Source organism: Camellia sinensis, chromosome 10, assembly GCF_055761805.1.
Source record: "Camellia sinensis isolate YWXY chromosome 10, ASM5576180v1, whole genome shotgun sequence".
NCBI lineage: Eukaryota > Viridiplantae > Streptophyta > Magnoliopsida > Ericales > Theaceae > Camellia > Camellia sinensis.
Genome location: NC_138970.1, coordinates 71,809,415 through 71,881,503, shown reverse-complemented (window position 1 = coordinate 71,881,503; position 72,089 = coordinate 71,809,415). Strand labels below are relative to the sequence as shown.

Genomic DNA, 72,089 nt, shown 5'->3' with positions numbered 1-72,089 from the left:
CCCAGATAAAGATATGCACGACGATGACTTTTTCTGGGTGTCCAGAAATTTTGAAACAGCCGACGTGCCCGGTTGGTATATCAGCAAGAACTTCGGTTTGACATGTAAGCCGTGCTCACTGTTCGATCAACCCACTTTCCTTCACTATTCAGCACTAATGCCTTTTCTTCTTTTCCTTTTTGCAACTATCGAAGCATTGCAAGCAAACTACTTCAACCCCAATGAGGCTGCCATCAGAACCGTGCTGCGGTATCGTAACCGGGATTGCCACAAACTTCTCAGCTACGCACCAAGCTATAGATACACAACTCCACACCGGAGTAGGGTTACAGACTTTATCCGAGCACCGTCTCCACCACTCGATTCAACACTACCGGACGTGCCCCTAATCCGGTTGACCGAGGAAGAGGAAATGGCCAAACGGAGCCATATCAAAAATCTCATAACCGCGGCATCCACCGAGCTGCCGAGCCTCCCTCTTCGTGTCCCGGTTGCCGGTCAAACATCTGGGACGGTGATAACGCTAGCTTTAACTGCTGTGACGCAAATCAGTAAAGAGAGTCGCCGAGCAAGAAAAGGCCTTAGTCTGCAGATCTGTCAGCCGAGCTTGTTGCTGAGTTGAGCACCGAGCAACCAGCTGAAGCCTCGGAGCCAACTCCCCCATGGCAGCCACAGTTCAAGCACTGGGGGAAGGAGATCCCAGCGAATGCCTCAGTTAAAGACGACAAAGAACATCTCCTGGCTTTCGACCTGACAAAGGCTCTACTCCTGCCGAGCGACGTGACTGGCAGCGACTATGTGCCGAACACCCGGCTCGTGAAGTTCTCGGTCAAGTCTATGACCCGGGTAAGAATTTCGCTTGTTTTATTGAAATTTGTTCAAGTGTTTGCATGGTTACTCTCTTTTTCTGAACTCTTAACGTGTCCTCTTGCAGGCCATCCAGAAGCAACATCTCGTGATGGACTGGATTCATAGACTCCGGCAAAAGGTGACTGATGCTGCTAGTCAGGTCAAGAACCTAGAAGTCGAGCTGGGGCGATCAAAAGCTTCCTTGGAGATTGCTAACGCGGACAACTCCAAATTGCTTGGCCAACTTGGGTCCGCCGAGAAAGAAAGAGATGCTCTCCAAGCCGAGCTAGAAGCGCTAAAGCAATCAAGAAAAAATGAAGTGGACGCTGCAAACAATCTTGGTTTCAAGGAGGCCGAGGACAACTACACCAAGCAGGTTAAGGCCACCAAGGACATATTCTTTAAGTCCGGTTGGAAGGCTGCCTGTGAACATCTCGGCCAAGGATCTGGAACCGAGGTGTTTGCCTCTCCCCTAACTGCCTTTCTCCCGACCTACATGGTGCCATATGCAAACGAAGTCTTTAACGCTTTGTAAGAGGAGGCCGAGGAAGAGATAGAACAGGACGCGGACACCGAGGAAGCGGGCCACCCAAAGGAGGCCGGCCAGGTTGGTTCCAGCGCCCATGAAACTAGCTCCACGGTTGACCTGGAGGCAGCTACAGAGGGCACCGAGGACGACTTCGCTGACCTTTCCCCCTTGGACTAGTCTTTTTTTTTGTTTTGTTTCTTTTTTGAACTGGGAAATGTAACTGGGCTGCCTTCTTGCCCCACCATATGTAATACAGTTAATCATCAATGAAAAGTTCTCATTTTGTTTACTGTTGCACTGCTTGTTGTACTACATTTCATCATCTCGGCAGGAACCTTTGAGTTGGGGAAATCACCAACACCTTTAGTCGTGGTAGGTTATCTCGGCTAGGACCTTTTGAGTTGGACACATCACCGACTTTTCTAGCCGTGGTAGGTTATCTCAGCTAGGACCTTTTGAGTTGGACACATCACTAACTCTTCTAGTCGGGGTAGGTCATCCCGGCTAGAACTTTTGAGTTGAGCAAAACATCAACTCCGTTAGCAGGGGTAAAGCATCTCGGCTAGAGCCTTGAGTTGAGCAAAACATCAACTCCGTTAGCCGGGGCAAAGCATCACGACTAGAGCCTTGAGTTGAGCAAAACATCAACTCCATTAGCCGAGGTAAAGCATCTCGGCTAGAGCCTTGATTTGAGCAAAACATCAACTCCATTAGCCGGGGTAAAGCATCTCGGCTAGAGCCTTGAGTTGAGCAAAACATCAACTCCATTAGCCGGGGTAAATCACCTCGGCTGAAACATGAGAGTATGCCCCTCAGTCGCTACATTACCTCGATCACAACAAACTTCTCCAGTAAAGATAATTTACTTCTATTACACTTGGCAAAAAGAGTATTACATTCAGAAGTATAAGGAAACTAAGTCCTTCCACAAAAAATTACGTAAAAAAAAAAAGACAAAAACTAGAAATAGTACAGTTTGAGGTTAGCCGCATTCTATGGCTGGGGTACGCCTTTGCCATCTAAGTCCTCTAAGTGGTATGCCCCCTTGCCCGCCAGACCGATTATCCTGTAAGGCCCTTCCTAGTTTGCCCCTATCTTGCCTTCGCCCGGCACCAGTGTGTTGCCCATCACCTTCCTTAAAACCCAATCCCTCACTTTAAACGGTCTGGGGTGCACTGTTTTGTTGTATTTCCTGGACAATTCCTGTTGGTATGCGGCCACGTGGATTAGAGCTTTTTCTCAGCGCTCGTCAGCTAGGTCCAATTCCAGGGCGACAGCTTTAGAGTTCAACTCGGGCTCAAAATTTTCACTGCGGATAATGGGCATGCCGATTTCCAATGGGATGGCCGCCTCCATGCCATATGTCAGGGCGAAAGGAGTTTCCCCGGTGGATCGCCTCGGGGTCGTTCGATATGCCTAAAAGACACTTGGGAGTTCCTCGGTCCATTTTCCTTTGGCTTTCTCTAGTCTTTTCTTCAACCCATCGAGAACGGTCTTGTTTGATGCTTCGGCTTGGCCGTTGGACTGCGGGTAAGACAGGGTGGAATTGTAGAATTCGATCTTCAACTCCTCACAAAATCCTCTGAACAGTCGCCCGTCAAACTGAGTGCCATTATTAGATACCAAAGCCTTGGGGACGCCAAACCGTGTTATCACATTCTGCCAAACAAACCGTTTGACATCTTTTTCTTTGATGGTCGCTAAGGGCTCAGCTTCCACCCATTTGGTGAAGTAATTTGTCGTCGCAATAAAGAACTTCCAGTTGCCTGGTGCTGTTGGGAGTGGTCCCACTATGTCCAGCCCTTACATTGCGAATAACCAAGGACTTGGGAGGGGGAGAAGTTCTCTGGCCGGCTAGTGAATTTGATGGATGAATTTCTGGCATTTTTCGCACTTCCTAACATATTTTTGCGCATCTGCCTGCATGCGCGGCCACCAGTATCCTTGCGAAATGGCGCGATAGGCCAAAGATCTCCCCCCGGTGTAACTGCCGCACATGCCTTCGTGGATCTCGTAGAGGAAAGCTTCCACGCTATTTGGATGGACACACTTAAGGTACGAATCGGTGAATGACTTCTTGTATAAGGCACCAGATGGAGAGAGCCAAAATCGCTCTGACTTCACCCGGATTTTATGCACTTCTTTTTTATTGGCCGAAAGGGTCCGTTCGTTCAGGAAAAGAATAATAGGGTCCATCCAAGAGGGGCTAAGCTCAACGCAGAGTACTTATGTCTGCTCGGATTCTTCAATACTCGGCCTTGGAAGAAACTCAATCAGGAGAGGACTGGAAAATGAACTATCGACCATGGAAGCTAGACCGGCCAACTCATCCTTACGGCCGTTTTCTTTACGACCAATTTGTTGGACCCTTATTGCTTAGAATTGCTTGATGTGTTCTCTTACCAAAGCTTGGTACTTGGCCATTCTGTCATCTTTGGCTTCGTACACCCCAGACACCTGGTTGACAAGAAGTTGGGAGTCGCTGTAGACCATTAGCTCAGATGCGCGCAACTGGAGCGCGCTCTTAAGCTCGGCCAGCAGTGCCTCGTACTCAGCCTCATTGTTTGACGTAGGGAATCCGAGTGTGATAGAATGTTCGATGGTCAGACTGTCTGGCGAGATCAAAACTATGCCCAGCCCGGCGCCGTGTCGATTCGAGGCGCCGTCTACGAAAAGTTTTCACATTTTACCGACAAAGAGTTTCCAACACTCTAAGGGGTCTTAGGAGGCTTGAAAGTCGATGGGATCACGTTCGCTCGGCTGTTCGGCTTCAACTTTGTTACTGTCTATTTCAACGAACACGTCTTCATCCCCCATTGGTGATGCTACGTCGGACCCAACAGGTTGATCTGTTATTCCCAAGTCCATCGTCGCATCGCTGGGCTAAAGTACACTGCCAACTGAAGGTTCTATGGATGGGCGCGCAAGTTCCGCGTCGCTAGCATCACTCTATTGTGTAATTTCCTCTAGGCTGGAATTCGCCACCCCGGCTTCTGCGGTAAGATCCACCGGGCAAACCGAGTGAACTCCAAGCGAAAATTCAGTAACAAAGTTGGCGAAGGCTTGGGCTTTGAGGGCGGCTTGGGGTTGAAACTTGACGTCAAATTGCCCCAATTCAACTACCCACTTCAGAATATGACCGGAGAAATCCGTCCGCTCGAATAAGGCTTTCAGAGGAAATTCAGTCAATACCACGATCGTGTGAGCATGAAAGTAGTGCGCCAATTTCCTGGAGGCCATCATTAGGGCCAAAGTAGTTTTTCCAGCGGCAAGTACCTCGACTCTGCCGGTAGCAAGATTTTGCTCACGTAAAAGATAGGGAAATGCTAGATGCCTTCTGATCGGACAAACACCGCACTAACTGCATGTTGAGAAACTACCAGATAAAGGTACAGTTCTTTGCCGGGCTTGGGTGTCACCAATAATGGGGCGGAAGACAAATACGCCTTGAGCTCATCCAAAGCCCTATCACATTCCTTGTCCCAAGAAAACTTGGACTTCATGGATCGAAAGAAAGGGCGGTAGCGATCTGATGATTGGCTTATGAATCGGTTAAGCGTGGCTGCCATCCCGGCAAGATGTTGTACGTCCTTTGCCGAGTTGGACTGCTTCAATTCTTGTATGGCTTTGATTTGTGTGGGGTCCGCTTCAATGCCTTGGTTTGTGACTAAGAAGCCTAGGAATTTCCCGGATCCCATGTCGAAGGCACACTTTGATGTATTCAGGCGTAGCTTGTATTGTTTAAGAATGGAGAACATCTTGGCTAGGTCGGATAAGTGGTCGGCCTGCTGCCTGCTTTTGACCACCATGTCGTCGATGTATGCCCCCATTGTCCGGCCCAGCAGAGGAGCGAACATTTTAGTCACCATCCTTTGGAAAGTCGCCCCGGCGTTCTTCAAACCAAAAGGCATGACTCAATAGCAGAACAATCCCCTTGGGGTAGTGAAAGAGGTTATCTCGTGGTCGGGGACATGCATGGCGATCTGGTGATAGCTGCGATAGGCATCCAGGAAACTGAGCCTGTTATGCTCGGCCGTGAGATCCACTAGCTGGTCTATTCTGGGCAGAGGAAAGCTGTCTTTGGGGCAAGCTCGGTTGACCGTCTTGTAATCAACGCAAACTCGCCACTTCCCATTCTTCTTGGACACTACGACCGTGTTTGAAACCCACCGAGGGTAGTGCATTTCCTGGATAGCCCTTGCTTCTAGCGGGTTCCTCACTTCCTCCGCGACGACCTCAGCGTGATGAAGAGTCGATCTTCTCGTTCTTTGAATGACAGGACGTGCGTCTGGGAAAACATTGAGTTGGTGGCAAATAAAACTTGGATCAACGCCAGGCATGTCGTACGGCGTCCATGCGAAGACTTCAATATTCGTCATCAAGAACTCTACCATCTCGGTCCTTTCTTGGGCGGTCAGGCTTGACCCTAGCAAGAAGAACTTGTTTGGACTTTCGGCGTCGATCTGTACTTCCACCAACTCTTAAACAGCCTTGTCCTCGGCCTTGGCACCCACGTCATCAAGGACACTTTGGTCTTCCGGACCCTCAATCATTTGCACGAAGCCTTTGGCTGCTCGACTCCTATTTACTGCCACGAAACATTGCTTCGACATGACTTGTTCGCCCCAAATTTCCTCAACTTCCTCCATAGCCGAGGGAAGCCTTATAACCTGGTGGTAGGTTGATGCTACCGCCTACATAGCATGACGCCATCCCCGACCTAAGATCAGGTTGTATGTGAACGGCACCTTCAATACCCAGAACTCCACCTGCTTGACCACGGATCCGGCTTTGACTGGTAAGATTATGTTTCCCATTTTTCACTCCGGTTGTGAGTTGAAACCAACTAGTGGCGAAATTGCTGGAGCCAAGTCTGTATCCCGGAGTTTTAGTTGCTTGAACGCGTCGTAGTACATAATCTCAACCGAGCTTCCTTGGTCAATCAAGATGCGCTTAACATCGAAGTCTCTGACGCGGAGAGTGACTACTAGGGTGTCGTTGTGCGGTGTTAGAATGCGCTTTAGGTCCATAGTTGAGAAACTAACCACATCTTTCTCCTCGGTCTTTCCCTTTTTTATCACGGGCTGGACTGACAAAATTTCCCTCATATGCTCCGCCTTTTTGATCATTCCTCGGAGCTCGCATACCCGCGCCAGCTCCACTATGCCGTGGATCACATTGACCACTCCTTGAGGGGGCGCCTCTAAGTCATCCGAAACACTCAAATCAGCCGGGGTGAGATGCGTGGCCTTAACGCCCCCATCGATGTAAAGGTCTAAGTGACTGGCTGCGACTAACTCCTCCAAGTGTTGCTTCAAGGGCAAACAGTCCTCTGTTCGGTGCCCTCGCTCCCTATGATATGTGCAGCGGTACCGCGGATTGAAGCCCTTTTGCACATCGCCTAACTTATCAGGAAACCGGACGTAATCCTCATCGCGAATGTCACTAAGTATGCAATAGTTTGGAATCTTAAATACCATGGTGATGCCCGTTTGTGCGTTCAACCTTCTGTTAGCATCAGCTACATCATTGCGGGGATATTCTTCTCGGTCATTATGGCGACCTCTACCCCGGTTTCTACAATTTGGTCCATGGTCAGATTCTCCGGCGCGATCATTTGGACGGTTATTTTCCTATCTGACAGCGTGTACCTTGCATGCCGCCCTTTTGTCTGTTGCCACTGGATTTGTCTTCGCGGTGGACGTCGCCGCATCATCCTCTACTCGGATGTGCTCATTGATGCGTTGCATTAGTTGCCCCATGGACGTCGGCTGGTTCATTGTAAGCGAGTCCCTCAGCCTATGTCCGACCGGGAGACCGCGCTTATATTGGGTGATTGCCAGGTTGATTGGGCAATCTAGGATCTCATTGAAGGTTTCCCAATACCTGGCGTTGTATGCTTTGAGGGTGTCGCTCGACTCCATCTTAACGCTCAAGAGGTGGTCTACTTCCTTTGGCGTTTGGTGTTAGTTTTGAATCGAGTCACGAATGCTTCTGCCAACTACTGCCACCTTTCGATGCTTTCCTCCGGCAGCCTCTTAAACCATTTCATGCCCAACTCGCCCAAAGTCGACGGGAAAATAAGGCACATGAGAGCGTCATTACGCCTATGTCCGGCCATGACTTGCCGGAAGTGGCTTACATACATGTAAGGATCGGTTTTTCCATCATAAAGCGTAAACTTAGACTGGTGAAAACCTGCTAGGAGCGGTGTGGTCTCTATCTCAAGGGAGAAGGGGTGGCGCTTAGCCTCGCCAAATCTTTGTCCAAAGGGACAGGCATGGCTGAACGGGGTGGTGGCATTATGACCTCCATACTGGCGTGACCCCCGCCAGATAGCCGCTGGAGAGCCGGCACCCTTTGGGTCTCCCGTCGGTGAGCTCGTTCCTTCAAGACAACCCGCAAGTCCTCTGAACGAACAGAATAGGAATATCTCGACGTCGTTGCCGGACGCGAGGGATGGTAGGTACTATCCTACGCGCTAGACTTCTCTGCAGGCATGTCTGAGTCTCCAACCCTATAGCTTCTGGAGATAAAAAGGGAGGGCGTGTGCCGCTGGCTCTGGCTGCCTGAGCGGCGGGGTTGGGTGCGCTCACTGTGGTCTCTCACTCCAGCAGCACCATTCCCTTTAACCTGCCATTTGAGGGCTTTCATCTCTGCCGCCATTCTCTGAATGCCAGCTTCTTGGTCCCTCAACCTGTGCTCCAGGCGTTGAGCTTGCGACTCTCTTCGCCGTCGGTGTCCGTCCGGGCTCCGTGAGTAACCAAAGCTTCGGGCGCGCTTATCACGCGCTTCTCTGGGAAGACCTCCTGGGGAAGTCTCCAGGTCCGCTATATTCGGAATGGCGGGAAGTCCGTCTCTTAGTTGGACTGACTCTGGGGAGACACCGTCGATGGCAGAAAACGGTATTTCGTCGTTGTTTGCCATGGAAGGCGATCAAATGAGCTTGGAGGACAAGGCTGTGTCTGCAAAACTTCCTACAGACGGTGCCAATTGTACGAGAAGGAAATATTTGACACCACCCGTACTTCTCGCATCCAAGCTGTGTCTTCCTCCGATCGTCCTGCGGACACAACAAAGGTGAACTACCCGGCGGTGTGTTGCTGGAAAACCCCTCCAACGGTCAAGTTAGCACACACTATCAGAGAAAGGAAAAAGAGAGAGAGAGAGAGTGAATCACGATGAGTATCTCTCACCAGATAATGTTCCATTCCCAGCATGGGGGGCGCAGTCATGCTTATATATTTTTTGCGTTCACCTCTGCACCCATTCGCCTATTGATACGTGGAGCTGCTCTCCTATCACGCTCTCCCATCTGTCAGCACAAATTCAGCCAAACACCACCTAATCAAACCGCCAAACAGCATTGGCGGGAACAAGTAGCCCGGCGGCATTATCCCTGCCTCCTACAACCGTGCTACCTAACGAGTCCGACAAAGTCCTTTGCCGAGCTTCATCATAACCAAGCTTAGTAGCATTCCGATACGACCGCGCTCCAGCCAAACCAGGCCAGTCCGCAGAAGACCTTTTTCATCAAGCTGAATGTCCAAACAGTAAAGCCCGGGCTGGCAGAAAACCATCTCGGCTGATGTAGACGTGCCCGAACGTCCCAGCTCCGCGCGCGAAGGCGCGAAATCATTTTGTTCATCAGCTACTATAGTTCGAACTCAATGTCACGGTTCTAAATCTAATCTCACAAAGTACAATGTGAGACCGATAAATCACCAAAGAGTCCAAATCCGACAAATCGTTTTGGAAAATTGATTTTTATAAAGAAGTGCCAAACATGGACTGCTTTGCCAGATACAGAGTCGCCACCTAAATATTTTATTTTGGGGGAATTTAGGAAACCCTGACTCGTGCCTAAGGCCACGTGTCCGTCATCACCAAAGTTGCGTCGGCTCGAGAACTTGGGTACAAGAGAGGAAGGTCATGCAATGAGCACCCCCGCTCGCTCGATCAAAGATCAGCCTTTACTAACATGATATTTTGTTTTTGAAAACACATGTGTTCTTATTCCGGTTATTAATCTATCATTACTTCATCATGCGCACATCTTATAAGTATAGACTAAATTGCCTAAGTTGGAACAAAACATTTCATGTTTGTTTGTTTGGAAATGGTTTGAAGGTGCTACTCGCAAGTAGGCTAAGACGTGGATTTTGCCACCCTCAAGTGGGCTTAGAAAACAAGATTTTGCCACTTCGCAAAGTGGGCTTAAAACTCGCATTTTGATGAATTGTCCTAATTTAATAAATGAAGCCTTCATCCACAGGCATTCATGCAATTAAACACTTAAGTAGTTAGCCTCATGGCAAGCATGCTATCATGGCAACACTCACACTCATGCAAGATACTAAAGCATAAACACTTACAGTGTACTCAGAGCCAAAACAGAGAACTAGTTAGTAATCAATGCATGATCCTAGCTATGTTAAAATGCCTAATGCAGCACATGAAAAAATGCAACTAAAATAGGCTCGGCTATCTAGAATGACATATGAAAATGCAACTTGATAACCATGTATTCAAATCGGTATTGAAATACAATGCAGTTAGTATGATGCGCCGAGCCCGGTGCATGCAATACGAATGAATGTATGCAAACATGCTAGCATAAGTATGCTAATTGAAAAATGACCTAGAACTAACCATTGAAAGTGGTTAAGTAAAAGGGAGAAAGACGTGAGGTTTGAAGATATTCACACACACACACACACACACACACACACACACTTATTACAAAATTTGCCCTCTCGACGAAGGGTCCGAATAAATCAACTAGCTAGCTACGCTATGCTAATTAATTATTACAAAACCTTAACTAATTATGCAAATTAATTAAGTTACAAAACCAAATAAGCAAGAAAAGAAAGAAGCTGAATCAAGCTGCCACAGCTTTGCCTCGGAATGATGAATGATGCATGCTCGGTTGCCTTGCTCGGAAATCTGTTACCATGCCTCATGTTGCCTCTGTTTGCACTATTTTAGACTTCTAAAAACTGTGCTAATCTCTAAAACTCTTCTGATCCACCTCATGGACATGCTGAGAGGTCACCGGCCATGAGGTGTGGCCATCGGCCAAAGGATAAAGGTCATCGACCAATTTTAAGGCTATCAGCCAATTATTGATAGCCGATCGGCACACTATATAGCTAATCGGCCATGTCTTCCTGCAAACTCTCCTTTTTCCTGCAACAAAGCACAAATAGAGGCATGGCAATGTATTTCCAAGAAAATGTGTGTGCAACTACACCCCTTATCATGTCTAAGGCTCAAAGGTGTGTAGTGCTCGGCTCTCGAGCCATCAATCACGTATTTCGATGCATGATGGCCCCGAGTTGTACAAATCAATGTCAAATGAATGCACAAAAACATATAAATGCCTTAACCTCTGTCAAGCTTGATCAAGAGGGTCGGCGACCAAGAATTGGGGCACGTTTCATCACTTCAAGTATGAAACGTCCCTCGTTCCTCGTGTTTGGCTTAACACCCAAACCAAACACAATGCAATGTAATGCATGCACGACTTAACAAAGCTAATGGCATGCAAACAATGCTAATGCAATATGAGCATGCAAGCATGCAATGTAACTCAAGCATGCAACAAAATACAATGGAACAAGCATGCAACAACATGCTATATGTCAAGTATGCAACAACATGCTACAACATGCAATGTACCAAGCAATGCAATAAGCATGCAACAACATGCAAAATGGACTTAAACTAAAATGGACAGACCTCAATCATGCCCAAATTAGTGGCCAAAATGATGAAATGATGGCATGAAAAATGAGAAAAATGCATGCACATGCAATGGCCCATTAACTAGGCATAGGAGCACAACTCTCAAACACGATCAAGAAGTGACAAATATGAGAGTGTGGCAATGAAGTAAGCTCTGAAATCATATGAGGGATGATGCCAAATCATGCACATAATACAAGCATAGCATGCTAGGAGGTTCAAAGCTTAAGGCTAGCCAAGGAGCTTGTACCAAGGCCACATGAATCAAGCCTCAAAGGGCCAAGGACAACCAAAATAGTCTTAGATCATGCCAAAATGAGTCTAAAACATGCATGGAGCACAATCAAAACAAGCTAGTATGAAGGGCTAAAACATGGATCATGCGAGGGTAATAGGGAGGATTACTCTACACCTACCAAGACCAAGCATGAGGCGACTATACCAACACAAATCAGAGTTATGGCATGTCAAAATAACATAAAAAATGCACTAAAATGATAGCCCAAAGGCCTAAGCATGGTGGCATGCACAATGACCCATACTTGAGGCATAAAGAACCAAACCTCCAAAGCATCAAAAGAGTGAAAGATGTGAGTGTATGACCACACTACATGGACTGAAATCACGTATGAAATGATGCCAAATCATGGAAAAGGTCCAAGCAATGCATGCTAGTGACTTGGAAACTCAAAGCTAACAAGCTAGAATGCACTATGGCTATACAAAGCATGGCATGTATAACCAAAACAACATAAATTAGAGCTTAAGCATGATAAAACAAGGCTAAAAACTTCTTGGAGTTAGGCCAAAACTTGCAAGAATGATGGTCCAAATACATGATGCATGTTATGCTAGCATGCAAGATAGCACTACAAGCATGTGAAGCATGCAAGATGCTATCAAACCAACCTAAAATAGAGGTATAGCATGGCAAAACAACACCAAAAACAAGCTGAGATATGGCCAACATATGCTAGATAAACATGCTATTTTGATGAGCCATCTATACAAGCAAACAAGACATAAGGAGAGGGAATGACCATCTCCTATTTGGGATCTTAAAACACCATTTCCACCACTGAAATTTCTCTGAGTTTCAGTGGTGAGAAGGCCAAAACAAGGTGATCCCAATAGCTTAAAAAGATGGCACAAGAACAAGGCCAAACAAGGCCCAAGAGGGAGTAGACTACCCCCAACACAAAAATGACCTTAAACAAACATTACAAGCATGAAAAATTAGAACTTTTTTCAGTAGATAGTTAAGCTTAAATCAGCATGCAAATAGGTCCAAAAGCTTAAATCAAAACAATGGTTTAAAGGCTAGTTGACTCACTCTTGAAGAACACCTTCAAAACCACAACTCTAGCAGCTTTTCTAAGCTCAAACCAATCCAAAAACACCAACACCAGCTCCTAAGTACCTCAACAACAAAAGGATGGTGTTCTAGTAGGTGCTTTAGTGCAAACGTGTGAAGAAATTACACTTTTGAGCACAAATGAGTGCAAATAGAGAGAGAGAGAGAGAGAGAGAGAGAGAGAGAGAGAGAGAGAGAGAATATAGAAAGAGAGTGATATATAACTTCTATATCAATTTTTCAGAACCTCTGGAAAGGGAGAGGGATCTCCCTTCTTATAGAAATTCAATTCTCAAGCTTGTTGAACAAGCTTGAGTCTTGATACAATCCCTCCATGCACGTGTATGGAGGATGAAAACTGTGCTCACCAGCTGTCACTGCTGGCACAAAAATATCTAAAAAAGCAGATAGAAAGGTCTCGGCCGGAAAATATGGCCGATCGACCAAAAAGAGTGCTGATCAGCCAACACTTATGGTCGATGGCAAGAAAACAAGGCCGATGGCACAAGGCCTTAGCTGGTGGGTTGTAAGGATGGCCAGCAAGCCACCCTCTTCCCTTAGAAGCAAAACTATAAGTCCTTGGTCCACAACCAAGCACAAAACAGACAGGTTGAGAGATCCTAAGGCAAGGCGCGCAGCTGAGACCTTCGTGAACTCAAAACGAACACGAGCATAGATGATCATTGAGCGTTCAAACGATGACGTCCAAGTCTTGAGGACGGTCAAAAATAGGATGTCTACAGCTGAATGGGCCCTGGGACTTCAACCGAGCAAACCAACCCAGGATCGGCCCAGGTTAGCTCAGCCCAAACATGCTCGGACCTCTTCCTGCTCGACCTCTTCCACGGTTGCAGGTCCAATTAAGAATCCCCCTCTCACCCCCTATCAACTACATGAGAGAAGAAAGTCAAATGCCAATCTCTAGATCGTCCACCAATCTGATGCGCAAATGGAACTCTACTTCTGCTGCAAATCACCTATGTAAGTTTACAGCTAATGAGCTAGTTCGTGTAATTTTGTAAAGCCATGAAAGATGCTCATTATATTTAATGTGACTTCAAAAATTTTGAATTAAAAAGGGTTCTAATTTTTTTACCTCTCTACAAATTAGTGAGAAAATTAATCTTTTGTCCTTGTACATGGATGTGCTTTTTTCAGCATTAACAGGTCAGATAAGTGAAGAACTTGAACGCAAGATTGGAATTATGGAAACTTTCTAACACAATTGAGAAATGATGATCAGAACAAGGGACAAGAAGATGTCAAAACTGACCTTGTTGGGGGCTTAAAATCTATTTCTGATCAAGTTAGCCAGGATATAGATCGAGACAGGTTTAAGGAGATTTCTTCAATGATATCAACTTTACCAGAGCAGATTGATTTGTGTTTAAAAAAATTAAAATCTGAACTCTGCAAGACTGTCACCCAAGAAATGCAGGCGTGTAGCATCGTAATTCCATAGCCTGTAACGTGTGAAAATTTCAAACTATGAATAGTATCTTTTCATTTTCTGAGATGAGGTAGAGAAGGGTTGAATTATGTTTTGTATTGCTAACAGTTGCTTCTTTTGGAATTTTTTACTTGTTCATAATAGTCAGAAAAGGAATTTCGTCATGCAAGAAAATGTCGAAAATTCAAGAAAATGTCATAATGTCATAAAAGATTATTATATGTTGAAAATTCAAGAAAATGTCATAAAATATTATATACGGCATGTAAGAAAATGCCGTAAAAGATTATATACGGCATACAAAGTATGTTATAAATATATTAAAAATAACTTTTTACAGCATACAAAATTATGTCATGAAAAGTATGATGATTTCTGATATGCAAGAAAATGTCATAAAATATTATATACGGCATACAAAGTATGTAATAAATATATTAAAAATAACTTTTTACGACATGCAAAATTATGCCATGGAAAGTATGATGATTTATGGCATAATAATCGTAAAAAATTATATACGACATATAAAATATGTCATTAATGTTTAATTTATTACTTTTTATAACTTTACCTATATGTCGTAAATGATGCTCAACTTTTCACGACATGTCATATAATAGTATTTGTGTGCATGCTATGAAAGAGTTTTTACAGCATGTATTGCAAGTCGTAAAAATTCAATTTTGTAACAGCCCAAATATTTAATTAACACCACGTTATTTCAAAAATAAAAATAACAAAATAAATATATGGAACAAGAATAAATAATAATAATAATAATAATAATAATAATAATAATAATAGTGACAATTAATGTTATGGTTGTAGGTGATAAAATGTAATTAAAATTTTGGGCCAAATAATAATAACAAACAAAAAGAGGGGGGGGGGCTACACGTTCTCCAGCCTAGCCATAGATTGATGACTATGCATGGATAGTTTTAAAGATTTGGTGAGTCACCTAATCTAGAGAGACATGTGGAAATCTATTGGATGGATGGCCAGGTTGGACACTTTGCCACATGTACTTTTGATTAGGATCTAAGAGGCTTTCACCAACTATAAATAGAGGAAATAGTGGGTTGCTAAGCGGGGATGAAAAAGAATATACCTAAGGGCAACATACAAAGAAACAGGAGATCGATAAGGTTAAGGGTCAATATTTAGGTAACTTGTATTATACCTTGAGTTACCATAATATATTTTACGTATGTTTTGAATTACCATAAATTATTTTACGTAATCTATGTTTTATAAATTATATTAATATTTTGATTACATTAATTATTTTCTGAACTCTGTTTGCTTAAATTGAAACTCATGGATATATTTGTTTAATTTTTAAAAATTATTTGACAATGGTTTTATAAACAATTATGTTTTTAAAATACCACTACTGGAGTGCCTTGCCTTGGGAGACTTAAATAACCATTGGCCTCTATTTGACCACTTTGCGGTCATCTGTTTGTCATGGATCCATTGACCTCTGTTCTAATTATCACTCTAGTGACCTCTGTTCTGTTCTATTCTGTACTATGGTTATGGTTATTTATTTATATAATTTTTGTATTTCAGTTTCTGGCATTTAAATAATTTGTTTATTCAAATTAAGTTATGTAAATGTTTTAACTTAACTAACTATTCATGGTTATTTTGTATTTCCTATACTCTTGGTATAATATTTCTCACTCTGCTGTGTGCTTATAGTTGTTATCCTTTCAGGTAATGAGATGTAAGGAAGACCCGTAACCTCGTGTAGTGGAACGTGCACAAGAAGTTGATGTTGATCCGTTATTTTATTTTTCTTTTCTTTTCTTTTCTCTCTTTTGTTTTTTTTTTTACTAATAGTCGGTTTCTGCATAATAAAATAATAAAAGGCCTATAAATGTACTCTTTTTTTTATTATTATCAAAATAGTAAAATGCAATAAATATTTTGTTTAATTATTTTTATTTCCATTTGCCTCTGCTTGCGCCATTAATTTGCTACGATTAGAATTATTTAGTAAGTTGCGATTCCAGCCCTAAGCCCTTGGGATTGGGTTGTGACAAATGTGACTGAACCAAGTGGTCAACAGGTCATGGGTGCTTTGGCCCGTGAAATGGTCGGAGCTTTGTGGGAATCTATGGACATTCTCAGGGTTAAGAATCTAGTCCAAACCCAAATTGCTAAAGCAGGGCCATCATTCTTGAAGAGAGAGTTCTTCCGGTCTAATCCGGATGAGTTTTTGGGTGATCCTAAGGAGCCATTGAAGGCAGATAAGTGGTTAGAGCAGATGGTGAAGATGTTTAAGATGCTTGGCATCGAAGACGATAGACTGAGAGTGACCTTGGCATCCTTCCAGCTGAAAGGAGATGCGGGTCACTAATGAAAGTATGTGCATAGGTGCATTGGAGTGACTAAGAAGGCCTTTGTCAACGCCTTCCAGGATAAGTTCTTGTCTCCCACTACTAAGGAGAAGTTGAGGGATCAGTTTCTGTAACTCAAGCACAATACAACAAAAAAGGTTTGGGATCAGTTTCTGTGGCTCAAGCACACTACAACAAAAAAGGAGACAAAAACGTATGACGAAAAAAATTTTTGTCTTTAAGTATACATGTTTTAGAGATGAAAATAGGATTTTGTCTCCAATTGTACTATTTTTAAAGAGGAAAATCAAATTTCATCATTAACTGCTTAAAATAAATAAAACAATAGGCGACTGTAGACGTCCCCGAACGCCCCGGGAGGATGAGTCCCGTTCTGTTCGCATTGGGCTCACTACAGTTCGGACTCTCAAATCGTCACGGTTCTTAATCTGAACCAAAGAGTCCAAATCCGGCAAATCGTTTTGAGAAAACAGATTTTTAGAAAGAAGTGTCAAACATGGACTACTTTGCCAGATACAGAGTCGCCACCTAAATATTTTATAATGGGGGGAATTTAGGAAACCCTGACTCGTTTGCCTAAGGCCACGTGTCCGTCATCACCAAAATTGCCTCGGCTCGGGAACTTAGGTACGATTGGGGAAGTTCAGCTATGAGCACCCCCTCTCGCCCGATCCGAAGATCGGCCTCGACTAACCATGATATCTCGTTTTTGAAAACACATGCATTCTTATTCCAGTTAATTGGCCTAGAATTGCTATGTGATACGCTCAGCAAAACAAGTATAAACTAGATCGCCTAATTTAGAACAAAGCATTGCATATCCGTTCGTTTTGGAAATGGTTTGAGGTTTGCTACTCGCGAGTAGGCTAAAACACGGATTTCAGCGAGTTGTTCCAACTCAAACAATCCAACCTTCACCCACAGGCATTCAGGCAGTTTATATCACATAAGCATTTAGCCACATGGTAAGCATGCTGTTATGTTAACATTCACACTCATGCGAGATGCTAAAGCATAAAAGCTTATCTAGTACTCCGAGCTAAAACAAAAGCTAGTTAGTAATCAATGCATGATCCTAGTTCATGTTAAGATGGCTAATGCAACACATACAAGATGCAACTACAATGGGCTCGACTATTCTAAGATGGCATGTGGGATGCAACAAGTAGTACGTATTCAAGTTAGATTTGGAATACTATGCTGTTAGTATGATGCGCCGAGCTCGGTGCATGCAATACTAATGAATGATGCACGCATGCATAGCATAAGGTATGCTAAATTAAACATGCCCTAATACTCACCATCAAAAGCAGGTAAGTAAAAGAGAGAAAGAAGTGGGGGTTGGAAGACATGCACACACGCACCCACGCACCCACACTTATTACAAATTTGCCCTCGCTCGGAGGGACCGAAAGAATAATACAATTAACTAACCTACAAGCTAATTAAATATTACAGACCAATTAAACTAGTTATCAAATTAATTAATCTAATAAAACTGTAAACAGCCTCGGGAAGAGGGCCCAATGCAATGCGTGTTCGGCTCCGCTCGGAAAGCCACTGCCATGCACAAGTTGCCTCTGCTTTGACTGTTATCCTCCTCTGAAAACTGTACAAGTCCCAGGGTTGCTTCTCTGAGTGCTGTGGAACACCACCGGCTAATGGAATTGGTCACCGGCCAAAGGGAATGATCACCGGCCACTTGTTCAAGCTATCGGCCATTGATGAATGGTCTTTCGGCACTAGAGATGGCCGGCCGGCCAAAGCTTCCTGCAGAATTTGTTTTTGACAGCAGCAGAGGGCAAAACATAGCATGGCAATGCATTTCAAGCAATGTATGCACCAACCACACTCCTTATCATATTCATGACTCAAAGGAGGATGGGTTTCGATTCTCGGACCATCAATCGCGCATTTCAATGCGTGATGGCCCAAGAAACCAAGTATGCATTTTGATATGGAATGCAATGCACATAATCAAACAAAGGGGCTCGACCTCTATCATACTCAACTCAAGAGGTGAAGCATGCATGCAAATGGAATGCAACCTAGACGTGGAGGCTAAGTATGAAAAATGAGCATGCAAGGCATGTGACAACTATGCTAGTGGCAAACAAGCAACAACATGTAAAGTGGACTAAGCATAGGAACAATGCAAAGCAACTTGACCAATGAAATACATGCCAAATACATCATGATTTCAAGCAAGCAACAACATGTAATAGGCCAAGTATGCAACAATGCACGAGGCAAGCATGCTATAACACATGAAGGATGGACTTAAACTAATTTAGGCAGCCCTCAAACAAGCCTAAAACAGTGGCCATAAACTATGGAGATGGGGCCAAATGACATACAAGCATGCATGCATACATGATCCAATTCCTAAGCATCAAAACGCAACTCTTAAGCACACTTAAAAGAGATGATCATGGACATATGGCAAACATACCACACTCTGAAATTACAGAAATAGAGGTGCCAAACCAACTAGTTAAAGCAAGTAAAGCATGCTCATGACATCACACATTCAAGGCCTACAAGCTAGAATGCAAAGAAACTATACAAAATATGTTAAGCATGACCAAAGCGACTGAAAACAGAGTTAAAGCACACTGAAACATACACAAAAGCTTCACAAAGCTTGGCCAAAATCATGCTAGAACAAGGGTCAACACCTAAAGCATGTTAAGGCCTAAACATGGCATTACAAGACATGTATGCAAGGCATGCAAGATGTGTCTAAACCAAGTAAAAACAGAGCTATATTATGACATAATAAGTACAAAAATCAGTTAGGACATGGCCAACATGAACCTAAATTAGATGCTCACACAAGAGGCTAAAATGGCCCTTTTCAAGGACAACAAGGAGAGGGGGTGGCCCTCTCCTTCTTAGGACCTCAAGGCACCATCCTCACCACTGAAATCCCTCAAGATTTCAGTGGTGAGGAGGCCCAAACACAATAGTCCCGGAGCTCACCAAAAATGCACAAAAATGGAGCCTAACAAGGTTTAAGAGGGGTCAAACAACCTCAAAGCTCAAAACACTCTTAAACAACTATTTAGAGTTGACAAAAACAAGATTTTTATATGTTATACACCAAGTCTAAAAACAGTTGCAAGGTAGTCAAAAAAACTATGCAAAAATGGGGTAAAAAAAGCAAGAATGTTACCCTTGAAGACCCTCTTCACAAATGGTGGACCAGCTGCTTCTTTGAGCTCAAAACCACCCAAGAACACCAAGAACAGACCTCTGGCCCCTCAGCAACCAAGAAAAGGTGTAAGACTAGGTGTTTGTGTGCAAAAGTAAGACAAAACACACACTAATACACAAGAGCACTAATACACAAGAGAGAGAGAGAGAGAGAGAGAGAGAGAGAGAGAGAGAGATAGAGATGGAGGATATGCAAACCCCAACCCTAGAACTCAAAGCTCTGGAAAAATGTTCTCTCCTTTCCAAAGCGGGAGAGAAGGCTTCCTCTTATAGAAGATTCAACCTTGTAAAGCTTCCAAGGCAAGCTAACAAGATTGAAATCCCTCCATACACGTGTATGGAGGGGAGCAAAGGTGGGTGCCAGCTATCACAACTGGCACAAAAATATCTACAAAAGCAGATGAACAGTGGTCGGCCGGCAAAAAATACAATTTGACCAAAATAGATGGTCGGCCGGCCACAAAAAGTGCCGGCCGGCCAAACATTTGGCCGGTGGCAACAAACCAATGGCCGGTGGCCTCAAGCCATGGCCGGTGATGTATGGGGATGGCCAACAAGCCATCCCCTGTCCCTTACAGGCAAAGCACAAGTGTTTGGTGCAAAACTAGACACAAAACAGTCAAGTCGAGAGATCCTGAGGCAAGGCGCGCGTGGTCGACACCTCAAGGAACTCAGGACGAACACAAACACGGATGATCATCGAGTGTTCAAGTGGTGACATCTAAGTCTTGAGGACGGTAAAAAATGGGGTATCTACAGTTGCCCCTCTTTGACAGAACTCGAAAGTCATAAGAATGACGGGAGTGAGCATCAAAGCCCAGAGACGACCCATTTTTGACAAGGCTGAAGACTTAGACAAACATGCAAGACAATAAAGATATGCGCCCGAAGGCAGGGGCGAAATGCAACTGAAAATGCAAGAAGCCGAGCATAACTTATGATCATGCAAAGAAACCTATAACGAAGCATAACATGAAACCGTTTTAAGCTAGCATACATCAATCCAACTACACTACAATGCAGAAAGGATGTAAGAGAATCATGCAATTCTCGATACGTCTCACTCGGAGGATACAATACCTGTGCGGCTCGTCTGGTTGCACCAGCTTTAAATGAACCGTACATACAATATCATGCCTGAAAGAGAAAGAAAACTCAACAGGTACAATATTGTTAGCAACATGCATGACAATGCAAAATGAATGTAAAATGATATACAGTATATACAAAACTATGTATAAACAATGCAAATGATAATGCAATGCGATTGAAATATGATCGAACCACGAGCGGTACAAAACCACACAAATGTCAAAGAGATGATGGAGATGCAAAGTCCGTCTACCATAGAAAAGGTGCCGCAACCCTCAAACCAACATACCAACGTGGAATAGGCACGTACACATGCAAAACTATGAGTGATGTAGACAGACACAAGAACAAGTAATTGGGTGGAATGACATAAGTGGGGAAGTGACCCGCTGAAGAAAGACCAATGATCCTGATGCAAAAATTACACTGCAATGTAATATATACAATGGATATGGCATGCAGTCAAATCAAATCTTGCCTAGGAAAGGCATGGACACACACAAACCGCGTCTAACATAGAACGGTCATACAGAACTATGAGTGTATAGACATGAAAAGTATGGGCACATACCAGACCAAGCTCAACATAGAAAGGCGCAAGCCATAGATGAAGGTGATGCAATGAATGCGCACAAACTACAATACAATGTATACAATATGCAATGGAATAGATACAGTGGATTAAGGCCTACAGCCAAACCGTATCTTGCCTAGGAAGAGCATGGACACAAACAAACCACGTCTAACATAGAACGGTCATATAGAACTATGAGTGTATAGACGTGAAAAGCATGGGCACACACCAGACCAAGCTCAACAAGGAAAGGCACAAACCCTAGATGGAAGTGATGCAATGAACGCATGCAAGCTACAATGCAATAACTACAATATGTAATGGAATGGATATAGTAGATTAAGGCCTATGGCCAAACCGTATCTTGCCTAAGAAGAGCATGGACACAAACAAACCACGTCTAACATAGAACGGTCATACAGAACTATGAGTGTATAGACGTGAAAAGTATGGGCACATACCAGACCAAGCTCAACAAGGAAAGGCGCAAACCCTAGATGGAAGTGATGCAATGAACGCATGCAAGCTACAATGCAATATCTACAATATGCAATGGAATGGATATAGTTACAGTGAAATGCATGACATATGCAATATATTACAATGAAATGCATGACATATGCAATACTTAAAATGATGCATGACATATTGTATGTTTGTTTTTTTTTTTTTTTGTTTTTGTTTTTTGAAATGCAAATGATGCATGTTTTTTTCGTTTTCTTTTATTTGAAATGCATGTTGCATGGAATGTGCGACAACGCAAGTCGCTTGAAATGCATGACAATGCAACCGAGCGGATTTAAGGTCTCGCCAAACTAAACGGATTTAAGGTCTCGCCAGACTGTTTGCTGGGGAAATGCATAACAATGCAATTGAACTAATGCAAATGAAAGATGCATATCAATGTGAATGAAAGTATGTACAACCAACGCATGTTCACGACGAAGCATTGCGAAGCAACGCATGCGGAGTAACTTTCGAATCTTGAAAGAGACAAAAGGATACAAGAAGGATACACCTTGCACATATTCGAGTGCCGCACACAGAAGACACGGTCCGAGGTCAAAATAGGGGCCGGTTGAGCTTCGGAAATGCACTGTCTTGCACTGTCTTGAGCAATGAAGGCCCCAAACCACATATCTGACCCAAACAAAGGTGTAGGAGGCTCACCGGCCATCAGAGGAGGTCACCGGCTGTCCACTGGCCATAGAAACATTACACCGGCCAAATGTTTAGTCGACCGGCCAAAAGTTTGGCCGACTGGCCAAATCTTGCTGAGTCGGGACAGTTTGGTCATTTCGGCATGGGATTTATAAAATAGGGCTTCTAGCCCTATTCTTTTCACTTTCTCTTGGCCGAAATTCCTTTCCCCCTCTCTCTAGAGTATTCCCGAGCCTTCATTCTCCGTTTTCCTTGATTCCCGCGCCCCTTTCGACGTTTGATTCGTGAAGTTCTTCGCGTTTCGAACATTTTCATCCAAACGAAACTTCCTTTCGGTGTAGTTTTTTTCGATTTCCACCTCTTGGGGTTTTTTTTCCCCCAAGTTTTCCTTGATTTCTGTGCTTCTTCCACATTCCGACTTTTCCGGCCATTTTCCGTCCTCTCGGGGTTGACTTTCCATTGACTTTTCGCATTCTAGCTCGGTTTCCACATTTCCGGCCATCTTCACACCACTTTTGACATGGCGAATGATATTCCACGGGGCGGGACTCCCCCGGATCACGAGATGGACCCAGAGGCTGAGCTCCTCCCCTTGAGCGTCTACCCGTTCAACCCGGCGACCTACCAATCGGCGATTTACATGCTACCTCCTGACGGTCTTTGCTAGTTCAGGAGTTTCGACAGGGGCGTGCCACAGGAGCTTCTTTTGCACGAGCCGACGTCTCATATGTCCTTCGGCGCTTCTGAGGTACATTCTTCCCTCTATTTTCCGCAATGTAGAACATTTTAGCTGCCATAAGTTGATTCTGTTCTTCAACTGCTTTGCCCGAATACACCGATACCCTGTATGCTGTAGTTGACTGTGAACACACTTGCAACTGATATCTGTTTGAATCGAACACGTGCACACACTGCATTTGCCCTGAACCACTCAAACACACTGGCACATCACATGTTGTAGTTCACTGCGAGCACATCGGCACCCGATGTTTGTTTGAACCTGAAAACGTGCACACACGCTATATTGCCACCAATTTTGAATACTCTTCAAAACTGTACATTTTATATTGCTTCGTAACTATTTGTTTTTGAACAGGGAGATTCCCATACTGTCCGCGGGTATGGGAATGTTGCCGCCAGGGATTGGTACATGGAGTTACCGGACGCAGTCCGTCACATTGTCGATCAGGCGGGCTTCGGCACCTTCTGCAGAGGACTTTCTCGGCTTACTGCGAGCAAACCTCTCCTTGCTGCTCTAGCGGAGAGGTGGTGGGACACCACCGATTCATTCCACCTCTCTGTCGCGGGAGACATGACGATGACTCCTTACGACTTCTCGATGCTCACCGGCATCGGAGTAAGGGGTGATCCGATCCCCTTCAACACAGACATGGATGAGTAGTACGCTGCCCAGATACACTTGCTTGGCACTCAGCCGTCACTCGCTCGAGCAGGATATGTGCGATATTCATGGTTCGAGAGCCATTTCCGGGATCAGGCGCCGACCACTCGGATAGGGGAGGAGCGATACGCACGTGGTTTCCTCATGTTTCTGCTGAGGACGACCATTTTCGTCGATCGAGCGAACACCGTGCCCCTCTGCTTGCTGAGCGTTCTGGTGGACGTGACCAAGATCCTGCGCTATGACTGGGTTGGAGCAGCCTTGGCCACACTCTATGGGTACATGGGCTCAGCCTCCCGTTGTAGTGGGCAGTTGCTCGGAGGTTACTGGCGAGCTTGGGAGGTACATCTCTTTCTTTGTTTCACATTTCTTCCTTTACATTTCCTATACTCTGTACACTGCACATACTGTGGTTTGCTTCACGCTGACCGTATAATGCACACACGGCACACATATACTCTACTTTACACTGAATGTACACTGCATACACTGTACACTCTGCTTTTATTCTGCATTCTGCTTTATCTGATAAGCATACTGGTATTTGCTCTGTAGTTGTGGGTCTACGCCTATTTTTCGAGACTCGCCGCAGTGCCAGACGTGGAGACCCCTCTCGTCGTTCCGTTCTCGTGCCGTTTTGACGTGAGGTGCGTGCGGAGGCCCGGGAGACGTTTATCTTCTTCCGTCGCTACTTCGACACCATCACCCCCGCAGAGGTATGTTTAGAACTTGTAGTTCATTTAAGCTTCGCTTTGCACTGTATTTTCCATAACAGTAGATAACAAATTGCATTTCGTTTTCAGATCACCTGGCAGCCTTGGGCTCCATTGCCAGCCGAGATGCGGGAGCGATTCGCCGGTGCGGAGGAGATTGCCCGCTTCAGAATTCTATTGGAGGGCCCGGTCTGTCAGGCTTGGTACCTGGGTGAGCGTTTCTTGCGTCAGACCCTGGGTTTGCTGGAGCAGATAGTCCCGGTTCACCCTCCTGACCATATGAGGGAGACTGAGAGGTTCACTCCCGAGCAGATGGCCGACTATACGATCGGCTGGGATGCGACCCGCTTCAGAGGCATAGGCGACTACTCAGAGTATGTGAGGACGTATATCATGCGGCCTTTGAGCAATGGTCGCCGAGCTGAGAGAGGGGGACCTGCAGCGCCGGTAGTTGGAGCAGGAGCAGGAGTGGGAGCAGGAGCGCCGAGGGTGGCTCGGGGCCATGGTAGGAGTGGAGCTCGGAGGGGACAGGGGGCTAGTTGGCCAGCACTGCCCGTGACGATGACATGCCGAGGGCGGGGTGGGGCGACTTACCAGATCCCCATTGCTCCCCCTCCGGCGGACCACGAGCTAGTCGGGTTTTATGGCTTGCCTCCGGTATGTACTATTGCATTTTGCATTCTGCATAGTCAATTCATTTCATTTCGTTTGATGTTCCGCGAAATACTGATGCTTCTAACGCTTTTGCAGGCCTCTTCTGAGTACACTCGCCGGTCCCTAGAGCTGACCGCCTCCGTGATGGGAATGCTCCAGCAGAGCCTCGACCTTCTAGCGATTTTACAACATTCTGGTATGTTTCTCTGACCGCAGTCTCAAACCATACATAAACTGTTTCTCATATCTGATGCACAACACGACACTGGATACACTGCCCTCACGGCATCTGACATGCTGTAGCCCACAGACTGTTCACAGCACTACTCGCGGCATTCACACACTGTACTCATATCTTGCATCCTGCACTGACATACTGCCTACAGTATTCACACACTGTACTCATACCTTGCATCCTGCACTGGCATACTGCCTACAGTATTCACACACTGTACTCATACATTGCATTCTGGACTGATAAACTGCTCACAGTATACTGATGCGTTTGCCTTTCGTACTTTTCAGCCTCCCTTCCAAATCCCTTCTGTGGGAGGTGCTCTAGCTGGACCTTCTGTTCCTACCGAAGGAGATGGTAGAGTATACCCCCACACCAAGGCGGGGCGCACCCATGTTGGGAGTAGCTCACGGGCACCCATCCCTGATGATGATGATGAGTCCGAGGCTAAGGCAGAGGCGGAGGTAGAGTCATCCAAGGAGGAGACCGGAGACGGCTCGGGCTCAGACTCAGATGACGATGTTGATGACGATGCTCCTGGACCTCCGTCCAGGAAGAGGACGAGGATGGACCCCTAGACCCGCGGCCTTTTGACATTGATCCAGATTTTTGCTGTTTTTCTTTTTCTTTTTCTTTTGTACTTTTTGCTGGTAGCTAGAGTACCTTGTACCGCCGTAGGCAGGTTTTCTTTTGTTTTCTCCAAAACCTTGTACTTGAAAAAGATGATGAAATGAAACAAAACTTTTTATCTGAAAAAGTGTTATATTTGTACATTTCATACATTGCATTGCATTGCATCATATTACACCTCAATGTAAATGAGATTGATCTTTTGTCTGAAAAATTAAACACTCGTATTGTAATAATCAGATAACGAACCAGCCAACAGCGAAATAACCCATACAAACCACTACTCAGTCCGAACACTCGGCCCATACTCTACTGGGGATTAATCTGCATATAGCCCATAACACAGCGCTTGGTTTATTTTGCACACAGCGGATCCTGAACAAACAGCCCAAATCTGACAAGACGGACCATGAAGGTTGAATCTGCTGAAGTTGAAGCACACTCAGATGCAATCCGAAACCCAAAAGCTTCAGAGAGGCCCAGGTTTTTCTGTTCACACTTATCGGGGGTGGACCCTACAGTTGTATGAAAGAACCAAATCATGTTTTCGCACAAATGTGGAGAATGGCACAGCATTCTGAGCGCAAAACAATTAATTTTTGAAATTGAAGAAGGGTTTTTTAAACTGAGGTAGCGAGCCTACAACTGGACATAGCGAGAATGACTCACCAGCAGAGACAAAAAGGTAAACAACCTAAACACAACGAGACACACTCGGAAAAGACTCAAAACAAAGGTTGAAGTAAACAAAACAAAAGACACGACATACAGACGCGTTAACGAAGAAGGGGGACCTCAAATCACGAGGAGCCGGTTTCTCCGGGTATTGTTTCCCACCCTTTCTTATTTGTGGTTCTCACATCATTCAGCCCTCAGGCTCGATTTTTCTCTCAAGACCCTTTGGCTCGCTTTTTCTCTCAACTTACACCTCTCTATTCTTTATTCTCTCATTTTATCCCTTCCCGAGATGTTTAATGGATGAATAGGAAGTTGTGGGTTCACGCCCGACATGGTTAGCTCACGGTTGTTTCTTCTGGTGGCGTTTGGTCGATGCCCCAAGTAAAGGGAACAGAGTACCTTGATCCCTTCAGATTCGTGCTTCGCACTTGGTTTGATACCTCGTTGCTCGAAGGTTGAGAGAGCTTTCAGCCCTTAAATGGAAGCTTCAGTTGTGCCCTTCTTGGCAAGTATGTTGGCGATGGGGGAAAGACAGGAAGCCTGACTCAGCTGTTCCCCTAGTTCATCATTTTGACCATTTTTTGTTTTGGTTCTCTACTGAAACAATTTTGACCAAAATGAGAGTCAAATTAACATACTTGTTTAATTTTCTGATTTAAAATCACGCAAGTTAGGCTGTGAGCACTGAAAATTTTTCCTTTTTGGGTCTAAGGAATGGTCCAGTTTTGGAAAAATGAAATAGTTTTCAAGAAAATAGTCAACCTCAGTAAAAATTTTCAAAAACTATTTTCGCAAACGGCCGCCGCTCAACGAGTGCGGAACTTACTTTCGAGATGAGCAACCTCGGATTGGAGGCAATGGAAAATTGCCCCTTGTTTGAAGGACGCTGCACGGCAACGGAAAGTTGCCCCTGGTTTAAACGGCGACTCATGGCAACGGAAAGTTGCCCTTTGTCTGGATAACGCTGCAACATTTTGTAAACAGTCCTCATTAGTGACAATCACGACCAAACTCTCGGACACGGAGAAGACGAAGATGGTCAAAACCAATATATGGACACAGTCACTTTGAAAGTGCGTGGGGCTGGACTTCAGGACGAAGCTGCATACATATTCCAAACATGGGAATCAAGGATGATTAAAAACCATTGCATGGACTCAGTCGCTATGAAAGCGTTGGGGGCTGGACTTCAAGATGAAGTTGCCTGCGTATCCCAAACACGGGAATCAAGCCTTACGTAGTTCCGATTAAGGTACACTCAGGTATTAACCTTCACTTTTTAGGCTCTAACTTTTGCCAAGGCGCCCGTTGCGGGTTTTCGACCTTGCAAGCTTTATTCTTCTTTTCTTTTCAATTCTTTTGTATTTTCTTTTTCTTTTTCATCTTTTCTTTTTATTTTCTTCATTTTTTTTGTCTTTCTTTTTTTTTGCATTCTCCTTTTTTGTATTTTTCTCTTGCTCTAACTTTTGCCTAGGTCGCCCTTCCGAGTTTTCGGCCTAGCAAGCCTCTCAAAGGGTAAAAGTGTAATAAGTCCATGTCAAATGGTTTTGAGATCCTGAAGTCATCTGAGTCCAGGAAAATGACTATTGTATTGATTTGCTGAAGGACCCATTTTCGGCTCTTCGAGAACATCGGACATTTTTGCCCCTCGTTAGAGGGGTGCTTCTGTTCTAGCTTCACAATCTTCTTCCGACGAGATCTGATCTTCTTGATCTGACTTTGGTGCCTCTTGTTCGAGGGCTGTTTCCAATCTGGCCACACAGGCCTCTCTTGATGGTCGATTGTTGAACACTCCGGATTGTGGTTCAAGGTTTTAAAGCAAGGGCTCAAGTCTTGAGGCTGAGAGCGATCCTAAGCTGCACAATCTCAAGAGCGATTCCACACAGGTTTTCGCAGGACCGCGCAAAACATTTTGTTTTCGAAAGTTTTTAAAGAAGCGACACATCGCTCGTGCTGAAGATAGTGTGGAACCAGTCTGGATCAAGCCAGGGTCCTTCTCAGTATTCACGCTGACAAGCATGATTTCAAACATTAAGGACTTAGCACGCCTCTCCTTCTCTCAATTTGATCAAAATTTTGCAAATCCCGAGGAATTCCTTCTCCTTTGTTTTCACCGCAGTGTTGAAAAAGGTTTTGAAAAACTTAGGTCAATGCAATGATTTTCAGGGCACAAGAGAGCAGGTGGAATGCACTGCTATTCCATTCAAATCCCCTGGCACAACTAGCTCAAAATAGCAGTAAGTACGGAAACATGATAGCCACAGCTGTTTCATTCAGATTCCCTGGTTGCAACTGGCTCCACGGCAGAGATAGACGTAGAAGAAAGCAAAAGGGTAATTACAAAACAAAAGGGTGTTCAAGGCAACAACCCCGAAATCACCCGACATTCTATACAATGGGACTGACTCGACGCGACAAGATAGACCCTTAAGCAAAAAGACTGACTCAAAACAAAGAGACAGACTCAAAACAAGACCACCGAACTGACTCCACACCTAAGTCAGAAACCACAAAAATTGGCATTCGCAGATGCTCAAAAGTGCGTGCCAGACGCCACATCCAAAATGCACCGAGCGCCGCCCGCAGGTGGTCCAAACCCTGATCACATACTTGCAGTATCTTCAAAGTCCAATAGCTCAGTGGTAACAGACTTTGCTGAGGTAGGTAGGAGGATGACCTCATTGTCGATCAAATCTTGCACTTCATGACGAAGGCGGAAACAACCATTGGTACTGTGACCGGACTGTTGGTGGTACGCGCAGTACAAGGTAGCATCATGCGAGAGAGGGAGATTCTTCAGGAGGGGCCGAGGCTCGAGGGGTTTAAGATGTCCCTTTTTAGCCAATATTTGAAATGCCCTAGACAAAGGCATGTATAGGGCATGAAAGACTCTGCGCCCTCGAGGCAGGTACTTTGAAGTCTGAGGGTTCTTGCTAGACGCACTAGCGAAAGGGTCGGCAGGCACTGCCTTGGCTTTCTGATCTTTTCCTGGTATAGGATTAGGAATGACAGGAACTGTCTTAGCATGACGGGGCCCATCTCTATTTTCTGCCCGGCTTGAACTGCCTTCGGTTGGAGTGGGGAAAGTATCATCCACAGCTTTAGTCATGACTGCGAATACTTATTGCTTATTCATCCCCCCGGCTTTCAAAGCCTCGGCTGCCCACAGCAGTTGTTCGACGGGATCAGCATCTGTTCCCACTTTGTTCTTACCTCTAGCCTCAGCTTGATCGGGGGTTTGGGTTGCTACATCAGAGCGAAGCCCGGTTATTGCTGACACGTCGTTGCTGTAGCTGGAGGCAACCTCTGGTTGGCTGAGCTCGATCACAATCCGCCCCAGTAGCGGGGGCTCCTGTGGTACAAAATTCTCGGCATATGATGTGGCTGGTAGTGAAGCCGACATTCCATAGGCCAGATCGGCCACGGATCTCCGGAGGTCGCCGATCATTCCCATTAACTCAAACGTGGTGGGCTCACGAGCCTGATACAACTGAGAGGTCCAGATCGGGTGTGCAGTAGGCGACCTAGGCGGATGCGGTACATCAACATTGGTCTCATCCTACAAGATGATCCCTTGGTCTAACGCGGCTGCCATAACCACAATTTCCTCTAAACTTTGGGTCATCATAAGTCCGCTGAACTGAACGGTGACTGATGGATCAAATATCTGTCTTGCCTTAGCGAAGGAGAACACCAAATCTCTGAACCCAAATCTCTGAACCTTTAAAGGGAAAACAAGCAGTAGTTCAGCCCAGACGGAACAGACACAGACATGACTGAATAACTGTACTCTATTACTGATCACTGTTCCTCAAAATCGTTGTCCCAAAACTGAGTCTGATACCCATAGGTATAACTGATTCCCCAAAACACCGATACTGATACCCTTAGGCCTGGTACTCAAACTTGCAAACTGATACATGCATTACCTATAGAGGCACACTCTAAAAGCACATAGTAAGAAAAGAGAGCCAAAACACCCCTATGTTGGGGTAGTGTTTCCCTGTCCTATTTTGTCAGGAGCTAAGGTTTCACTACGCACGCAGCAATTTCAAACAACCTAACATCAGGTAAGCAACCTGTCCTAGTTTGGAATGGTCCCTACGGATTTCGGTATGCACTAGGTCGAATGGTCAAAAAGGTACCCCGGTAAAACCGGGGTTTGTGTTCCCATACTGGCAGAGCCCGTAACCGGTCAACCTTATGGTGCGCAGCCTCAGGCTAACCGCTCAAGAATAGTAGATGGCAAACACAGTGTCCTAGGCGCACCAATGCACATGCAATGCAAAGAAACACATAAGTGTAGTCAAAACAAGATATCATGAGTTCGAGTCAAGTTCTCTAAATCCCCAGCAGAGTCGCCAGAAACTGTAGACGTCCCCGAACACCCCGGGAGGATGAGTCCCGTTCTGTTCGTATTGGGTTCACTACAGTTCAGACTCTCAAATCATCACGGTTCTTAATCTGAACCAAAGAGTCCAAATCCGGCAAATCGTTTTGAGAAAACAGGTTTTTAGAAAAGAAGTGCCAAACATGGACTGTTTTGCCAGATATAGAGTCGCCGCCTAAATATTTTATAATAGGGGAAATTTAGGAAACCCTGACTCGTTTGCCTAAGGCCACGTGTCCGTCATCACCAAAATTGCCTCGGCTCAGGAACTTGGGTACGATTGGGGAAGGTTAGCTATGAGCACCCCCTCTCGCCCAATCCGAAGATCGGCCTCTACTAACCATGATATCTCGTTTTTGAAAACACATGCGTTCTTATTCCAGTTAATTGGCCTAGAATTGCTATGTGATGCGCACAGCAAAACAAGTATAAACTAGATCGCCTAATTTGGAACAAAGCATTGCATATCCGTTCATTTTGGAAATGGTTTGAGGTTTGCTACTCGCAAGTAGGCTAAAACACAGATTTCAACGAGTTGTTCCAACTCAAACAATCCAACCTTCACCCATAGGCATTCAGGCAGTTCATATCACATAAGCATTTAGTCACATGGTAAGCATGCTGTCATGTTTACATTCACACTCATGCAAGATGCTAAAGCATAAAAGCTTACCTAGTACTCCGAGCTAAAACAAAAGCTAGTTAGTAATCAATGCATGATCCTAACTCATGTTAAGATGGCTAACACAACACATACAAGATGCAACTACAATGGGCTCGGCTATTCTAAGATGGCATGTGGGATGCAACAAGTAGTACGTATTCAAGTTAGATTTGGAATACTATGCTGTTAGTATGATGCGCCGAGCCAGGTGCATGCAATACTGATGAATGATGCACGCATGCATAGCATAAGGTATACTAAATTAAACATGCCCTAATACTAACCATCAAAAGCAGGTAAGTAAAAGAGAGAAGGAAGTGGGGGTTGGAAGACATGCACACACGCACCCACACTTATTACAAATTTGCCCTCGCTCGGAGGGACCGAAAGAATAATACAATTAACTAACCTACAAGCTAATTAAATATTACAGACCAATTAAACTAGTTATCAAATTAATTAATCTAATAAAACTGTAAACAGCCTCAGGAAGAGGGCCCAATGCAATGCGTGTTCGGCTCCGCTCGGAAAGCCACTGCCATGCACAAGTTGCCTCTGCTTTGACTGTTATCCTCCTCTGAAAACTGTACAAGTCCCAGGGTTGCTTCTCTGAGTGCTGTGGAACACCACCGGCTAATGGAATTGGTCACCGGCCAAAGGGGAATGATCACCGGCCACTTGTTCCAGCTATCGGCCATTGATGAATGGCCGTTCGGCACTAGAGATGGCCGGCCGGCCAAAGCTTCCGGCAGAATCTGTTTTTGACAGTAGCAAAGGGCAAAACGTAGCATGGCAATACATTTCAAGCAATGTATGCACCAACCACACTCCTTATCATATTCATGACTCAAAGGAGGATGGGTTTCGATTCTCAGACCATCAATCGCGCATTTCAATGCGTGATGGCCCAAGAAACCAAGTATGCATTTTGATATGGAATGCAATGCACATAATCAAACAAAGGGGCTCGACCTCTATCATACTCAACTCAAGAGGTGAAGCATGCATGCAAATGGAATGCAACCTAGACGTGGAGGCTAAGTATGAAAAATGAGCATGCAAGGCATGTGACAACTATGCTAGTGGCAAACAAGCCACAACATGTAAAGTGGACTAAGTATAGGAACAATGCAAAGCAACTTGACCAATGAAATACATGCCAAATACATCATGATTTCAAGCAAGCAACAACATGTAATAGGCCAAGTATGCAACAATGCACGAGGCAAGCATGCTATAACACATGAAGGATGGACTTAAACTAATTTAGGCAGCCCTCAAACAAGCCTAAAACAGTGGCCATAAACTATGGAGATGGGGCCAAATGACATACAAGCATGCATGCATACATGATCCAATTCCTAAGCATCAAAAGGCAACTCTTAAGCACACTTAAAAGAGATGATCATGGACATATGGCAAACATACCACACTCTGAAATTACAGAAATAGAGGTGTCAAACCAACTAGTTAAAGCAAGTAAAGCATGCTCATGACATCACACATTCAAGGCCTACAAGCTAGAATGCAAAGAAACTATACAAAATATGTTAAGCATGACCAAAGCGACTGAAAACAGAGTTAAAGCACACTGAAACATACACAAAAGCTTCACAAAGCTTGGCCAAAATCATGCTAGAACAAGGGTCAACACCTAAAGCATGTTAAGGCCAAAACATGGCATTACAAGACATGTATGCAAGGCATGCAAGATGTGTCTAAACCAAGTAAAAACAGAGCTATATTATGACATAATAAGTACAAAAATCAGTTAGGACATGGCCAACATGAACCTAAATTAGATGCTCACACAAGAGGCTAAAATGGCCCTTTTCAAGGACAACAATGAGAGGGGGTGGCCCTTTCCTTCTTAGGACCTCAAGGCACCATCCTCACCACTGAAAGAGATTTCAGTGGTGAGGAGGCCCAAACACAATGGTTCTGGAGCTCACCAAAAATGCACAAGAATGGAGCCTAACAAGGCTTAAGAGGGGTCAAACAACCTCAAAGCTCAAAACACTCTTAAACAACTATTTAGAGTTGACAAAAACAAGACTTTTATATGTTATACACCAAGTCTAAAAATAGTTGCAAGGTAGTCAAAAAAACTATGCAAAAATGAGGTAAAAAAAGCAAGAATGTTACCCTTGAAGACCCTCTTCACAAATGGTGGACCAGCTACTTCTTTGAGCTTAAAACCACCTAAGAACACCAAGAACAGACCTCTGGCCCCTCAGCGACCAAGAAAAGGTGTAAGACTAGGTGTTTGTGTGCAAAAGTAAGACAAAACACACACTAATACACAAGAGAGAGAGAGGGAGAGAGATGGAGGATATGCAAACCCTAACCCTAGAACTCAAAGCTTTGGAAAAATGTTCTCTCCTTTCCAAAGAGGGAGAGAAGGCTTTCTCTTATAGAAGATTCAACCTTGTAAAGCTTCCAAGGCAAGCTAACAAGGTTGAAATCCCTTCATACATGTGTATGGAGGGGAGCAAAGGTGGGTGCCAGCTATCACAGCTGGCACAAAAATATTTGCAAAAGTAGATGAACAGTGGTCGGCCGGCAAAAAATGCAATTTGACCAAAATAGATGGTCGGCCGGCCACAAAAAGTGCCGGCCGGCCAAACATTTGGCCGGTGGCAACAAACCAATGGCCGATGGCCTCAAGCCATGGCCGGTGATGTGTGGGGATGGCCAACAAGCCATCGCCTGTCCCTCACAGGCAAAGCACAAGTGTTTGGTGCAAAATCAGACACAAAACAGTCGAGTCAAGAGATCCTAAGGCAAGGCACGCGTGGCTGAGACCTTCGGGAACTCAGGACGAACACAAACACGAATGATCACCGTGTGTTCAAGCGATGACGTCTAAGTCTTGAGGACAGTCAAAAATGGGGTGTCTACAGCAACAAATTTTTTTTTCGTCTCTATATTTTTATTATATCACAAAATAAATTCCCGCCGTTGGAAAATTTGGTGTGAGATTTGGGCACCATTGTAAAAATTTTCCGCGAGGAAATAATTTTGTCTCCTATAGTTTTATTATGCAAAACGACGTCATTTCATACTATAAGTGAGAAGCCCTCTTTGTTTAGTATACGGCCCAAATCCTTGATATAACTACGTGCGTAGTTCAACAAGCCCAACCAAGAACGTAGTCCCTTAGTTTCTTTAAGAGTCTCATCTGGAAAATTGGCCACCTTAGTTATGACATGGGGTTGTAACTTTTTTCCAGTTGCATTATTAACCTGAGTTCCTCAAGTTCAGTCTTGTACTGGATAATTGGTTTCAAATCCCTTATACATACAGTTTCCCATTTCACCTTGGAGGAAGAATTCAAATGATTATCGGATGCAATTTCATCAGAGCAATGTATGGCGGAGTAAGGATAGAAGGTGATAATGTCACATTCTATAAAAATGTGATCACAATCCAGACTCGACAATCCGTTAATCTACTAGAAGCAGAAGCAGATGAAGATTTCTTAGTGGATCATTATTACGACCCTTCAGCAGAATGGATATTTCATTCAGTGGTACGTAATCCTTCTGGTCCTACTTTTGAAGAAAAATATCCAAAGTTAATGAAGCATCTGCAAAGCTGCGGGATAATTGGAGAAGATCCTATGCGGCATTGGTCTTTAAATCAAATTACTTGCAAGTTACACTTGAAGAATTCTGATTTTATAATTGATGATAAACCAATGAAGCATGTTACCCCTGCCATGAAAGAAAGTTTCAAGAAGCACATTGATCAACTTCTGGAACTTAAGGTGATAAGGCCCAGCAAAAGCAGACATCGAACGACTACTTTTATTGTCAATTCAGGCACATATATTGAACCTGTCACGAAGGAAGAAAGACGAGGAAAGGAGCGAATGGTTTGTAACTACAAACGGCTCAACGACAATACACACAAGGATTAGTACAGTCTACCTGGCATAAATACTATTATGGCAAAAATTGGCCATAGTCGTATTTACTCAAAGTTCGATCTAAAGAGTGGATTTCATCAAGTTGCAATGCATCCAGACTCTATTGAATGGACAGCATTCTGGACTCCCTTAGGACTCTATGAATGGCTTGTGATGCCATTTGGATTAAAGAATGCCCCTGCAGTTTTTCAAAGAAAAATGGATATATGCTTTAAAGGAACAGATGAGTTCATCGCGGTTTATATTGATGATATTCTGGTATTCTCACCAGATGAGCAAACCCATGAAAAGCATATTCAATCCATGATCGCAATTTGCCAGAAGAATGGGTTAATCCTTAGCCCTACAAAAATGAAGATAGCTGCAGTACAAATAGATTTCTTGGGCTCAACAATTGGTCATGGAGAAATTAAGTTACAACCCCATGTCATAACTAAGGTGGCCAATTTTCCAGATGAGACTCTTAAAGAAACTAAGGGACTACGTTCTTGGTTGGGCTTGTTGAACCACGCACGTAGTTATATCAAGGATTTGGGCCGTATGCTAAGCCCACTTTATTCAAAGGTTAGCCCAAATGGTGAACGAAGGCTCAACTCTCAAGATTGGAATCTGATTAGGGAGATCAAAGCCCGTATCCAAAGGTTACCAAATCTGTCAATACCACCTGAAGGATGTGTCATTATCCTTGAGACAGACGGATGCATGGAAGGATGGGGAGGAATTTGCAAATGGAAGAAAGCATTAAAAGATCCTCATTCCACTGAGAAGATTTGTGCTTATGCAAGTGGAAAGTTCAATCCAATTAAATCCACCATAGATGCTGAGATCTATGCATGCATAAATTCTCTGGAAGCTTTCAAGATATATTATCTTGATAAAGCTCATCTTACGTTAAGAACTGATTGTCAGGCCATAATCAGCTTCTTTAACAAAACTGCTGAACATAAGCCGTCCAGGTCAAGATGGATAGCCTTCACTGATTATATCACAGGCTTAGGCATTGAAGTCACATTAGAACACATTAATGGTTCTGATAATACTTTAGCTGATGCCTTATCCAGACTTGTATTTACTCTTTGTTCAATTTCAGAATGGCCAACCGAGGAGGCACCGGAAGATATGGAGGTTTTAGCCGGCCTACACCAAATAGAAGAACTTATCCAGCTCGCCCAAATCAATTCCTATCTTGTAAAGCCCTCTTTGAGTTAGACATGTGTACCTGTTTAAATCTGTTTAAATGAATTTTTCTACCACCATTGCCAACATTCCTCCACTACCACTAGCAGCTTTGCGACCATAGATCCATTGCCACCGCCACTACTACTGCCACCACTCCACCACCAACTCTTCTCTACTTCCATCGCCACAACTGCCACAACTCCACAACCACTGTTGCCACTACTCCACTACAGCTATCACTCCACTACCACCGTCACCTGTTCTCCACTACCGCTATGACCACTCTAACACTGCCGCCACTCACTCTTTTCCACCATCACCACCACTATTACTGTCATCGCCGCCACTTCACTACCACTACCATTACCTCCCATCCACCATCTTCACACCACCACCGTTGCCACTACACCACCACCACTACCACCATCACCTGTACACTACTTCCACCACCACAACCACCACCACTATCACAGCCGCTGTCACCATTTCTCTTCCACCACCACCGCCTTACTTCACCGCCACCACTATTACTCCACCTCCACCACCTCTTCTCCATTGCTAGTACTAACACTCCACCTCCACCCAATCCATTTAAACCCATTTATTAAATAGGCGGGTTCGGATTAATTCTGTTTGTTTCAATTTTTGAAAACTATTTTTCTAATTTTTAATTCGTATTTTTTGAATTTTTAGTGAACTGATTTAATATTTTAATCATTATTTATTTTTTTTTACTTTTTAGATACACACTCCAAATAAACTTTAAAAGTATTATATTTACGAAAAAAATTATTAAAAAATTCACCATACACAAAAAATTCTAAAAAGATATAAAAACTCAGTATATTTTTGTATAGTTTTTTTTATATTTATTGATTTTTTAATATTTATTCACAAATATTTTACTTTTTAGATATATTTTTAAAAAAGGTATTTTTAATTGATTAAAATATTGAAAAATTTTAATAAAATAAAAAAAATACTGATTAAAAATGGCCCTCAAATACTGAAACAAATTTTTAATACAAAACTTATTTTGACTCATCCAAACCCGTCCGTTTGCCACGTCTTTATAAATATATATATATATATATATATATATATATGTATATGAAGAAAAAGGACCAACAAATTATCCCCAATATTCCCCCCATTTTTGTTTTTCTTCTTCTTTTTCTCTCTATCTCTCTTGTTGCGCATCTCTTTATTTCTCATCAGACGCGCTGATCTCTCTCTTTCTCTCTCTCAGTGGAGTAGGACAACAAAGGCGGCGGCAGCGTGCAGTGGCGTCTAGCAGCGGCGTCTCAGTTGCTTATCTCTCTCTCTCTCTCTCTCTCTCTCTTTCTCAGCAGTGTAGGACAGGCAAAGGCGGCGGCTAACAACGGCAGCGAGCTTGTAAGTGTTCCTATCTTGTATGATAATTGAAGAAAATAGCACACAAAACCCAAACCCAGATCACCTTAATTCAAGGCTTTATTCTACATTTCAAGTTTGCTTAACCCTTGCGATTCATGAGTTTCATCTTGTGTTCTGGATTTCTTAAATTGTTTTATATTTTGTTTGGGGTTTTTGCTGTGTGTTTTCATTAGGGCTCTATTTATAAGATGATGCATTCAAATGAACATTTTATTTGTCTAGATGATGGAATTTGGGGCTTTTTGTTAAGTTCAAATTATGTAGTTATTGATTGTTCTAACATTTCTTTTTCCTCTCTTTCTCCATTTCTCTCTTTGATAATTTGTTTTTATTTTGAATTAAAAATTCTCCCTTGTAATATACCTTATGATGGTTTGACCTTAATTGAAATTCTTCCACTAATGGGTAGGAGGATGCATAACAGAATTCCTTTCAATTTGTCTTAACCTAGTTGTCCATTGTTTTGTTCTTGTTGTTGCTTATGTTCCATTGCCTTGACATAGACACCTCCTTGAGTGTGTGTATGAGTGTATGAAGACCTAGTTGGGTTCCAGAAAACCCTTTTCATTGATTGGGAATAGAATTGAAAGAATATGTTATAAGGTCTTTGTTGGTTATATTTTAGTTATTGTTCTAGATGAATCTTTAATATCTGGTTTTTATTTTTTATTTTTTTATGAAATATTTCTTCATTGTTTGCTGCTCCGATTTGTTCCCAAGAAACTATTTATGTACCCTGTTTGTGTGCAAAGCTTGATTTGCCTTTATGCTACCCTGGCTGAAGAAAGTGTCGCTGCTCTGATAAGATCTCAGGAACATGCATAATAATGCAGGTAAGTGTTGCATTAGCCTTTATGCTACCCTCATGATGACTTTAAAGTAGCTATAACCAAATTCCATGAAAATAATGAACTTTAATACACAGTTTTGTAGTCATTAAGTAGTGGAATAGCATATAAAAATGGTATTAATCAAGCATTCCACAAAGTATAAAGAATCACTTTCTATTGTATTTCGTTTAAGTCATTTTGTTAAGAAGACATTGCTTGGTGGAATGATGAAATTTCAGTTGGCAAGCATGGGAATGCATATTCAAACATTTGAGCAATCACTTTATATCCTATTGTTCATGCCCTTAATGAACAACACCAATAATTGTTTTGGTACATTTATTATTGGTGGGCAAATTGGACATAGATAATCAAGCTCTCCTAGGTACAATGACACAATGTGAATGACTATTGCTCGTATTGCATCTTAAATTATTATCCACAATACTCTTCTTCTTCTTTTTTTTAAAAAAATAAAATAAAAATAAAGTGTTGGATACAAATTAACCACCCTGACAAACCAGGTAAAAACAAAATAATGTAATGTATTATTCTTGATCTATTTTAATAATTAAGTTTGTCCTTCTCCCTTGTTGTATTAAAAACAATTATGTGTTCTTTCTTTCTTAAAGTCTGCTACTTGTGTTTCCGTCTAAGGTTATATTTTTTGAATAGATAGTAATGCATGGAAAAATCTTTACAATTGATAACTTGAAGCGGATGTGACATACTCCATCAAAAAAGCCTTAGGAAGTTTTTGATGTCCCAGTTATGTTCATCTTTTACTTGAAGAGGATGTGACATGCTAATAATGAGCCTCAATAGATTTTACTTGAAGAGGAGAAATCTTTGCATTCAGATTGTGCAAACTCAATGAAACACAAAACACTCCATACCTCAGGATTAACCATCTTTTTCCAACATGAATAGGGATCATGGATGATGGTCATAGAGTGCAGTACCTAGAAATAGGATCATCCTTAGTAGGGGTATTTGAGGTTGGTGGTTTGATTATAATCTTGATGTAGTAAAGAGAATCAACATATCCAAACATGACACGTATTACAACTACCAGCAGGTGTGGGATACGCAATAATATGACACATATTACTCTCTAGTTTTTATATGTTTTATTATAGATACTATCTCACCTAGGGGAGAAAAAATAGCATGAATATGATATATGAATAGTAAATCAAGTGTTCTAAGTTCTTGGTTCATATCTAGAAAGCTATCTATGTAGGCATTGTTTGATGTTAAGGATAATATAGATCTTTAAAATATTGCCACACTTTTAAATGATGGTTTCTGTTCAATTTTTCTAAGTCATTGTCCATGAAATAGGCTCAAGTCACCATTTGGCCCATTTTTTGGACAATCATTTATGTTAAAGTCTTGCACTCATACAAAATCGATAGTGGCCATCTCAATTCGATAGCATTTGATGTCTTTATTTCCCATAACAAAGATAAAATGAAAGAAGAGAAAGAAACAAGACATAAAAATCCCAAATTTAAAGTGAAAATTCATCTTAGAAGAAAGAAACCAAGGCACAAATGTGTGTAAAAGGCTTTCTTGAGCCTAATTTGAGGTTATCTTAAATGGGACTAACTTTCCCACTTGGATCTTAACTCGAAAAACCTAGGATACTGGAATTGCTTTGGCTTCTGCATTGTTCCATGCTCTCATTAGTTATTTAATTATCTGCATCACAAGATGTCATTGATGAATTATATAAAAATTAATTTTAAAATATACATTTACGGAATTAGCACGGGATTCCCGGCTTGAAAACTAAGTAGAAAAATGCACTTTTTTAACACTTAGGTTTGAAAATAAGCTATCGGGGGCCAAAATCGTGAAACAGCCACAAGAAGGCCGGGGAACACCCCAAACACCTCAGGAGGGACCTGTGTAAGTTTTGAAAACTTACAAAACTAGCACGGGACTCCCGACTTGAAAATTAAGTAGAAAAATGCATTTTTCCCAACACTTAGGCTTGAAAATAGGCCATTGGGGGGCCAAAATCGTGAAATAGCCACAAGAAGGCCCGAGGAACATCCCGAACACCTCGAGAGGGACCAATGTAAGTTGTGGAAACTTACAGAACTAGAATAGGACTCCCGATTTAAAAACTAAGTAGAAAAATACACGTTTTTAACACTTAGGCTTGAAAATAGGCCATCTAAGGAGGGCAAAATAATAAAAAAGCCACGAGAAGGCTCGGGGAACACCTCAAACACTTCGGGAGGGACTAATGTAAGTTACGAAAACTTACAGAACTAGCATGGGACTCCCAGTTTGCAAACTAAGTAGAAAAATGCAATTTTTCAACACTTAGAATTGAAAATATGTCATCGGGCTCCAAAATCATGAAACAGCCACAAGGAGGCCCTAGGAACACCCCAAACATCTTGGAAGGGACCAATGTAAGTTGTGGAAACATATGGAACTAGCATGTGACTCCTTGTTTGAAAACTAAGTGGAAAAATGTACTTTTCCAATACTTAGGCTTGAGAATAGGCCATCAGGGGCTAAAATTGTGAAACAACCATGAGAAGGCTCGAGGAACACCCCAAACATTTGAGGAGAGACCAATGTAAGTTGTGAAAACTTAAGAACTAGCACGGGACTCCCAGTTTGAAAACTAAGTCAAAAAATGCACTTTTTCAACACTTAGGCTTGAAAATAGGTCATTAGGGGCCAAACTCGTGAAATAGCCACGAAAAGGCCCAGGAAACACCCCGAATACCTCGGGAGGGACCAATGTAAGTTGTGGAAACTTATGAAACTAGCACGGGACTTCTGGTTTGAAAATTAAGTCAAAAAATGCACTTGTTGAAAAATTTTAAATTGTATATTTTATTGATAAGATAGTAATTGTCTTCCTCTTTTTCTTTTTCTTTTTTATTTTGGTTGCAGATTGGAGATTAGAGATTGACGTGTTTGGTAATCTAGAAAGCAGGAACTTGCTCATTTTGTGTTTTTGTTAATATTACCTTATATGTATTTTGGGTGCGTTGTAAAATTTATATTTTTGTATATATTAGGAGACATGTTTGGTAATTTGCACTTAATATTATATTTTTATAGATATTAGGAGACATGTTTTCTATGGATATTAGGAGACATGTTTCGTAATCCGCAGTTGATATTGTATTTTTGTGGATATTATGAGACATATTTCGACTACGGTGTTTATGAAAATAAACAAGTTTTTGTATTGATCTATAATAGATATTTTATTAAACATGTTATTAAAATGTGTAAGCAATTTTTAGTGAAAAAAATTGAAAATTTAAAAGATTACCCCCATTTTTAAAAATGTTAACAATTATTAGCGACGAAATTAAAAAAAAATTATCGCTATTAGTTTTCAAACAACTTTTCTTGACAAATAATTTTGTCACTAATGATATAGTTCCAACAAATAATTTCGTCACATTTGCTGAATATTTCGTCACTAACTTGAATTATTTAGCGACAACATTGTTCGTCATTGAAGAATTTTGTTTTGTGCTCATTTTAGTGACGAATTTTTTTGTCACCTTAATCTTTATCATTGGTGAGGATAAATTTCGTCACTACAACCTCTATCTTAATATTTTGTGACGAAATATTTTGTCGCCAAAACAATTAAAAATAAAATATTATTTAATTATAGTGACGAAATAAATGTTATAGAGGACGAAAAATTCAATATTTAGAGATGAAATATTTCATAGTCAAAAATAAAGAATATGCGACAAAACAATTTTTCGTCACCAGGTATTTTCTGCAATGACAAATAGACGACAAACGTGGTGACAAATTGTTTTTGTCACAGATCACTTTGGTGACGAAAATTTGATGTGTGGAGACAAAATCAGTCTGGCACCAAAGGCCTTTTTTGTTGTTGTGGCAGCTTAGTTTCCCAGTAGCCATGTTTGAGGCAGCTTTCATAAGCCTTTCTAGATTTGCACCGAAACTCGTGGCAACAAAAGAATGCTGTTGTATTGAGTTCAAGAAGAGATTGAGGACTGGGCTTCTTTCCAAGGTAGTTAGGTCGATGAGTGGGGACTATGGACGCCTTGTAGAGGCTGGGCTCATCTTGAGACCGTAGTTCAGGCAGAGGAAAAACAGATGAAGAGCTCCAAGAGGAGCCAGGAAGTTCAGGGAGAGAATCAGGACAATAAGTGGCAGAGGGGTTCCACTCCACAATAGCGCACAGTCTAGATCCACCTTTCTTGTGCCGAGTTCAGGTTCAGGGAGAGGTAATCAATGAGGCTTTTCTTGTTTTAAGCATGGCCAGTTGGGTCACAAGTCCCCAGCTTGCCCGCAAAGAGGAGGAGGGTAACAATTTGCATCGTCTACGACTCACTCTCAGAGCTAGAGTTAGAGGAGAGGACAATCGCTTACCTGTTATTAGTGTGGGCAATCAGGGCATATGAAGAGGTTTTGCCCTCAGCTGGGTGGCACACCTTGTGTGTCTGGTTCGAGACAAACATAGAGCCACCAGCCTGCACAGTCAACACAGGCCTTGAGGACCAATCAAGAAGCCTCTTCGGCTTAGTTAGTGCATTAGACTTATGCCCCAAGGGGTGAGCATGTGGAGTAAAGACCTACGGGACGTGCGTATGCTGTTATCACGCCAGATTTAGTGTCAGCGCCTTCAGTTTGAAAGGTACTTCTTATTATGCAATTCTATTGCCAATATATTGATTGATATGGATACATCTCATTATGTTATCTCTTTTGCATTTACATCATCATTGGGGTTAGAAATGGCTTACTTAGCATCTTCACTCAGGGTAGAGTCTCTTGTGGGTGGTGAAATTGTTTTGGACCAGGGGTGTCGGGGTTGTGATATAGAGGTTGTCGGTTGTCGACTTCTTTTTTCTTTTGCATTGATTGACATGTTGAGTTTTGATGCTACATTGGGTATGGACTGGTTGTCATCGTATCAGGCTATCATAGATTGTTACCGTCAAAGAGTTACCGTATGCACCTCGAGCAGTTATTGTTTTTATTTCATGGGGGACAGAGTCGATAGAGCCTTATAGTGTGTGTGTGATCTACGTGGTCAGGGCGAGTTTAGTCTCATTCTTGCTACATTCTTGGGTGTCAAGAGTGATGTAGTCTGAGTTGAGTTACAGAAGGTGGTTTGTGAATACCCCAGATGTCTTTCCTGAGGATCTCACTGGTTTACCACCTCACCGTGAAATTGAGTTCTCTATTGATCTAGTGGCTGGCACAACACCGATTTCTATGGCACGGTATAGATTTGCACCTTCTGAATTAAGTGAGTTGAAGGTTTAACTCCATGAATTGCTAGATAAGGGTTTTATCTGCCCTAGTACTTCGCCTTGGAGAGCACCGGCTCTCTTTACCAAGAAGAAAGATGGTGCATTACGACTTTGTATTGATTACCGGAAGTTAAACCGAGTAACTGTTAAGAATAAGTACCTAATGCCTCATATAGATGATTTGTTTGATCAGTTGAAGGGGTCTTGCTTTTACTCTAAGATAGACTTGAGATCGGGCTATCATCAGTTAAGGGTAAGGGAAGAGGATGCCCAGAAAACAGTATTTCGTATGCGGTATGGCCATTATGAGTTCCTAGTATTGCTTTTTGGCTTAACCAACGCACCGGCCATATTTATGGATTTGATGAATCGGATCTTTCGTGAGTTTGACATTTTGATTTACTCATCCTCCAAGGAGGAACACCTGCGAGTTGTACTTGAGTTGCTTCGAGCCCACAAACTATGTGCTAAGTTCAGGAAGTGCAAGTTCTAGTTGAAGGAGGTGAAGTTCCTAGGCTATGTGGTATCTGGGGGAGGAGTGACAGTAGACTTTTCTAAGATAGAGGCAGTGTAAGATTGGGAACAACCTAAAAATGCCTTTGAGATTTGTAGTTTCTTGGGGTTGGCCGGGTATTATCGTTAGTTTGTAAAGGATTTCTTTAGATTAGCATCACCATTGACTAGGCTTACGAGGAAGAGAGTTAAGTTTGTGTGGAGTGAGATCTGTGAGAAGTCATTTCAGGAGCTAAAGGTTAGACTTACCACTTGCTTCAAATCTTGGTACATCTTGATATTCCCAAGATGCATGGCAAACATTGATTTGTGGGCTTCTTCAAAAATTCTTCTTTTCAATTCTACATCATTAGGGACACAAAGTCTTCCCTAAAACTTCACCACTTGACCTCTAATGGTGAACCCCGACCTAGGCTTACTCTCAAATTCATCACATACTTTCTTGAAAAATTGATCTTCTCTTTGTTTTTGTTTGATTTCTTCGATGATTGCCGGTTATCCAGACATTGCGGCCAATACACTATCGTGCCCATGAAACATAACTTCTATTTCAAGTCTGTCTAGATCTTGCAAAAGTTCTCTTCAGTCTATAAGCAAGTATGCCAAATCCCCTGTGAAAAATCTAGAAATCCCCCCTAGATATTGATTTGTGATTATGTAACAATTTTAAGCAGTATATAACAATCCCAATTAAACAATCAAGACAAACCAACATAATGATTTTAACGTAGAAAAAACCACAATTGGACACCTCCAACTGTGATTAAAAAATCACGGGCAACAGCCACAAAACAATCCACTAAGAAGATTTAAAAGAATTACACAGGTATACTCTCAATTACCTAGCGAATCCACACCTAATTGAACCAACCTCTATGTGCCTCTTCCAACCCGTCTTCACCTCGGAATTGTTTGTACGATGAGCCACCCCGGAATCCACCAAAGCTTCAGGCTCGAATTTTTCAGAATCCACCGAAGAACAACTCTCTCTTTTGTAGAACAAACAAAACCTTTGATGTATACTCTTTAAAACATGAGTTGAATACTCAATCAAAACATCAAAGAAAACTCACAAAGTATCCCCAGATATAAACCCTAGAACCCAAAAAGAAGATCTGGAGTAGTAGTCCTAAAATCTGACGCAACACGTGAATTTATAGAATCTGTCCCGCGATCTCCGCTCGAGCGCCCAACAGCCCGCTCGAGCAGCATCAGCAAAATATGCGCATGATATAACAGAGGTCCGCTCGAGCGCTAGAGAACCCGCTCGAGCGCGAAATCACACCTTCCAATATTTTTACAGACCTGACAAACTTCTGAAACCCAGCATTCTCCGCTCGAGCGGGGTAATGTCCGCTTGAGCGGACAGGCAACTTGGAATGCATTTTTGCATTTTGCTTCGGGGGCGCTGCCCCTCGACCCCGCCGTGCCGCTGCCCCGGACCCGCCAAGGGACGCTGCCCCCTGGACCCCCGCGAGCTGACCGGGCAACTCGATCCCCGTCATAATCAGCGAAGTGGCAATCTTGAAAGCATTAGCATCACAAACTTCTCTGAAAGGCACAATTCGGGTTGGATTCGCATCTAAACACTCATAGCCTCACTGAAATAAAAGTGCAAAAATAAATACAACTGAAAGGAATTTTGTCAAACGAGGTTGCCAAGAATAAAACCTAACACCCTGTATTCTTTCTACTAAGCACATCAGCTACAGTGTTAGCCTTACCCGAATGATATTTAATCTGCAAATCATAATCTTTGATCAATTCGAGCCACCTTCTTTAACGCATGCTCAATTCTCTTTGTGTAAAGAAATACTTCAAGCTTCTGTGGTCTGTATATACTTCACATTTCACTCCATAAAGGTAACAACGCCATATTTTCAATGCAAATACCATGGCAACAAGTTCTAAATCATGTGTTGGGTAATTCTTCTCATGTGGTTTTAGTTGTCAAAACGCGTAAGCGATCACTTTGTCATTTTGCATTAAGACACAACCTAAACCTTTGTGAGATGCATCACTAAAAATTACAAATCCTACAATACTTGATGGTAAAGTAAGGACTGGGGTTGTGGTTAGTCTTGTTTTCAATTCCTGGAATGTCGATTCCCTTTGGTCCATCCATTTGAATGGTTCTCCCTTTCAGGTTAATTGAGTCAATGGTACGAAAATCTTGGAAAAGTCTTTGACAATCTCTGATAGTAGCCTGTCAAACCCAAGAAACTTCAGACTTCTATTACATTAGTCAGAATAAACCAATTAACAATTGCTTCAATTTTCTATGGATCTACAGATATACTATTTTTGTTAATGACATGTCCCAAAAATGTAACTTCATTCAACCAAAACTCACATTTCTTAAATTTTTGATATAATCGTTTCTCCTAAGTGTTTGAAGAATTACTCCTAGATGTTGTCCATGTTCTTCTTTACTCTTTGAATAGATCAGAATGTCATCGATGAATATAACTACAAATTTATCTAAAAATGGTTTAAAGATGTGATTCATCAAATCCATTGTAACAACCCCGACCTATGATTAATGTTAATCCATGCTTAATTATACCTAATAAGAAATTAAAGTGAAATTTTGCATCACATGTTGCTTTGTGTGTGTTTATATATGTTTAACGTAGAAAGATCTGTTCATGTTTTCGTTTCGATTTGCGAATTGAAGGCCTTATCGGCATCCGATTCAGAAATTGACTTGATTTATGTGTTAATTGAAATTTTTAGAATTTTATGGTAGGTTTAATTGAAATTCGATTCGGAATGATTAAATTAGAATAATTAATGCTCAATTGCGCCTAATTAATGAAGTTTTGATCTAAGCCTACATAAAACACCTTTTATACCTCCACTCATTCTTTTCCTTCATCTTATTTACATCCTTGATCTCACAAACACACACAAATGTGTAGAAAGAGAGAAAGAGACTAGAGAGAAGCCTTCAAACAAAAGAATTTAAACTTGCTAGAGAATTAAAGAGATTTGAAGAAGTTAAGCAAGAGCTCATTGGATTCAGGGAATTGAGAACCTAAGGTAAGTGTAGACACCCCATTTTTGACCGTCCTCAAGACTTGGACGTCATCGTTTGAACACTCGATGATCATCCATGCTCGTGTTTGTTTTTGAGTTCTTGGAGGTCCCGGCTACGCGCCTTGCCTTAAGATCTCCCGACTTATCTGTTTTGTGCTTGGTCATGGACCAAACACTTGTGTTTTGCTTCTAAAGGAAGAGGGTGGCTTGTTGACCATTTTGTCAACCCACCGGCCAGGGCCTGAGGCCCCTTTTTCTTTCCATCAGCTAAGTGTGTTGGCTGATCGGCACTTTAGTCGGTCGGTCGGCCATTTATTTGGTTAGTTGATCACATTTTTCTGGCCGAGACCTTTTCTTTGCCTTTTTCAGGCATTGTGCATGCCAGCTATGCCAGCTGGTGAGCACAGACTCTGCCCTCCATACACGTGTATGGAGGGATTTGAGCCTTATTTAGCTTCCTTTGGAAGCTTTGTAAAGTGGTTTTTCTATAAAAGGAGGGCCTCCCCTCCTTTTCCAGAGGTTGGATTCATCTAATATAGAAGTTAGTTATACCTCTCTCGCTATATCTCCCCCTCTCCCTAGTTGTGTGTGTAATAGTGTTCAAAAGTGTGTTTTTGTTCTTGTTTTTGCACTAAGACACCTAGTGTTACACTATACTTTGGTTACTGAGGTGTTCAGGGGTTAATTTCAAATTTTTTGAGTTGGTTTTGATCAGAAGGAGGTGGTGGAGTTGGTATTCTTGAAGTGTTCTTCAAGGGTGAGAACTACCTCTTTTATTTCTCATTTTGCCTTAAGCTTTTAACCTATCTTGCATATTGTTTTAAGCTTAGTGTATAACTGATAAAAGTTCTGTATTTTCATGCTTGAGATGTTTCATTAAGGTCACTTTTGGGTTGGGGGTCGTTTACCTCCTCTTAGGCCTTGTTTGGCCTCTTTTTGTGCCTTCCTCTTAAGGCTTTGTAACCCTTTTGTTTTGGCCTTCTCACCACTGAAATCCAGAGGATTTTCAGTGGTAGAGAATTGGTTTTGAGGTCTTGTATAGGGGAGGGACACCCCTCTCCCCTTATGTCCCATTTGTTTGCGTTGTTGACTTGTAAAGGTAGCATGTTGGCTTAATGTGTTTTAGCTTCATTTCACTAGGTATTTGGTATTAGTCTATCATGTTATACCTCTGTTTCATGTTGGTTCTTTGGCTTATTGCATGCATCATACACTTGTTTTGCAATCCTCTCATTTGCCTAAACATGTATCATGCATTTAGACCATCATGCTTGTATGTTTTGGCTTGACTTCATGAAACTTTTATCCATGTTGTGACATGTTTAAGCTCTGTTTAGTGTTGATTTGGTCATGTTTTCCATGTTTTGTATAGCCACCATGCACTTTAGCTTGTTAGCTTTGGGTGTGTGAGTCATGAGCATACTTTACTTGGGCTATTTCAATGGTTTGGAATCACTTATCATGCTATTTCAGTCCATGTTGTATACTTATGTGCTTGCATTTGCCATTCTCTCAATGCTTTGAAGAGTTGTTGTCTCATGCTCCATGTTTGGGCCATTGTGCATACCTCTAGACTTAGGTCATTTAGATGCCATCTAAGTGGGTATCCGGGCTTATCTTGACATGCTATAGCTCTATTTTTCATTGCATAACCCATGCCATGTTTGGTTGAGGTAGTTGTAGTAGAATGCTCTCTTTGTGGCCTTGAATGCCCCCCCTATTTTGTGCCCATTCCTTAGCATCTTTTGGCCTTGTTCCATGCATGCTCTAGCCTTATTTTGGTCTGCCCTAAGACTATTTTAAGTCATCTTGGCTCTTTGGGGCTTGGTTGGCATGGCCATGGTTTGAACCCCTTTGTTAGTCTCAAGTTTTGGGCTTTATTGCGTGCCTTACTTGCATGGCATGGTTGATTTGGCATCATCCTTTGCACATTTTTAGAGCTTATCATATTGTCATATTTCTGTATTTGTCTTTTCTTAATGTGTCTAAGAGTCGACTCTTTTTTTGCCTAAGTGTTGGACCTTTACATGTGCATGTTTGAGTGTGTTTTGTCCATCATTTCTTGGCACTTTGGCCACTGTTTTGGCATGGTTGAGGCCTATCTATCCTTAGTGTAAGTCCATAGATCGTGCACTCATGTATTGTTGTAAGCTTACCGCATTGCATGTTGTCGCATCGTTGTGGTTAGTGTCATTGTTGCATACCTATCACTCGATATACTTACATACCTAGGTTGCATTGTAGTATTACATACTTATTACATTACCATGTTGCTTGCATTTTAAGTTGCATTGTTCATGTTGCATTTCATTAATTGCATGTTTCGCATTACCATGTTTCGCATTACATACTTGTCATATGCATACATTGCATTGTTGTTTTTTTGGGGTGTCAAACCAAACATGAGGATCAAGGGACATTTCGTACTTAAAGTGACGAAACGTGCCTCAATCCTCGGTCGCCGACACTTTTGACCCAATATGATAGAGTGTGTAGCATTCATTTGTTTGTTGCATTCATTCCATATTGATATGCACCTTTGACACCTTTGGCCATCATGCATCGAAATGCGTGATTGGTGGCCCGAGGATCAATAACCATACTCCCTTGAGTTCATAGCATGATAGGGAGGGTGGTTGTGCATACATTTGGCTTGCAAATTCCATGCCATGCACTGTATGTCCTCTGTTGTAGCAAAACCAGTGTTCTGCAAGAAGAAATGGCCGGTCGGCCACTTTCAGTGCCGGCCGACTACCAATATCCAGCCGATGGCCCCATATTTGGTCGATGACCATCCTTCCATGGCCGGTAGTCCTGTCTCTTGGCCGGTGACCTCCCACAGTGCTCAGGGAGTGGTTAAGAAGCAGCTTTCGGACTTGTGCAGCTTTCAGAGGCATGAAACAGTGCAAACAGAGGCAACAGTTGGCATGGCAACGGGTTTCCGAGCGAGGCGAATCAAGCACACATCATCCAATCATTTCGAGGCGGAGCTGCGGCGGCCTCTTTTATTTCATACTTAGATTGTTTTGTAATTAATTAAGGGTTTTGTAATATTTAATTAGCTAGGGTAGTTGATTAATTATTCGGTCTGTATTATTTATTCAGACCCTCCGCGAGAGGGCGAACTTTGTAATAAGTGTGCGTGTATGTGATGCATGTCTTCCAACCCCACGTCTTTTTCCCTTTTATTTACCAGCTTATAATGGTTAGTTTTAGGGCATATTTCAATTAGCATCTATATGTTCGCATGTTTGCATTCATCCGTATTGCACGCACCAGGCTCGGCGCATCATACTAATTGCATAGCATTTCAATTCCAACTTGAAAACGTATATCGAGTTGCCGCACCTCATGTGCTATCTTAGAATAGCCGAGCCTATCTTAATTGCATCTTGCATGTGTTGCATTAGCCATCTTAACATGAACTAGGATCATGCATTGATTACTAACTAGTTTCTGTTTTGGCTTGGAGTACTCGGTGAGTATTTATGCCTTAGCATCCTTGCATGTGTGTGAGTGACTACCATGATAGCATGCTTACCATGAGGTTATGTGCTTATGTGATATAACTGCCTGAATGCCTGTGGATGAAGGTTGGATTACTTGAATTGGATCAATTCATTGAAATACGTGTTTTAGCCTACTTGCGAGTAGCAAAACTCAAACCATTTTCCAAACAAATGGATATGCGATGCTTTGTTCCAAATTAGGCGATCTAGTCTATACTTGTGTGCTGTGAGCATCACATAGTGATTCTAGGTTAATAACCGGAATAAGAGCACATGTGTTTTCAAAAACAAGATATCATGCTTAGTAGTGGCCGATCTTTGATCGGGCGAGCGGGGGTGCTCATGAAATGACCTTCCCCAATCGTACCCAAGTTCCCGAGCCGAGGCAACTTTGGTGATGACGGACACATGGCCTTAGGCACGAGTCAGGGTTTCCTAAATTCCCCAAAAACAAAATATTTAGGTGGCGACTCTGTATCTAGCGAAGCAGTCCATGTTTGGCACTTCTTTCTTAAAAATCAGTTTTCCAAAACGATTTGCCAGATTTGGACTCTTTGGTGATTTATCAATCTCACATCGCACATTGTGAAATCAGATTAAGAACCGTGACATCGAGTCCGAACTGTAGTGAGCCCAATGAACAAAACGGTATTTCTCCTGGGACGTTCGGGGATGTCTACAGTAAGAAATCAAGCCTTTAGTTGTGTACTTAGAATACTTAACACATGTATTCAAAAGAATTAAGTAATTTGAGACAAGAATTAAGCTTAATGAAGTAGAAAAATGGAGTATACATACATGCATGTATATCACATTGCATTTTGAGCATGTTGTTTAAGAATTCACCACGTTTTTTAGTAGAACATCTTATTTGATCTTGATTTAGAAATTTGAAGTCTCATTCACGTCATGCATGTCATGGTCATGTTATGTTTTCAAAGAATTTGGTTGGTTTTGCATAAATCACATGCTCTTGAATCTTGATTTCATGAAATTGATTTTGAATTCACCATGTTTTCCAAGTTTACAAGAATTTCCTCAAGTTTTTGGCCCAAGAAACCATAATTTGCAGCCTTGGTGTTGAATTTGAAGCTTGGAAGCAATTCTGGAAATTCTAGAATTATGTTCCTACGCTCGAGCGAAGGAATCCACGCTCGAGCAACCACTCTGAGTGTATGCACTTCCGCTCAAGCGTGAAATGCATGCTCTCAGAAGTTCTTATGTTTTGCAGACCACTCGAGCGACAAAAGTTATGCTCGAGCGAGGGTATGAGTCTCACACTCGAGCGAGCATCGAACGAAAAAAACAAGCAACCAGCACTTTTGCAAAAGTTTACAAACCGCTCGAGCGACAGATCTTGCGCTCGAGCGACCACTCACATTTTACAAGTCTGCTCGAGCATAGGAAGTTACGCTCGAGCGAGACCTTTGTTTTCAGGAATTTTTGTTAAATGTTTTCAAGTGCATTTTAGCATCCCCATTGCATCCTAGGCATTCCTAGGCCAAGATTAAGACACCATAATGAGAATAAAGAAGTAGAAACACACCAAGATGAGAAAGAACTAATTTAATGATTCTGGGTGTGTAATTCAGTACGTATTCGTTCTGTATCTGTGTAGGTCACGCGCCACGAGATATCTAAATTGTTTACTCTGTCCGTTCACTTGGAGCCATCTGTTATCTGTGAGTAATAACTTAGTAAAACTAGGTTCAAGTTAAATTATTTTCTATATGTGGAATAAGATTTGTTCTATGAATGCTATGTTTTTGCACTATGAATGATTGTCCGCCTCTAACAAATAATTGTAACATTAATGCTGTGATTCAAGTATACAATATGTACCCGGACTGGAGGTTTCTTTATGGAACTGACAAGTTATCTATATCCAGTTGGAGATTCCGATATGGAACTGACAAGATATCCGTTCCCAATCTGGAGGTTCCTTTAAGAAACTGACAAGTTATATGTACCCGACCGAAGGTTCCTCTATGGAACTGACAAGTATGATCCATGATGCTCTGTATATGATTTGTTAGCGCTAACAGATAAACCATGTATGATCAAACATGAATTCTGATTTCTGTCAAAGACTCAAACAAGAACACAAATATGAATCTATTTTATGTACGGACTTAATTATAGGACATCATTCATTTAACCCTTTACTTTGTTATTATTCATTGGGCTCCCACTCATTATTTATCTTATGTATGTAGGTGATTAGGCACATGGCCAGGTTCAGAGTTGAGGACCTGGCGTCTCAGTTTTTGTCAGCCAGCCTTTGTGCCTCTCGAGGAGGTTCCGGATCAAGTCAAGTTTAGTGGTTATTTTTGTAAATGCATTAAGATTTGTTTCCTTTAAGTTTTGAATAAGATTTCTATTAGTATGTCCATGGAGTACTGTGTAAATACTGCATCTTTTGACATCACTCGTAAGTTATAAAAGTTTAAAATTATTTGTCCTATGTATGTCTTCATAGCTCAATGGACTATGCATATTTTATATATTTGCTTCCGCAGCCCCTAATTATATGTTATTCTATTACGAGGCCTTTGGTAATTAAAGGATTACTGGTTGGTTACGACGCTAAACCTATAAGGGCGGGTTTGAGCCGTGACATCCATGAAGGCTTCAGGTGCATTGGGGACTCCTAAAGACATGACTAGAAATTCATAATGTCCATACTTAGTTCGAAAGGCAGTTTTCTCAATGTCCTCGGCTTTAACCTCCAACTGATGGTATTCCAATCTCAAGTCAATCTTTGAAAACACTTGGGGCCCCTATAGTTGATCAAACAAATCATCAATATAAGGTAAAGGATATTTATTCTTGATGATTACCTTGTTTAACTCTTGGTAGTCAATACACAAGCGAAGTGTTCCATCTGTATTTTTCACAAACAGTATAGGTGCGCTCCACGATGATGTACTTGGCCGAATAAACCCCTTATCGAGCAATTCCTGAAACTGCACTTTCAATTCTTTCATTTCTGCAATTGACATGGGATATGGAGTTTTAGATATTGGTTGAGTACCCGATATTACATTAATCACAAACTCAATCTCCTTATCAATTAATTGTCACAGCAACTCTTCTGGAAACACATCAAGAAAATCCCTCACTATTGTCTAAGGTACTATCTGGAGCTTGGACACTCAATACACTACACAAATACCCTTGGCATCCCTTATTAATCAATTTGTAAGCTTTCATTGCTGAGATTAAGTATGGTGGGCCCGGGGGTTGTAATATTACTCGCTTAGACGGACAATCAATGGTTGCATAGTATTTGGATAGCCAGTCCATACCTAAAATAATATCGAAATGAGTCATGTCCAAAGGCAATAAGTCAACATATAAGATGACATTCTCAAGTAAAATTTCACATGCAGGGTAAACAGATGAACACAACATGGATCTTCCCGATGGTGATGACATACATAACACATATCTCAAAGTTTCCAAAGGTCTATTCAGTTTATGAACAAATAGCATAGAAACAAAAGAATGTGTAGACCCTGAATCGATCAATACATATGCACTTTGTCCACAAATAAAGAGTCTACCTGAAACCACAGTGTCTATACTCTGGGTGTCCCCTGCAACGAGTGCAAAAACCCTTCCTTGTCTTTGGTTGTCTCTCGTTGCAGTTCGTGTTACATTAGCTCTTAATGTCGATATTGACCTAGTCGAACTTGTAGCACCCCGATTACCACCTTGTCGTGGTTGTGGGCATTCCCTTGCTATGTGTCCTACCTTTTCACACTAGAAACAAGCTTTTGTAGTCCGATAACATACACCTTGGTGATTCTTTCCATAATCTGGACAAGTAGGCACCAAGTTACCACTCTGGTTTGAGCTGCTAGAATTTCCCAGTTTTGCTTTCTTAGTCATTACTGATGTTGCCCCTTTGTTCACATTGATATTCTATCTTTTGCCCCTCTATTCAAAATTTTGATTACGAGTGGCCATGTTTGCTTCTGACATAAATGCCCTGTCCAAAACATCAACATACTTTGATAATTTTAGCACATTAGCCCTTTCTAAAATCGAATCACAAAGGCCTCCCTCAAATTTTCTAGCCTTTTTGTAGTTCGTGTCGACCATATGTGGCACAAATCATGCCAGTTCAGTAAATTGAGCCTCATATTCTGCCACTGTCTTGTTTTCCCCGAATACACTGTAGAAAGTATTTTTCGTAGAAAATCTCCAGAAATCGAGCCTATCTAATCTCCTTGTTATCATCCAAATTAACATCCACCATCTCCTTGCCTCATCCTCTAAAGTGAATGCAGCCAACAGAACTTTCTGTGTTTCCGTATACTTCAAACAATTTCTCGATCCCCAAGACCCAAGCTTCGGCCTTAAGTAGTTCCACTCCCCTATAGAACAAATGTGGTTTCTTCTTTTTGAACTCTTTGGTGAGTGAGATAGTTCGGTCATCTTCTTGGTGATCTTGCACCGGTGGTGGCATGGGCATTAGAGGTGGGGGTGGCGATTGTTGTTGTTGCCATTGTTGTTGTTGCCTTAAACTGTCAGCCATATCAAGCATCATTTTTTCTATCCCATCAAGCCTTGGGGAGGTTGACTTCTCCAGTTCATCACCTCTTGTTGTCACCATTATCTATATGAAGCTTGTATTATAATAAACACAATGTATACACACATATTCACATACACAATTACAAAAGTCATTTTGTTCTTGTACTAAAATGCATATGAATGCAATCCTTAAGTCTTTTCTAGACACCTTATTAATCAAATGGACAAGTGAGTGAGATAGTAATTCATATTCTGATACTAATCTGTCATGACCCAAACCCACCCCTAGAGGTTTAGGCCATGACTAGCCAGTTATCCCAGGTTACCCGGTCTCAAAGACAAATCAAACAATCATAAGTAATGGGGCTTGGTGGAAGTAATAATAAAAATATAATTACGTCCATTGAGCAGTGCATACATGCAAATTCCATAAAAAGTTAAGACTTCAACTTTTATACATATACTCATCACAACATTTTTAAACTCTTATACACAATATCCATCCAAAACAAGTCTCCAAATAACAAAAACAAAATAAAACAGAAGGGTTGACAAAACTTGGCTCCACTCGAGTCCAAGTACGCCCCATCATAGAAGCTCCCCAAAACGAATTCACAAAGGATAGACTCCCGAGGCTTCTCTAAACTTGGCATTTCACTTGTTCACCTCCATATATAGGGAAAAAGGGTGAGCTAAAGCCTAGTGAGTAATATCAGTATAAACAGGTTAAATGATTGAAGTCTAACACAGTTCAAAGCATAACTTATAAGTTTCGAAGTGAATCATAATCAAGTATTCGACATAACAAAAGTTCATAAATCATATCTCATACGTGCTATATCCAATAGAGCAAAGCAAAGGGGCCAATCAGGCCTAAATCAAAGGGACTATCACAGTCAACAAAGGGACCATGTAGGTCTAAACGAAGGGACCATATAAGTCAAAGGAACCACATGGGTCAACTTCAGAGATCTCGGTAAACAAATAACGAAGGGCCATGGTATTGTTTTCCCCAGGCGAGAGCCTTACTAAAGGATGCCACAATTACTTTTCAAACAAGACATTCAATCGTTTATTCAAAATAACGCTCTTGAAGTAATTCAAAATACGTTTGAACATATTTTTACAAAGATACTACTCACAGTGAGCTGGCACAAGTGTTAGATCTTGGATGACCGCCTACACAAAACACATAATAAAGATACACATTGAAGTGCACATAAGGAATCCAGTATTATATCTTAATTCAATTCCCTTAAGTGTGTTTCTAGCTTATTTCATGACCAAGGTTGCCTAAACAATGCCCAAGAATACTTAAATGAGTATGAGGATGCAAATATGCACATATGAGTGTTTGTCAAAAATGCTGGAAAACAAAGTGTTCGCTCAAGTGCACCTTTGGTCGCTCGAGCGGTGTGGCCTGACTACAAAAGTAATGGATGGTGCTAAAGTGGGCTTGAGCCATCACTTGGTCGCTCAAGCCAAGTGCAATGCAAGGTTGGCATTGCTCAAGCGCACACTTGGTCGGTCGAGCCAATTGTAAAGGCCTGTAAAAATGCTGAGAGCATACAAATTGCGCTCGAAAGGCAAATTCATCGCTCGAGCGAAGTGAACGAATTCTGGGTTTCCCAAAATTGAATTCTAAGTTCAAAAACATCAATTTCAACCCAAAATCTTGCATGGCTGGAGGAATTATCGGAAACACTTAGCAAAACATGAATACTTGATAATTATCAAACCAAAATCCAAAACCTCTTTCAAATTTTCCAAAACAAAGCTCAAAACTCTTCAATTTTGTCATGAATGTGATGAATTTAACTCTTTTCTTTTCAAAACATGATCATATGAGATGATGAGTGTGAAGTCATGAAGAACCCTTCAAGTTAACATATGTAAACTCCATGCATATATGAATTTTTGCAAAACCAAGCTTAAAGATGAAGAAATATGCATGCATGTCCCAATTTAGCTCTTGCTTATTAAATTCATAATGATTCTAGCATTTCCTTCTTAAATTCAAGCAAATAATCCTACAAACTTTATGAATTCAACTTCTACATGAACTAATTACGAGGATTATAACTAAATTTTATACCTAGAGCTTGAATTGATTGTAATTTTGCTTAATCTCTTCAATTCTTCACAATTCTCCCTCACTCACTCTCTCTCTCTCTCTCTCTCCTTCTCTAGAAGTTGAGCTCTCAACTCTCTTTACAAATTTTCAGCTCAAAGAATGATGAGAATAAGTTAATTAAGCTTATATCATATATTTATAGGTTTGATTAGGTTAGGTTAATTAATCTAGCTTAAGGTTAATTAATCTAGGTTAGGTTTAAGCAATCTTAATCAACTTTAATTGATTTATTCTAATTATTTTGATCTGAATCAAATTTTAATCAAACTTATCATATTATCCCAAATATTCCAATTAACCTATTGAGCTATTTAATTTCAGTTTTTGAATCCATTGTGCTTTCAATTTCTGATTCAAAGTCAGTATTCCAATAGATATTCCATAAACAAACAAACAAGCACAATTTAAGCACATAATTATGCAGGCACGCCCAACAAAGTAATATGTACGTCGAGGTCGTCACAAAACTAGTTCCCAAATCGAACGGTGAAATCTTCTCCACATTGTCTGAAGAAGACGACAAATTGGATAAGTTGACTCAAGGGCTTGACAATTTGTTCCCAAATTAAACAACATAATCTTCTCCAAGTAGTCTGAAGAAGATGAATTTGAAGTTGACTCCAAGCCTTGACAACTTGTTACCAAATTGAATGGCAGAATCTTCTCCAAGCATGAATTAGTTTTCCTACATAAGTTTTATTAATTTTCCTACAAAAGATTATTGAGTTAGTTTTCCTAAAAACAATTATTGAATTAGTTCTCCTACAGAAGTTTCATACCTAAAAAAGAAAAAGAGAAACCACATAATTATGATTCCAGGTCTTAATGAGTTAAACTACACTAAATATAACTTTGTCATACTTTTACAACTGTATTTTTACTATTTTTGGCGTCATCGAACTACTTAATTATGCCCATCTAAAAAACAAAATATAGTTAATTGTGGTGTGATCAAGCAATAATTCAAATGCCAACTAACCTTAAAAGCTTCGCTATAAAGCAATACATTTCTTCCCTCTCTTCTTTCTAAAACCCATAACATTTGAGTGTTTGTCTTTGTGATCTTTCATTTGTTTCAGACACTATCTTCCTTATTCTACTTCTCCATCTCCATTGCAAAACAATTGAGCTCTACAACTACAAGACGAACCATGTCAGGAAATGACGTGAAACCAGTCGTACCTTTCAATCTGACCCTATTCATATTCACACCTAAGACCTGTGAATATCTTGGTTCATCGGTGAGCTCTGAAGGTTTGTTTCAAAATGATGATCCCTTAAAACATCCACTTCCAACTCTTCTTTTGCAGCTTGGGACTGCGATTGTCTTGACGACGATCCTGCACCACATTCTCAAACCTCTCCACCAACCTAGATTTGTAGCAGAGATGTTGGTAATTAGCCTCTCCCTCTCACCCTCCACCATTTCTTAATTACGTTGATTATCAATTTTTCTACGGGCATAAAATCTAGATCACGTCTGTTTTACATGGGTTTGGGATTCATATATTTAATTGCTCTCACTCATGTGAGATCAATATATCTGATTCTATAATTGAATTTTATGCATTTAGAATTTTTTTATTTTTTTTGGATTAAATATAGCACGTGATGCGAAAATAAAAACTTAGGTAAGTCCCCTCGGCAAAAAAGGCCCCTTCAATAATTTAGAAAGGAACAACCCCCAACTGAAAAGGGTTTCATATTGAGAAAGTCCAGTAGAAATAAAGCCATTTCTCAACAACAATTTTGTTGGATATCTTTTAGATCTAATAACAGTACTAAAACATATAAAAGGTCAATGCAGTATGCATTTTTTTCTCCATTTTTTATGGGTCCATGTGTTTGAACAAAAATTTTAATGACCTCAAATTTAATGTTTTGCCCTCTCTGTTTCTATTTTGGTCAATATAAAACAAAGTTGATTACATTTATATATCATATTTGAATATCATTTATGTGATATGTCACATTACACTAATCATATCTTTTAAATTTCAGCAATGGTAATTATTATAAAAAACCTTTCATCATGAAAGTTTTATGACCCTTAAATTATACTTAGAATAAAACACCACATACTAATTAAAGTAATTCAAAAATCATAACTCTTTCATAATTATTTTTATGATTCCTAACTTTTCTCTTTAAATATAATATAATTCATATCACATGTTATGCCGCATTAAATACTCGCATATGATATACTCAAATATGATCACACATTAGTACTTTTCTTATTGCCTTACCCCTTTTCAACTATACTCCACCGTTTTATCCCTTTGAATTATAAAATGCATTCGTAAGCACATTCTCTTTTCTTTTTCTTTTTATTCTTTTTTTTTTATTAGTTAAATGAGGCCATGTACCACCAGGGTTGGTGGCCTGGTGGAGGATGTGACGCATTCTTAGTTAAGAGTCAGGGTCGACTTTTGGGAGGAGCGTTGGAAATCACTCCTTGTGAACACGCTTCTACTCTTCTTGAATTCTGTCCTCTGCTGCGGCGTGTGAATGCTTTTCATTGATGCTCTGGTGGTGGGTCCCTCATTTGGTGAGAATTAATTTTTAACTGACAACCAATTATTCTGAGACTACAGTTGAACGAAGCCATAATGACACCACCGAACCTTTTTTTTTTTTTATCAAAAAAAAATGAGGCCATGTCTCACGTTAAACCGACCAATCAATATAAGAGACCGTATCTACGATGGGACTAGTGCTTTTATTGACTTGAAAGCACAATATCAATATAGAATAGTGAATTTGTATTTCAGGAGAACTAAAGTCTCGTTTGGCAAGAGGCTATTTTAGTCAATTAGTTAAAAAGTTATTAAATTAGTCAAAAAGTCAACAACTCATATCAAAAAGTCAAAGATTCTCTTTTCTCTCTACTTTTTGCACATCTTTTCGTAATTAGCCAAAAAGTCATCTCAAACATACAAGTTTTTTTTACCTACCTTTTTAGCCAAATAGCCAAAAAGTTACTAAATTAGCCTGTTCCCAAACGAGGCCTAAGGCACGGTTTGGGAAGAAGTTGGTTGGGCTTTTTTGGCTATTTTAGCCACAAAAAATAAAATAGGCTATTTTAGCCATAACAAACAAAACATCACATCCAATCCATAATCATTACACTCTTCTCTCACAAAAAAAGTCAAAAAAGCCAAAAAGTCAAAAAGCCCTTCCCAAACCAAATTTTTTAGCCCAGGCTAAAATAGCCAAAAAAGTCAAAAAGCCAAAAAGCCAACCCACTTCCCAAACGGAGGCTAAATAATTTTTATTGATATGAAAACACTATAGCTTGTTTGATTTCTATTTGAAAAATATGTTTTGAGATAAAAAGTACGAAAATTTGTTTGATTTGATTTTTTTTCAAAAGATATTTTGAAAAATTATTTTAAGAGATGTGATGTGACTTTTGTTATCTTTGGAAATTAACCTACAAACAAAATTAATTTACAGAATTCACATATCAAATCATGTGACTTTTGTTATCTTTTTATTTTAAATTAAAATACTCATCTTTATAGATTTTTTTTTTTGAACAAGCATCTTTATAGATTGTAATTTCAAGAATGTGACTGTCATATAATTATGATTAAGTTATTATTATTATTATTACAAAAATTATGTTTTTAAAACACCCTTTCTTTAACAATTATTCTACCTTACAGTGAGGCCTTGTTTGGGATATTGGTTTTTAACTAAGGTTGTAAGGTGGTAAGGTGTAATCTGTGTTTGCCTTTGGGTTGTAATAATGTGCGTTGAGTTGGAACCTCTCTAACTTGTAGCAGTCGCTTTGGGGATGTACATGATTAGTCTTACTTGTACATGATTAGTCTTACGTTGGGTGCTGATATAATTGGGATGCTTAGTTTTAACAATGATGCAATTGTACCTTTTACTAGTTTGTATCTTCTCATTATTTATATAATTTCTCTATTTGTTTGCTGCTCAAAAAACTAAACAATCAAAAGATTACTATAAACTATCAAATTATTCTTTTTACTTTTTTACGTATATTTTTATTAAAAAAATTAAAAATTATTAAAAAAATTTTAATTCCCAAACAAAAAATTATTTAGTGCTCTTGGGGTGCCATTGGTTGTACTCCTCACCAATCACAAACCTCCCTCTCCTCTCATATTTCTAATCATGCAACACAAAGCTATGAGTCGTGACTCTTCTACCAATCACAACATCCTTACCAACTAATAACTTTTCTTTCCAAACACTCCTGAATGAAATATGAAACAGTATTGCTATTTCGCACCAAAAATTAGACTTGATCTTTAAACCCAATGATATGACAATCAATTAAGATATTAAAGGCAACTATCTTTCTTATATTTTCTCTAATCATCAATTAATTATTGAATTTAAAAAGTAAGTTTATATATCGTTTTTAAATATGAAATGATGTTAATATGTTTATCCTGATATATATATCAGGCCGGAATACTGTTAGGCCCTTCGATTCTTCAACATTTGGACTGGGCAGGCTTCTACGGAAACATGTTCTCTTTCAAGCAAACAAAACTAATGCGCCTCCTGGAATACATCAGCTTAGGAATGTACGGATACATAGTCGGAGTCCGTACAGATGTGAGCATGATCAAGACTTCCGGCAAGCTCTCGTGGATCATCGGCGTCTTAGGCTTTCTGATCCCCCTCGTAATAGCCTACTCCACGAACATCTACCTCGGAAAATTCTTCATCTCGAAATCCGAAGCAGCGGACCTCATGCCCATCTGCCTACTTGCCTCCTCGTCTTACTTCCACGTTACCTCCATCCTCCTCGAAGAACTGAACCTCCTCAACTCGGAGATCGGCCGGCTCGCCCTTTCTTCGTCCCTCATCTCCAGCCTCTTCAGTTGGATTTACTCAATTTCCACCAACTACTACTATTATGCTAACTTCTATAAACTTACCAAGTTGGTCTACTTGGAAAGGCAAACATACAGGATCATCCTGGCACTCTTCATAATCTTCGCACTCCGGCCAGTAATGTTCTGGATGATCAGGAAAGTCCCGGAAGGAAAGTGCATAAAGGAGGCGCACTTTTTCGGGATGGTGGTGATGTTATTCGGGGTGGGATTTTTGAGTGAGTCATTGGGTTACACAGCGTTCTTCGGGATGATGATATTGGGGCTGGCGGTACCGGCAGGCCCGCCGCTGGGGTCGGGAATGCTGCGAAGGCTGAAATTGTTTGTGTCGACGGTGTTGTTGCCGTCGTTCGTGGTGAACGTGGGTCACATAGTGGATGTGTTTGCGATGAAGGCGGACGATAAGGTTATAATGACGGTGGTGATCGTCTGTATGGCGTCCTACTTGGGGAAGATTGTGGTGACTGTCATTCCTTTGCGCTTCTGCAAGATGCCTTACGCGGATGCTTTCGCGCTTGCCCTCATCGTCAGCACCCAAGGCCTTTTTGACGTATTCTTTATCAAAATTTCGGCATCATACGGGGTAAGTAACACACCTCCCCCTCAACCTAATATTATTTAATACTCTGGGAATACCACGTGACGTATTTTAATTTAATCATCAATTACTTAATCTCATGTTATTCTTTTATCCCAACATAAATTGTAAGCGTTTATGCTTTTTCATCAATCAAAACCTTATAAAGCACTACGTGTACATACTCTGAGGGCGTGTTTGATTGGGGGATTGGAGGGGGGACTATCCACTGTTTGGATTACAATCCAAACAGTGTTCCTTATCCGCCGTTTGATTTTTTTTTAGTCCGCTGGACATGGAGTCCGGCCGGACTCCATGTCCCCCATATGGGAGACTATTGTGTCCTAGCGGGGTGGGATAGAATGTGGGAGACTATTCACTGTTGAGATTAGATGCGAAAATGACCATTTTGACCCTCTACTATTTAATTATGTATTATATTTAATAAAATTCAATAAAATTTAAATGTCTCAATTTAAAAATAAAATAATTTTATTTAACTTTTTATTGATGTTTTATTTATTTAATTTTTTAAAATAATTTTTTATAGATATTTTATTGATGTTTTATTTTAAAATTTTGTTTATAATTTATTTAATTCCATTATTTAAATTTTAATATGTGTTTTATTTAAAATTTTAATTAAAAAAATAATATAAATTTTTTATACAGGTTATACAGTATTTTATTAAATCAAATTTAGTGGTTATTTATTTATTTAATTGTGTAAAAAAATAAATTTATTTAATTGTGTAAATAAACAAACACAGTAAAGTTTTGCATGTAAAAAAAATAATGATTTGTTATACAGCAATGATTTAAAACAAATTTTATTGATATTTTATTTATTAATTTATTTATTTAAAAAAAACGAATTTATTTAATTAAAAATAATTAAAATATTAAAAATATGTTTAATATTGCCATTACTTAGTAAACAATTGAAAAGGGTAAAATAGTCTTTTGTTCATTTATCCTATCCAATTCCGTCCAACCAAACATTGGATTCACTGAAAATAATCCTATCCAGACATCTAATCCCATGAAAAAACAAACACAGGATACATATCCAATCCGACCAAATAGTCCGGAAGATTCACAGTCCCAGGACTCAAGTCCGATGGATTCTAATCTCCCCTTTTCCAGTCCGTCCAATCAAACACACCCTAAGAGTACTGAATAATCACCCCCTAATACAAAACCTATATATATTAGCGGGCCAAATAATGATAATAAAAACAAAATACACATAATATTTGTTGCTCAAATAATAAGAGTTAATTTTGTTATACTCATAATCTTAATTTCAAGTCTTACTCAAATATGTTAACACCGTCAGCTGCCTTTATATATTAAAATGAGTAATGTTAGGCATCATGAAAAATATATCATGAAATATATTATGAAATACATCATGAAGATTTTTCATCCCTTGATGAGTCTTGATTAGTGTGTGGTGTTTTATTGTATAGGTAATGCAAAAGTTGAGAATCCTTCATGATAATATTCATGATATATTTTTCATGATCCTTAGCATTACTGTATTAAAATTAGTAGGTGTTTACACCACATGGATCTGCTTGAAATATGCAATACATATTGGAAAAGTTTCGAGTAAATATTGTTTGTTTTTACTTTGCGTACCGATGTAGTTTTAGCAAAGATAAAATATTTAAGATTCAAAAAAGAAAAAAAAATTATAAATGTACTTATAATGATGTGATATTATATGTGTCAATTTTGATTTATTACGCATCTAATGATATAAGGCTTAAATCTCTTATAACATCATTATGGATGAATTTGTGAATCTAAAAATATGAATCTCTAACATTACTCTATGTTACTATACTTATTGGTTAAAAAATGCAGTGTATAGTATACAATTAGGAAAATGTTATAGGTTTCAAATTTTCTACCAAATAAATGATCAAATATTTCACATGTGTGTGAATCCTATACTATATTTAGTCAATTATTTGATAAAAAACTTAATATCTCTAACATTACCTATACAATTAAATTTAACATGATATAAATTTGGTCCACGTTTTTTACTTTTCGAATAATGGAGCTATGTGGGAACTAGTAGGGGAAAATTTCCTATACACTTTTCATATCACCAGATATAAAGTCATCTCTAGTAATTATTGTCATTTTGGCAATGTAAAAATTATAATTTAACATGATGCAGTAATAACAAGTTAAATTTTAACGATGTTTTTTTTTGGGTAAGTAAAATTTTAACGATGTTGCTTTAGTCTTTCAATCAACTTGCCTTGTTTTCTTTGTTCAACCATCAGTTTTTAACTATATTTCCTCATTTTTGTGAATAACATAGTTTACGCGGTGGTAAAAAAAAATTAAAAATAAAAATTGTTTATATATAACATTTTCCTCACAAATTTGTGTTTCAACTGAGCAGATGAGATATAATAATATAATTCACTATAGTTGCGTCCATAGTAAAATTCTCCACTATGAAGTGAGCTTTCTACATCACTTATGTACTAACTACATTATGTACACTATTTTTTTTTTTTTTTTTTTTTTAAATTTCCAAATCATCAATTTTGATATTTCTTTCAACAACATATGCAGTTACTACGTCGAGAATCCTACTCCGTTATCACTCTAATCTCTGTGTTGATAGCATCTTTTAGCACTCCTATAATCAGTCACCTATATGATCCTTCAAAAAGATACATCAACTACAAAAGGCGAACACTCCAGCACTCTAGGCATGAACACGAGCTTCGAATGCTTGTATGCGTTCACGAAGAAGACCATGTTTTCAGCATAATGAACGTCCTGAAAGCCTCTTATCCTCACAAAAAGAATCCCATTGAAGCTATTGTTCTCGACATGATGGAGCTCAATGGCCGAGATAACCCGCTTCTCATCAACCACCAATTCCATAAAGGCCGCTCTTCTACGCTCACTCGAGCAGACCGCATCATCACCGCCTTTCAACAATTTGAATTGCACCATGAAGGGCTCAAACACCAGCATTTCACCTCTATTGCACCTTACACTTCGATGCATGATGACATATGTCTGTTGGCACTTGAGAAGACCACATCCTTGTTGATCCTCCCATTTCACAGCTCAGAGAGCGTCGCAGTAAGGGGGTTGAAGAAAAATGTCCTCGATAAGGCTCCATGCTCTGTTGGGATACTTGTCGACAAAAAAATAGTTACGTACTGGAGATCTAATTATCTTGACGAGAAAAAATTCAATGTTTGTGTGATTTTCTTAGGAGGACCAGATTCTCGTGAGGCACTAGCCCTTGCTATGCGCATGGTTGAGAACCCTGCCATTAGGCTCACCGTCATTCGACTAATTGCAGAAGACGATTTCATCACTGATTTATTGGAGACTAAGCTTGATGTAAGAGTGATCGCCGAGCTTGAGAATTTGTACAAAAACGAAATGGATATCGAGTATAGAGAAGTGATTGCCAAGGACGGAGCTAACACAGTGGAAGTTCTCAACTCTCTTGATGACCAATATGACCTCTTATTAGTGGGAAGAAGACTTGATAGTGAATCCCCACTGGTGGCTGGACTCACTGATTGGAGTTTTGCCGCAGAACTAGGAATCATCGGAGACATACTTGTGTCCTCGGATATGAAGTGCAATGCATCAGTGCTTGTTCTGCAACAACAAACCACAGTTGAAGATTTACTAAATATTCAAAAAGAATAATGTTATATGTATAGCAAAGTGTAAATTAATATGTTAGGCGAGGTTTGTGTGCACTTTGTATCCACATTAAATTAGATTCAGTCACTGTTACTACAAATAAAATTTGTACATATCCGATACTCGTACGACACCTTTTTTAGAGTATCTGTGCTTCATAACTTCACAATACCCCCAATATTTCTTAACACTATAGCCATCTATCACCTTTTTTTTTAACGGCAAAAAGAAGACTTTATTGATGAAAACATACGAAGTATGAAAAATTATATCAATAAAGAGGAACTTTGAGCTAAGTCAAAGCTCCAACCTCCTAGTTGGTGAGAGACCAACAAAACATAGCAGACTAAGCAACCACAAAAGCTACAAGCACACTACATCAGTCCTCAAGTTGCAACCACTGCAATCACTCCAAGCCTACAAAACTCCAAAAACTCAGACAGCTTGCAGCAGAAAACAACCAGCTTCTAGCAAACCAACACAACATAACAGCAACAGATATCACAAGCTCACTACAGAGCATAGTAATCCAACAAACAGCAAGCTTCACACCCCTCCACAAATACATTTCCTAATCCCACAGACACACTAACAGCAAGCCACACGTGAGACCAACCAGAAACAGAGTTAAGCAGACCAAACAGAGCAGCCAAATGACCACATCTCAGCAACCCTGCTCAGATCACCCTCAGCCATATACACAGACACCAACGAGCACTCCCAAACACAGATTTCAGACCAACACCTGCTGCTGATGCTCACCAGAAGAAATCAGATTATAAACCATTGCACATCTACTGCAACAAATACACTCAACCTAATGTTTAACCTTGTGCATCACATCAAACCTGGCCACCTAAACAAACTCTAATCTGCCTGATGTTATAAAGAAAATATTTATAGAAAACTGACAGTCCTTAGAAGAAGCCTTCAGCCAAATAGCTAACCTAATATTGATTGACTCCTGTACCTCCTCCATAGTTGGTTGAACACTATTGGACACGCAACCATTCCGATGTTTCCAAATGGACCAAAGGGCAACCAGAGGAATAGCATTCCATATCCTCCTTTTAGCTTTCATGAGACTGTTGCCCGCCCACCAATGCAACCGACATTCAATAGAACCAGGCACCACCCAGACCAATCCCCACCACTGCACTAATCCAGACAACACCTTCCAAATCAGAGGGCAAGAAATAAGGACATGTGAAACAGATTCTGCCTCTGATTTGCAGAAAATACAGAGAGTTGAAACTTCCTCATCCAGCACTCCAACCCTTTGGAGGAAAACAGTAGTTTTGATTTTATGTTTCCAAGCTAACCACCCAAAAAATTGAACTTTGGGTGGGAGATAATTAATCCTCACCAGTCTACAAGTACTCACAACAGCACCAAAACCCACCTCGCAGTGCCTATATAAAGAAGCAACAAATGACTGACCTGGTTTACAAGCTAGCCACCTTGGTTTGTCTTTTTCCCCCAAACATAACATAGGGGCTGCTCTTAACATTTCAGTGAGCCGAGATACCTCCTCATCCTCCCATAGCCGCAAAGGCTTTCTTAAACATAAATCCCAAAACCCAGAGCTTCCATTTTTATCAACAAAAAGCTTAAGAGAACCATTCTTCTCTGTGGAGAGTGAAAAAATTCTGTGTTCATAGCTTCACAATACTCTTAATATTTCTTAATACTGTATCCATCTATCACTTCACGAAATTGCGTATGATTCATCAAAACTTGAAAGTATTGAGAGTAAGAGGAATTCAATTACCACTTGAGAGAATGGAAAAAGAGAAAAATGATATAGAAGTTTAATTTTTAGACCCATTGTTAAGACTCTGTGATGTATAAAAATGATGATTGACTGATAATTAAAGAAAACATGAGAGAGAGAAAGAGATAGAGACAGAGAGATGGCTAGATAATCTGTCACATCATTATATTTGAAAAGTAGGTCTAACTTTAGAATAACATTATTCAAGAAAAAATATTAAATTTATAAATATAAATGGCAATCAAAAAACTATTATTACCCCAACCGAAATGATATATTTACACTTATTTTGGAAAAGAGCAAAAAAATAAATTAGAAAAGAATTTTGATCAACAAAAGAAAACTTTATTGATGAAAATCAATGTACAAGACAAATGATAAACACTAATAAAGAAAGTGAGTACAAAGAGCATCAAAGCAAAAACGATCGATCTCAACTAGGTTGGCACCAAAAAGTAATCATTTGCTAGCACAAAACAAAATTGATGAGAAACCAATAACCAACGTCAAACAAAACAAAACAAATAGAAAGATCAAAGAGCAAACGAAATTTAACACACAAGTACATGTGCTTGCAATGGAGTCTCACACATCCTATAACAATGAATAACACGAAATTTCACTCCATGTAAGCACTTAGTCACATAATCACGTACGGATTACTCTCCCAAGACAATAATTGTCCAACAAACATTCCAAGAGTTCCTATTAGAATAAGTATTGATCAAGTGTTCTTCTAATGGAATTTCTAAGAATTTAGTAGACGCAATTAACATCTTAGAAATTTAATCTCATACCCACTTAATCACATAACATGTTATCACTTAGCACATAAGGCACATAACACTCATAACTAGCGAAATGAACCCATTGTGGTCAAAACCACATCCCATGAGCCCAAGATATTCAAGCCTAGTAAATTTTAATACCAAGTTGTAACGTCTCCAAAATATTGAAACCCGACTCATTGGATACAACCCACATTCATTCGAGGATTCTAAGTATTGCTATGATTAACATGCAGAAGGAATTAATATTCTAGACAACTCCTGGATTAATGTTCTATTAAACCTCTGCATTTCATTCATAGCTATCACTTTAGATTTACAAAAGAGAATCACATGTATTAATACATTCACAATTCCTAAGACTTGAATCTATAGCATGTGATTTCGAAGAGTAGTACTGAAAATAAATACAAGTAAATGTCATAGAGGCTACAAATTCCAAGGACCTTAAGTGTGGGTTTCAACCCAATACATGTATAGCCCTTGGCTTACAAAACAAACAAAAAATAAAACCAATCTTCGCGCTCCAAAATCCTCCACATTATCATCTGGATGGAGGTATACCATCCGCATCTAAAATTTGTCCACATAGGGATGAGCATTGACACCCAGTAAAGAATAGCTTAATGAAGTGCATGCAGTTTAACAACATCATAAGGTAAATGTGATGAGATGTCATGCCAAAAATATAGGGCTCTGTTTGGTTTAACTCTGGAAACATGATTCTATCCTTACGTTTCAATACTTTATTTGGTTTAAGTTTTCAAAATTTGATTTTAAGACCACATTTCAAAACTCATTTGACAACATATTTGGCAGAGTAGGGAGTTTTTGAATTTTGAAAAGAGTGGATTGAGTCTATCGAGTCGTCCGCCCGGACATCCGGTTGACTGGAACAGTGCTTTTTTTCTTTTTCTTTTTTTGTGCAATTGGCACCGATTATGTGAAAAAAAAATTATATTTGTTTTTGATATTTTTTTAAATATATAAATTATTTTTTTTGGACCAAAATGACAAATTATTTGGCCATTTATTTAAAATTAACAAAAAATAAAAATAATAAAAATTAATTTGTCAAAGTAATTTTTAAACAAATAAAAAAAAATTAACAAAACAATTAAAAAAAATTCCAACCAAATATACAATCAAAAGTAATATTTTCGGAATTTTGTTAATTTTTTAAATAAAAAAATTAGTTTTTACAATAATTATTTTTTTGAATTGAATTTTAAAAATAGTTTGTTTATAAGTTTTGAATAGAATTTTCAATAGAGTTTTGAATTGTGTGTTTAATTATGAGTTGTTCGTTTTTTAGTTATGTTTTGAAAACTCTTTTCAAAACACATAATCAAACAATTTTTCTTATTTCAAAATTCAATTCAAAACTCTTTTTACAAGTCATAACCAAACAAATTTACTCTTTTCAAATCATAATTTCAATACTCACAAACTTAAAACACAACTCCACACTCAAATCATAATTCTAAAACTAAACCAAATGCTACCTAGGTTTTTCATATTCAGAATCTCATGCAATGCACTATTTAAAAATCATAAACAGTTCAAAGCTTTCAATTTAATAAACTCGGGGTGGTAAATATGACTCTGGTAATCCCTAGGTATGTGCCTGCAAGTAGTCTTATAGAGCACTACCAAACCACTTTACCAACTGTTAACTGGAAAGAAATTGGAATCTACTCCGCAGGTGTTTTTGGACTTTTACTATGGACCTAAAACCAACTTAATTCACAATAACTATACTCCCTAACCGGATTTGCCAAGGTATTTATCCCATTTCTCAATGCATTTCAATTACTTTCGATAAGTCAATCACAATGCATTACTCAAATGCGATACAAAGTAGAAAAAATGAAAACCTGTGATGTTCAATGATATGTATGACTTGCAAAAGTTCCGTTTTTCTTAGTTCATATGCAATTTTTGCAACACGTCAATGCAATCCTCCACTTATTGTCAAAACAGTTATCTCTGATTCAATAACCCACAATAAGAAATATATGTAGAGCATAACTTGGTAATTTCTCAACAATTCCAAAATGAGAGTATTGCCTTGTAACTTCTCATAATCTCAACATTTCATAAACATGACCAAAGCTCATAATTTCTCACAAATTGCAAGAGTTTTCTCGATACATAATCAATTTCTCATTTCACAAATTCTAGGGTTTTAGTAAAAACTTAGAGGGTTTCTCTTTTAAAACAAATTTCTCCATATTCAAGCATACACAACAACTATGAACAACCCAACTT

The 72,089-nt window shown here is 40.5% G+C and overlaps 2 protein-coding genes and 1 long non-coding RNA gene across 3 annotated transcripts; 2 read left to right on the top strand and 1 right to left on the bottom strand.

The window, feature by feature from the left end:
* Nucleotides 1-6,198: 6,198 nt before the first annotated feature.
* On the bottom strand, nucleotides 6,199-6,858 carry LOC114269255 (uncharacterized). The gene has a single exon (XM_028210546.2). The coding sequence runs from the start codon at nucleotides 6,856-6,858 to the stop codon at nucleotides 6,199-6,201; it is 660 nt and encodes a 219-aa protein (XP_028066347.2).
* A 31,077-nt stretch (nucleotides 6,859-37,935) lies between these two features.
* LOC114269222 (uncharacterized) lies at nucleotides 37,936-42,303 on the top strand. The gene is made up of 3 exons (XR_003631544.2): nucleotides 37,936-38,218; nucleotides 38,992-39,072; nucleotides 41,992-42,303. It is a non-coding gene; the product is annotated as an uncharacterized LOC114269222 (long non-coding RNA).
* Nucleotides 42,304-62,543: 20,240 nt separating this feature from the next.
* On the top strand, nucleotides 62,544-67,441 carry LOC114269273 (cation/H(+) antiporter 15-like). The gene is made up of 2 exons (XM_028210559.2): nucleotides 62,544-63,557; nucleotides 66,153-67,441. The coding sequence occupies exons 1-2, from the start codon at nucleotides 62,604-62,606 to the stop codon at nucleotides 67,257-67,259; spliced, it is 2,061 nt and encodes a 686-aa protein (XP_028066360.2). The 5' UTR covers nucleotides 62,544-62,603; the 3' UTR covers nucleotides 67,260-67,441.
* Nucleotides 67,442-72,089: the final 4,648 nt, after the last annotated feature.

What these genes read in the sequence shown, in the direction of transcription:
- LOC114269273 (XM_028210559.2), top strand. Translation starts at nt 62,604, where the DNA reads ATGTTCTCTTTCAAGCAAACAAAACTAATGCGCCTCCTGGAATACATC. An exon ending in AAATTTCGGCATCATACGGG is followed by an intron (nt 63,558 to 66,152) that starts GTAAGTAACACA and finishes CAACATATGCAG; the next exon opens with TTACTACGTCGAGAATCCTA.
- LOC114269255 (XM_028210546.2), bottom strand. Translation starts at nt 6,858, where the DNA reads ATGGTATTTAAGATTCCAAACTATTGCATACTTAGTGACATTCGCGAT.